This window comes from Lipophrys pholis (assembly GCF_963383615.2).
Source record: "Lipophrys pholis genome assembly, chromosome: 3".
In the NCBI taxonomy this organism is placed as follows: domain Eukaryota; kingdom Metazoa; phylum Chordata; class Actinopteri; order Blenniiformes; family Blenniidae; genus Lipophrys; species Lipophrys pholis.
The window spans coordinates 11,715,708-11,781,331 of record NC_137627.1 but is presented as its reverse complement, the minus strand read 5'-3'; the positions used below and the strand labels follow the sequence as shown (position 1 = coordinate 11,781,331).

The window sequence follows — 65,624 nt, the reverse complement described above, 5'->3', positions numbered from 1 at the left end:
TATATATAAATATACTGTATATAAATAAAACCGGTGAGTTTCACTATCAACGTGTGAGGGAGATCTAATAAAACCCTGTGAGATTTTCTAACACATTTATTCAACGTTTAATTTGTCCAATCTGGTGGTAAAATAGCTTTAATCACTACCCAGGTGTCCTGGACCACAGGGGCGCTTGTCTCTTCAATCCACAGAATCAAATAGCAGCCTGGACTTATTTCTAAACTGCTTATGCCACAGTTAAGATGTTTTAACTTCGCTGACATTTCTGTACGATTCCATAAAGGAAAACTCCTGTGAAGCTCACAAGGGTTTGGAGAATTTAATGCCAAACGCCTGATCGAATGATAATGTGTGAAGTCGGGGAAAATAGGAACAACGCTGAGTCATGCTACTTGTCTGCAGATGACCGCGAGGAACCTGTTTTCGTGTGTTTATCAAAGAAGGGGGAATGGATTATTACCCCAGATGTCGGGGCAGATGCAAGAACATAAAAACAACAGAACAAAGCGAGTGTATTTTAGAAGAGTGAAGTGTAAATATTTAGAGGCTCAATCTTCAAAAGCCGATATTAGTTTTGTTATCTCAATAAAGGATGCGGAAAGGACGTGACGTCCAAACACCCGGACCATGTGTAAAGTGCTACCACACCATCAACACCGACATCACCTGAAATATATTTCCATATAAAACATTAGAGACTCGCAGGCTGTGTTGGCGGCTGACCTGCCATTCATGCGGCTTTCCGCTGTACCCCACAAACTCCCATCTCACTGAGCAGCTGTGTTTGGCAGTAAACACCAGTTGGCTCGTAGATACAAACAGCTTAAGACTGAGTCAGTGGAAATGACCTGGAACACCCAGCGTCCTCCAAAACACAAATGCACTGGGAGTTTGGACTAGAAACAGAGCAGAACAGGTAAACCTGGCCCGGAGTGAATACAAGGATCTGTTTCTCCAGGTCTGGTCTTTCTCTCTTTTCATCTCCCCTGTTTAGGGTGTGTGTGGAATATTTGCCAGAGAACCAGACACTGTAGCCCTGAACCCACCAATATCCTGTAACTCCCACCCCCCCTTTAGCACCCTGTCAGGCTGCAGAGTGCATGTGTGCACATACGTGCTGTTCAATCGGGCGGGACATCGTGACTGCCAAAACAATATCAGATGATTAGGAACCATTACGCCCCCAAGGCTTGTTGCCAAGGTTACCAGAGGAAGGAAATAACAACAAACATTTACTAAACACATAACAGACTATCGACAGATCCGGACGGTGAATTACTGCCCTTCTTTATCTGAAAGTTACAGTTACAGACTTTATTCTCTTTAATCCATCAAGCCAACGCTGATGCATTTGCAGATTCTGATGTGAAATATATTCAGCAGGAAACAAAATTCTTCCATGTCTTTAACTGTGATAATTGTGTTTTAGAATAGGGATCTCAGAGGGAAGAGTTGGATACACAGATGAGTGTATAAAGCCAGTGAGGGTGACATCAGAAATTTCCAGATGCGTTGTAATTGATTTAAGAGTTTAAGTGATTTGATTAACGAGGTTAAATGTCCCATCCTCCATCATGCATTAAGCCATTTATTGACTGTTTCAGTACAAAGCAAGCTGATTGTTTTCTTCCCAGAACTTAATGATGAAAATGTCTGCCAGGAGAATATATGACACTGAAATGGAATTTAGCAAAGCGAATGGTGGATGTGGATGGAAATATCTTCAATAGAAGCACTTCATTAAAATGTCTTGCTTTTTGCGAAGAGTGAAAAAAAAAACCTAAAATATATATAGTTCACATCACTGAATTAAAAAACAAACACTCCAAGGACTCATTCAACTACCTACAGTACCCACCAGGAAAATAGCAGGAGAATAAAACCTTCAAATAACAGTTAATATTTTTGTGTTTCTAAGTGATTGGACTTCTGATAGTAATCGTGTTAATATAAAAAAAAAAAAAAACACCTGTCATGTGGACAGATATGACTTCAGATACGTCATCTTGTCCTCCTTGGAACAAAGAGAGTCATCAGACAGTGAAAGTTAATTAAAAGTCAATAAAGTCTGAGTCATGAATAAACAAAACCCAGCCGACGTTTCTCTGCTCACTCTGTGATCATGACTCTGTAGCTTACACCCGTTCCTACACCAATCGGAGTGTGACCCATTTACACTGAATCTGATGACCGAGCCATTCATGAGTCACACAGTCATGCAGTGAGTAGTTGGTCGCAATTATTGTTTGTAAGATCTGACGTGTCCAACCGCCTGAATGATTTTTGGATAGTTTGGAATTACATTTTTTCTTTCTTTATAAATGCAGAGCTCAAGAACCACACAGAAAAAAAAAAAACCCTCAGGTGATCCTTCTAAAAGGCTGGTAGATTTAACATCATCGAGAGTTTATTATCTCCTAATCCTTATATCACCTACGAACAGTGAACTCTTGGGTACAAGTCATTTTACAAGGTAAAGGAAGAGAAAGTCAATTTCACTGACGCAGAGTAACCACAGACATATCTTTGGGTTTCTGTGGGAAAGTTTCAAACATAAGAGAGGCAGTTACTAATGTAAACACACAAACAATATGTTTCGGATAACATGTAGCAGACCCTGGAACCATTTAGAGAAATTTTAGAATGGATTGTACGTACTAAGAAGTTTGGGATATAAGTGTTTGTTTTTCTCAATACAGAATGCATCATTTACAGGATCTATTTGTCACTTATCTGTCACAGTTAGGTGAACTATGACTATAAATGTTTCATCCAAGTAAGATCAATAATGTCTCATCCAGTCAGATCAATAATTCAGAGGCTGAGGTCCATGTTGATGATGGCAGCATTTGTTTTTTTTAGCTTTGAAAATTGGAACAAAGGTAAATTTGATATATGACACAGGAATAACAAGGAACAGTATGTGCCTTTCTGTCATTTAATAGAAAATGACCTAAAAACTACTTCTTCTTTTTTTTTGTCTGTGGTGTTGCATAGTCCTGGTTGTGGGATTGGCCAGGGAAATATTCTCAGGCCAGATTTTCTGGTGACTGATGGAAGATTAGGATTCAGCAACAGAATAAAAACAACCTTTTTTCCACAATCTCCACTTTCCAGCATCCACACACACACACACACACACACACACACACACGCATTCCAGAGTCCCAAACAAGCGTTGAAAACCTTTTGCTCTCCAGGTCACTTTCCAATTTGAATACGATAAAGGTGAGTCACTGGAGTTACAAATTGTATTATGTGTGTGTGGAGGCTGCAGACTGACTGCAGCAGGCAGGAATGCAGGCCTGCTGCGGCTAGTTAGCCAGCCGTGGCTAAGCAGCATGCGGTGCGGTGAATGAAGTGCAGCCTGTTCTGTTACATGGTGTGTTCTGTTCTGGTCTCCAAGATAATCAGGACGAATGGCGAGCAGCTGTGTGTGTGTGTGTGTGTGTGTGTGTGTGTGTGTGTGTGTGTGTGTGTGTGTGTGTGTGTGTGTGTGTGTGTGTGTGTGTGTGTGTGTGTGTGTGTGTGTGTGTGTGTGTGTGTGTGTGTAATGAAGAGGGCAGAGTTTCTACATGAGAAAAGAATGTGGATGAAATGGAATTGGACGAGAACATGCCCAAAGCATTAAAAATAAGATCCGGCTGGGTACATAGGAGCGTCGGTGTTATCCAGTCAAAGGTGTAACATAAAGGATTCCTGAGTCGTGCACTTGCAAGGGTTGTTAAAGATATGCGCAGGCATTGAAGCCGTCAATATGTGGCAAGGAAACGTCAATAAGTCGCGAGCCGAGCGGTCACTCAGATCTTCCTCGTGTGTGTGTGTGTGTGTGTGTGTGTGTGTGTGTGTGTGTGTGTGTGTGTGTGTGTGTGTGTGTGTGTGTGTGTGTGCACAGCTCGAAGCTGCGGATTCACCTGCACCAAGAGGCGGCGTGAGGTTTCAAGATAAAGGGAAATAATGTGATTGTGTATTGTGTCCATTGTGTAATGTGTCTGTCTCCATATCTATTCCTCACTGGTTATCAGTCTCCTTTCAAAAACTATCGCTCTGACCTTTTTCTGTCAAGTCCCACATCCCAAAGCCCCCCCCTCCTTAATTCTCCTGCACCATCTCCCTCTGAAGATCTCTCCCTTGCTGCCTGTGTGACTGATGTCCCGTACAGCAGGAGGAGGGGAGCGGCGGCAGGGAGGAGGCAAGAAGGAGGAAGAAGGAAGGCAAGAAGGAGAGAAGAAAAGCAGCAGCGGAAGGAGGGAGGGATGAGTTTCACAGACGTGCCAACAGGCCGTGCGCATTCCTCAAGGGCTGTGCATCCTGTTCTCTCGTCCCCACCTTCATCGCGGCGCACACACACCACGTCGCACGTAGGCACGCCGCACAAACTCAAACACAAACACACTCGTCCTCCCACAACAGTGCCCACTCGCCACTCTGCTTCCTGCAGCACCGGCGTTTTTTCGGTCTCGTGGGGGGGAGCTGTTTTCCATTTCACCTGCATGCAGCCCGGGCAGAGAGGATGGGGAAACAAAATGGTTTTGATAAGCTGAGTTTACATGCTTCCTCTCGCCTTTATGTCTCTCCAGCCATTAATCTCTCCCCTCACTTTAGCCCATTGCGTCCTTTGGCCGCAGGCCTCAGCAGCAAGCGAGAGAGAGAGAGAGAGAGAAAGAGAGTGAGAAAGAGAGAGGGGTTTGATCGAGGGGACAAATTAAACCAATGAGGGCAACATGGCGGTAAAAATATCCTCGGTGTGAGAGGCTGATGTTCGAGACCCTTCTATGTCGAGTTTGCAAGTTCTCCCTTTGCAGGCGTGGACTTACTTCAGGATCGTCAGTTTTCTACCAGCAGATTAACTGGTGACTCTAACTTGACCACAGGTGTGTATGTGAGCGTGTGTGATTCTTTTGAGAATTTCTAAGGAAGTTCAAGTCAAGTCAAATCAAAATGGCATAATGAGCTAGAAAGTAACTAGTCTTATCCTCAAATACAAATTCTGGCAAAGTAATAATAATTTCTTTTGTTCTTTGTATTTTTTTCTTCCGACAATTCAGGGAAATTCTTGTTAAACTAACCGACTGGCTGTAGGTATGAGCCTGTGATTGTTTCTTTAGTGGGATTCTTAGTCTTCGGACTGACTGGTGACCTTTCCAGAATATTTCATTCTCTTTGCTCCATCCTTCCATAACCTTCATCTGAGTGGAAATACAGAAGCTGGATTCAGAACTATTGTTGTTTTTTAAATATATATTATTATTTTTCAGCTATCATAGATGAAAATATTAAAAACAGGGAAACTCACTCCCCTGTGTAATAATGAACACTTCACACCTGGAAAACAGGATGGAGGATTTAAACTATGGAAAGAAAGGGGTGTCCAAACAGTCAAAGATTTATATGAAGATGGGATAATACTTACATTTAGCAAACTGTGCCATAAATTCCAAATCCCTACAAAGCGTTTCTTCAAATACCTACAACTAAAAAGTTTTCTTTCATCAAAGTATGAAGACATGATACACATTCCTAGTTTATAACTAGTAGAAGAAATCTCTCTCAAAAAACGGGAACAAAAAGGTTTGATGTCAAAATATTATAATCTATTCAGGTCGCATTCACCGGATTCTGCGATTGATAAATTAAATGCTTGGAGAAATGACATACATGAACATATAGATGAAGCAGATTGGAATGAAGCTTGTTTGTGAGCTCAAACAGAAACAATTAATACACGACTAAAGTTACTTCAATACAAGTGGCTGACAAGGACATATATAACACCTGAAATACTTCATCACATATCCAGCAATAATCCAGACACATGCACCAAATGTCGTGAATCACAAAGGGACACTAATACATTGTATGTGGGAGTGTAAAGATATATTACAATTTTGGAAGGATGTGCTTAAATGCTTATCAGAAATTTTTGAAGTGAAGATTCCCCTTTCTGCCAAACTCTGTATATTGGGCATATGCCCAGAAAACTTTTCAAGAACAAGGAAGCAAAAGAAACTACTGGATTTTGGGGCTGCTACACACCAGGAGAGCTATAGCGATAAACTGGAAGAGGATGGAGGCTCCTTCAACACAACAATGGATCAAAGAACTTTCAGAATGCATTGGACTAGAAAGACTAACTTATATTGCAAAAGGAAAACAAAGAGACTTTGAGAGGTTATGGGAACCTTACATGACCATCATAACAAATTAGTTATTCTTTTTATTTGATTTTTTTGTTGTTGTTGTTGTTGTTTTTGTTGATGTTTCTTGTTCTTCCTCATTAATATTTCTGTATCCAAACCATTATGTTGTACTGTACAACGGTCTATTTAAAATTGTTTATCTATTTTCGCGTGCAAACTTCACTAAGTGTGTGTGTGTGTGTGGAGGGATGTATGAATGTGCGTCTCGTGTTGTTTTGCTCATGTCCTCTGGTACAGGTTGATGTAACCAGATTGTTGATTGTATTGTATTATTAAAAATCAATAAACATATATATAAAAAAAAAAAAAAACCAGGGAAACTTTTCCTCCTTTCTCTTTTCCCAGGACATTTTTCTTTTGTCATAATAAATGCCGCCTAATTTGCAGCTCATTTAGCTCATGGCTGAATCGCTTTCCACCACCAAGAGGAGAGAAACAACACAATAATCCTATTATTAATGACTTCTAATTACGACTAAATGACACAACACGGCATCATGCTGAAAGAGCCGTATGTTTGTGCCTTCATGTCATCTGAGGCAAACTCATGGGAGTTTCCTTAGTTGTGTGAATGCGAACTGGAATACCAGTGCATTGTGGGAATGTCTAATCTGATATCTGGTGTACATGATGCTTCCAATACAACTGCTTATATATGTGCTTTTAACTTGATGTTTCCGGTATGTAAAGTTCCTGCCTGTCACACACCTTCTCTCATCTTAACTGTCTTGAATCATTATTATTTGACACAACATACATATAAATAAACCCATTGCAGAGCAGGAATGGCAGCATACGATAGCAATGTTGGAGGATCGGGAGGAACACGGTATTGGCCGCGTTGTGTTGGACTGCTGACCTCCAGCCATTGTCGACTGGGATCGGCTCCGCCGTCCCATGACCCTGAACTGGATAAAGTGCCATAAAAGATGGAAGTATTGAGCCCTCAGTAGTCGAGTTATTCATGAGGCTAACTTGGGAAAATTGATTTTCCACTCCTGCTTCATGTGCAGAGCATGCACGCTAGCTCACGTCCTGTTTAGCTCTGGCTAATATGAATAGAAAGAAAGCTTTCATGGCCTGTCGCAAATTACATTAACATAACCAAAGGATAGATCTGAGTTCTGATAGAGAAATAAGTAGTTACAGTACTGTGATCCTAAAATTGCCCCCAGGCCAGGCCTGTGCAACAGAATGTAGTCAGTACAGTTTTTGTCCAATTATCCTAAAGTTTCACACTGCAAAGAGTTTTTCAAAGACTAATAACGCCAGAACCATCTGTATGGATGCAATGCAGTCTTTGTCTTGTTGTACTCCTGAATGTTCCATGTAATCCACTAGGCCTGCTCTTCTACTTTAACAACTGTTATTTCAACCTAATAAAAATTATAGCCACAGTTATCTTCTAATAAAGGGAAGCTGTTTTTTTTAAGTGAAATGAACTGCAGGCTAATAATAAGCACCACTAATAGCAGGGTTTAGCTGTTCTGCCCATGATTTTGGAAAATAAATTCTTAGTCATCAGGATATCATCATGTTATTAACAGTAATCGAGAGCATACAGTTTGCATTTGTTTTACTTGAATGATGTATCGGAACAGAAGCACACATTGACTGTATTTCAGTAAAAAGTAAGTAAAGACGAATAAAATAAAGCTTTGTCCTGAAACAGAGAAGGGCTTTTAAAAAGATTGAATGTGTGCCTTGCTTCTATTGTCTTTATTTAAGTTGCAGAGATCAAATGAAATAAGCTCGACAAGCACAAATGTCAATGTGGACATAGTCATTCATCTGTAAGAGAACCACAGCTTCAGTTGCAGACAGAAATGAATGCACAAGATACACAAGGCCATTTATCATGTCAGCCAGACACATTCACAGGCCCAGCCCATTATATGAAACAATGCTGTGTGGATTATGAAAGTGGGAAGGGTGTGCTGATTCACTGCCAGACGTCGTTTGGTAACTACTGGAACTCCGTCATTATTCAGTTAATTATTAAAGGTGTACACAGGTCTGAGTAAGTGCGTGGGTTGTTTTTTTTTTTTTTGTACAACATTCCCAGTATGAGAGAAGCAGTAAACAAATGTGAAGTAGATTTCTCATGTATGAGCATCTTAAGAAATACCGAGAAAAACAAATTACACGTATTAACTAAAACCCTGTGTGTGTGCGTGTGTGTGTGTGTGTGTGTGTGTGTGTGTGTGTGTGTGTGTGTGTGTGTGTGTGTGTGTGTGTGTGTGTGTGTGTGTGTGTGTGTGTGTGTGTGTGTGTGTGTGTGTGTGTGTGTGTGTGTGAGGGAGAGAGAGAGAGAGAGAGAGAGAGAAATAAAGAGAGAGACTCTAATCCTTGAGGCCTTAGGAAGGTGCACACACATTCAGTCTTATTCAGTCTTTTCCTGTTGCTTCGCATTAATTCCACCTGTATACACTTGGAATGAGCCCACGCTGGCTCTCACCCTTCCTGCCTCCTCCCCCGATCGACTCCTCCCCGACTCTAAATCCCCAGATGTAGGCTTACTGAACACCCAGCGAGACCGGGCCGCTCTCTCCTGCTGCACAGTGTTCCTCGCCGCACACCGCGTCCTCGTCCTCGGCCACGGCGACACACATCACACACACTTTGAATGGATAGGAGGAGCATATTTATTCAAATCAACATTTGAATGGCCATTTTTGCTGGAACACATAAGACAGCTGCCACATGCCTGCTGAACTTTTGATAATGTTGCCATGGGAATGAAAGCTGGCACGGCCGCCAAGCTCACAGGGCTGAGGTGTTGCCAGCTGCGAACATTTGGATTGTGTGCGTGAGTTTGCACCGCCCACACACACACACACACACACACACACACACACACACACACACACACACACACACACACACACACACACACACACACACACACACACACACACACACGTCATTATCATGCAGCTGCAGTGTTTTATGTGACAACCGGTGATGTAGGTCACTCCCAAAATATTTTGCATCACAGTTTATCCAAATTACCGATGTAGTCTGATTGAAAGACGTGACCTTTAACAACTGAAACATTTTATCCATTCAAATATAGAGAATGACAATGTTTAACAATCAGCACCACACCGTTTCTCTCGCGTGTGTACTTTGTCGTCACGGCTTTACATTATTACATTTCTATTTATTAGAAGAGGAAGAAATTAAATAAATGAACAGGTAGAGAGGAAAACTTCGTTTTGAATTTGAAACAACTGATTTCAGAAAAGAATGTACGGTAAATGTTAGGAAACATTCAAACTATAAAATAATCCATAGTGTTATACCGGTTTATGTTTCACATAAGCAACAAAGATCTTGTTAAAAAGCACCTAGAAATGTCTGTGTCCTATTTGGCGTTAGGGTTCATAAATAAATTTGAATTGAAGGAGGTCCTTCATTCAATGGAGCACTTGGGGGAAAATGCAAATCCTCCACAAGGCCGGTTCAGGATATACTAACTAACTAACTAACCTTAACTTCTACCCATCCAGATTTCACTCACATAATTATTGATATCAAGCTGCATCTGCTTTAATTTTGCGAGTATTTTATAGTTAATAATTAAAGTGAAGTGTAGTAATGCCTCCCTTTCACTGGTACCTCTGAAACGTTGCCCCCCCCCCCCCACTCTGCAGTGACTGGTGATGGAGGGTTGGAGGGAGGGGCTGAGCACGGAGGCAGATTCCAGTTAAACAGCCTTGTTCTGTTCAAGCATGACTTCACAGACGCCAAGCAGTTGTCTCATTAGGTTGGGTTTTTTTTTTTTTTTGCACTTTCAACTTATACTTTTGTGGGGTCCTCCAGGCACTATTTTAGATGTCTAGAACACCACCTATGGTCTACACAAGCCTGCAAATACTATCAACATTGATACTATGACCACACGAATCACTAAATAGTTTAAGATGAGACCAGTCAAATGCATTTGTTTTACTCGATATAGTTTAGAATTTTCGAAATCATAATGTGCCTGAAAAATCGGTCGAACTCCACCAGTCAAATACACTGTCGGAATAATCCGATTTGAGCTCCTCAACACATTATTCTGATCTGCTACAAAAATTTTATTCCTTTTGAAATATAGAAGGCGGGTTTGTTTAAATAAAACAGTTACGAGAATCAAATGGCTGCGTTTTCTGGATGAACTGATGCACAGCAAATGAGGTTGTCAAACATAGAGTCTGTCTGAACACAGCCAGTTCTACACAATATCAATCATTAGATATAATCCTGTGAGCACAACGTACTTAATGGCGCTTAATATATTGACCAGCATGCTAAGCGGATGTTCATGCCTAAAATGGGCATTTTCTAAAAGATGAACCAGACAGATTTGAGATGTTATTACTGGCATCGCTTATTTATAAATCCCTTTGATTCCCGGGACTTGTCCTGCAGGTTTGTGACTCATGGGTCACCAGACTTCACAGAAATGACTGCTTTATTTATCAAGATGGGAGTACTTTTGGATAAAAATCTAATGACGATCATGCCATGAAGGCGCTATCAGTGTCCCAGTTTCCTTTGCAGAATTCGGATAAATATCCCTCGTCCTTTGAAGAAAGATGTGAGGGGATCATGGTGTTTTTGCTGGTGACTAATTGATGAGTGGGCAGGTGTGTTCATGCCGATTACAATCTTTTAAAATACAGACCTGTGAAGCGAGGACAGGACGGTGGCAAGAGATAATGGAGCGGAAGAATATTTCAGGGAAATCAGTATGGTCCTGCTGGAACTGACTAAAGCCTGGAGTTCTTGAGGTAAAAGAGGCACATCAGGCCCGTCTCTCTGCAGGAGGGCTGTTGGGTTACTGCTGTGACGGATGACTGGAACTGCTCCACAACACAGACGTGACAGAAAGATTCCATCCAAACCTGTTACCCAGCCTCATTTTGCCTTCTGCATGTATGATGGAGACGGCTTCCCAGTGGTGCAGTGGTTCACACTCTTTAGGCTTGAGTTTCCACTTTCTCCCTATGCTCGCAAAGGTTTTCTCCTCCGCTTTCTTCCCACAATCCAAAATGATGCATTTGAGGCGAAAAGCTTACTCTGGCTTACTCTTTTTTTTTTTTTTTTTTACTGTTTAGCCCTTTGATGGATTGCACGGTGAATAAAAACATGAATATTTGTAGCAAATAAAGGTGCGCCGCGGTAAAGTGCCTCACTGATAAAAATGAATTGGCACATAATTTCCCAGTGGTTACCGTTTAAATGAAACGCTCCCGGTAAGAGAGAATTATTTTTCATTGGGCGGGAGGACTGGTGAATAATTGAGTTTGGACAAACATTTCGCCGCTCTCATGTCCGAGCCATGACTGACTGTCTGACTGGGGATCATGATGTTTTAACATGTGCTTGTTAAGCCTCAATTATTAAGGCAGGAGCCACGACACCGTGGCACGACTAACCTTTTGAACTCCACGCAGACAAGCTGGGCTCGCATGCAAACTGGCACACATGTGCCTGCCTGAATGCATGCACGCACACACGCTCCATATGGCACAATTAACCTTTTGAACTTCAAACAGACACAGGCAGGCGGATGCACATGAGCATATGTGGAAACACACACAAAAAAACGAACGCCCGTGGACTTTAACACGCAACCTTGAGAGTACCTTTCTCCTCAAGAAGGTCTAGATTTGAACTCACCTTTCCCGTCTTTCATCCCTAAAAAAGGCCACACACCGTTCTACATTGTCTGAACGGTGAGAGCTGAAGCTCCCTTCCTGTCCTGCATTTAAAAACCCACCGTTGAATCCAGAGCGGGAGACAGAAAGGTCTGTGTGTTCTTGGGAGTGGCAAGAACCTATTTTCTGTGCTTTGAATTACCTCTTCAAAGAACAGTGGTAAGCCACACAGGACATCTTTGAAGGATTTGGGGCCTTTCATGGTATACTGTATGTACACAGACATTGTCAGAGTGTAATTACATGAAATACCTTTCATTTTAAATATTTGCTTTACTGTCAGGATTCAAGGAAACCCCAGCAGTAATGTATGAAACAACAGTTACACACTGAAGCCGCAACACAAGTCGCATTTATTCCCTTTGTCAAATTTAGTTTTACTGATTTTTAAGGACTGACTCATTATAATACTAAAATCCTCCCGCAGCAGTAAACAGGCATGTAGTAAGTCTTTTCGATTTGAGGCTGACATATTAGCACTAATAGATTATTTGACTTGCCTCTCCAGTAATGGAAAAATAGATGGTACCACTAGTTTGTGGCATAGAAACCTCAGTTAGCATTTCTCCAAATTAAGGAGGCTTTGGTGGAAGAACGACAGACAAACTTTGGCTTATATTTGTCGAGACAACAAATCCCAGCATTTCTCTAATGGGTCTTCGTTCGATTTACAAAGCATTCCTAGTGATTTTTTTAGTGGGTTTCCACTGTTGTGTGTTTCAGGAGAATCGTTCTCTTAGTGCAAAAGCTGCAAGATGAGAAACGTCTGTATGTTTTACAATGACACACTAAACCAAGCCGTCATCTTACAGTTTTAATGTCTTTTCCCTAATGATTGTTTTTCTTTCTCATTTACTATATATTTGCGGTATGACCACCGATACTGCTGAACGTCCTGACAGAGTGTACCACCGCTTCAAGAAGTGCTAAATTACTCACAGCATGAATATCCCTGGTTTTGAGTGGTGCGGACTTTCAAGTTCCCCCTGCAAGTGTCTGTAGATACTAAAGGTTAATTGGCTGATTCTAAAGCCGTGTCCACGCGGAGATGAATATGTTTCAGTTCACATAAAGAAATTTGTCTGTCTACATGAACGCACAAGAAAATAACTGTAGTATTCATACCAGGCCTGTAGTGGTGCCGTAATGCAGCGATACACCAAGAGCCAAGAAGAAGAGATATTCGCAAAATATGTACAATGGCAATCATGGCAAGCAAGAAAGTATTATGTGGACCGACGATGAAGTAGAGCTTTGGGTCACAATGGATTACTAAACCTACACATTTCAGGAGAATGTGAAAATTCAGTTTGAAAAACTACAACAATCTGAATACAAAAGCAGAAGCCGAAGCGGCCAAACAAGAACAAAGAAGAAACAATGAGCCCTCTAAACAAGGAGTGGAGATAATTAGGAAGCCATAAAACAGAGATGCAGAAACAATAAAACAGGCCACTAAAGAGTCAGAAGTATTTAGTGAGATGCAGGTCGTGAACTCTTGTCCATGTCAGAGTGCATATGCGCACGCAACATCTGACTTCTTTCCGTGGTCATGCAAAACGGTGCCTAAAGCTCAGCCCCGGGCAGGGTCTTAAAGGTCACGATCTCTTTGCTGCTTTAGAAGGTCGCACAAAGTTCATGACACAAGCTTGACCATATTTGGCTGCTCGCTCTCTTAAAGGCTTAGAAGTGAAATTTGAAATGATAGAGAAGGAGGGAGAGTGGAAAAAAAAACAAAAAAAAACAGGAACTGGAATGTTCATTGGTTGCAGCTGGGCATCGTTGGAACAATATGGACCTGGGCTTAATGCAGGAAGTGTGTGTGTGTGTGTGTGTGTGTGTGTGTGTCTTTGTGCGTGTAGGCCCGTGTGCATACATGTGTGCATGCATGTCAGTGTGTTTATGTGTGCATGCGTGTGAGAGACGAGTTATGAGATATTAGGTTAATGCAGACCAAAGCTTGGACATTTCCAGATACATGTGTCTTGGTGACCGTGTGTGTGTGTGTGTGTGTGTGTGTGTGTGTGTGTGTGTGTGTGTGTGTGTGTGTGTGTGTGTGTGTGTGTGTGTGTGTGAGAGAGAGAGAGAGAGTGAGAGAGAGAGTGGTGTGCAAAATCCAAACACATGGGTGCAAGCTTCTGCGTGCGTGTGTGTGTCTTTTCATGCATATTCCAGCATGTGTGTGAATGACAGAGATATTGGAGCAATGTGAAAACGCTTAAGCCGGAAGTATGGGGCTACAGTCGGAAACCCGTGTGGAGACTTTTGACTCAGGAGGCCAGAGAGAGAGAGAGAGAGAGAGAGAGAGAGAGAGAGAGAGAGAGAGAGAGAGAGAGAGAGAGAGAGAGAGAGAGAGAGCAACTGAAATTGAATCATTACCAAATCTGGTTTAATGCTGAGATTTCAACACAGCAGAAAAATAAAAGATTTTTTACTTTGGTCAAGAAATCATTGGAATTCCTCACATCAACATTCCCAGGATATAATAATGTAATCCCATAACTCATCCTCATGGTCCTTGAGGAATGTTTGTGGTTCACACACTAAAATCATTCAAGTTCCACTGAAAGTTACAGATTCGTATCTATTAAGAAAACATAAACGTGTACATTTACTGAGTTGTGTAGAAATGAGATGAAATCGCGTGGTTTTTAAAACGTTATCTTGATTTCAAAAAAAACAAAAAAACAAAAAACAACATACTATAGGCCTGAGTGGGAAGTAAATGTTTTGCTTAAGCTTATATAAAATCCCCTCCAGGAGTCTTTCTTCAATTTACCAGCATTCAAGGAATAATTACTTTTTAAGTATGTGCAGTATGTGACTTTTACTAGGTGGCAGTCTTGCTTTGTTTTCATTTCTAAAAGACAATCACTCTTACTTTCTTTGTTTTTGTTTTGTTGTTTTTTTAAATCGGGTCTTTTAGTGAAGAAGATTTGATCTCTAAGAAAATCTCCTTTCCCATTCCATTATATCATGCCCTTTGAAAAAAAATACAAAAAAGTACAAATGTGAAATAGATGCCACACAATTATTGGAACGCAATCTCTTACTAGGTCACTATCATTCAGGGATGAAGATTTCTTCCTCCATTTCGTTCAATAAGGAATCATTCTGTGGACAAAGTAAGACCGTCACATCTATGTTGTGACCTTTTTTTTTTTGTTGTTGTTCTATCAGTGGAAATAACTTATTAACTTCACACCGGTGATACCTTCACATCTGCATCCAAACCTGACCTCCATCTAACTCAAGCTGACGCCCAACCTCATTTCAATATTCTACAAGAAAGGCTGATAGAGAAACGGTCACACAATGAATCAGAAAACATCTATCAGGAGATTTGGAGATAAATCAATTGAAATATGAATTGTGTTGCACTAACTTGATGATGGTAAATATGACTGATGACAGGTCGATATGTTGACATGGTTTCATGTAGTCACTTTATGTCATTTCATGTATGGATTTCAGTCGCCCTCCTAACTTGCAGCAACGTCGGATTAACTATCATATAAGATATTCTGTTGACTTCTATTTCAAACTTCTGCCAGCTTACAAACAAACCTTTATGGTCACAGCTCCACTGAATTCACCAATTAACATTATCTCCTCTTCATCATTCAGTCGCTTTTCACTTTGTGGTGAACTGTTCCCGCTATCAATGAAAGTGTCTCTTCTTACATCCAGTACTTATCAATGATCTCACTTTACTGTAACTCTTTATTTTTTTTACTTTTGTCTTTCTGAGCCACTGTGTGGTCGTAATGTGTTGTTTTTGTTCTTTATCTCCATCTGCCATGAGATTAATAACTACCACTGTGAACTGTGTGTATCCCTGTGAACATCAACAAAAATATCAGGGTCTAAAAAGTTTTCCTTCCATCAGGTGCTAAATATTACAGTCACATGTTCAATCGTTTTGATTTTTGTAAATCTAAAGTAGGAGGCGAGTAAATTAGAAATACCCTGTGATGGACTGGTGCCCCGTCCTGGGAGGACGGCGGCTTCACACACGGTCAGGTGGGATGTTTGGCTGCGGCGCTGCTGAAAAGGCCCGGTGGACCAGGACAGCCTGTTTCTGTAAAGGAATAAAGGCACGTTTACACACATTATATCAATAAAGGACTGCAGGCTACAAATCAGAGTGGGAGTATTTAACTTTCTAATTTCTAAGTAAACAAAAAACGTTTTTTTTTTTTAACGCCCTCAATAATTCAGACTGAAAAGTTGGGGAAGAGAGATTCAAGCTGCTCTGCTTCTGTGTGTGTTCAGCTGCACGGTTGAAACTCATTTCAAAGTCGACTTCTGTGAATTATAAAGCCATAGAAACTGATTTGGATCTGACTTAGAAGAAAAATCTTCATCCAGAGGCTTACTTCAGATGAACGAGCAACGTCGACACACACGCACGCACGCACGCACGCACGCACGCACGCACGCACGCACGCACGCACGCACGCACGCACACACACACACACACACACACACAGAGGTTCTGCTTCAAACAACACACTCTTTGAATAATTCAAAGTTCTGTCATTGCTCTCATGACGGCCGTAGTTTATCTTACCCTCACACGCGGTCCTGAGTGTGTTTCTGCAACCTCATCTGTCACGCTCCTCTTTCTCCCCCTGTGCTTCCCACATCAGTTTCTCCTCTGCCCTCTCGCCGTCTCATCTACATCTTCCTCGTGCCCTCCTCCTCTGCCTCCTCCTCCTCTCCTGTGTCTCCTCTCCTAACCCCGGCCAGCAGGTCTACAAAGTAGTGCTTTCTGTGTGCCAGCGTCAATTCCTGGAGGGCAGTCAGGCAAACAAACCCAGCCAGTGCCCGCTGCATGACTCATAGTGACAGAGACCGAGAGAGAGAGAGAGAGAGAGAGAGAGAGAGGTAAAATCATTAGGATGAGAGGGCGAAAGGATTTTAAGCTGTTAAGAGCTGATGAGAGGGGGCAGATTGGAAAAGAAGATTGAAAAAAGTGGAAAGAGAACGAAAGGCTGTAAGAGAGATTAAGAGTGGCAGAGGGAAGAGCGGAGAGAGGAGAGAGAGAGAGAGAGAGAGAGAGAGAGAGAGAGAGAGAGAGAGAGAGAGAGAGGGGGGGGAACAGACTGGGAGATAGAGAGGGATGAGGGCAAATAGAGGGCAACCTGCACGATCTTGCATGCACACGAGAACAGCAGACAGGCACGCAGCTCAGAGAGGAGGCACGAAGAGAGCAAAATAACTCCTCCTCCTCCTCTCTCTCTCTCGCTCGCTCTCTCTCTCTCTCTCCACTGCCAAAAAGCAAAGCTCAGCACGACAGTCTTACATGACAGGCCGAGCGGAGGGCAGCCTCTGAGGGAGGCGGACACATGCTGGACGTGGGGAGGGCTTAAAGACAGACAAAGGATGGAACAAATAGAGATCACTGAAGAAAATCTTATGTTCCTTGTGTTTGTGCTCAAAACACCTGCAAAACGTACACGAGGACCAAAGTAAAGTAAGCAAAAGGTACTCAGTGTTAAAAACCGAAAGGAGCCCCGAAAGGACTTTTCTACGCTCTTCTTGAAATATGAATTACAATTGTCCCTCTTGAACAAGGGATGTGGGTGGATGTGAAACTGATCCGTCTTCAATGTAATCAGATTGACTCACGGCCATGTGGCCGATACTTCTCCAATGCCCTGAAGGGGGGGGGGGGGGTGTATTGGTTCATGTGAGAAACATATTCGAATTGGCACAAGTTTTAACCCATGTGGCATTAACCTGATGCAACCTGAGCAGTCGGGGGTTAAAGGCCTCGCTCAGGTGACCCAGACTGTTTTCCACCTCACTGAAGCTCCTTCCAGCATTAAGCCTGATATCACTGTCAGCTGGTTTCAGCTTCTAATTGTTTTTTTGGGAGCATGCACAGACTCGCTTGCACTTTACCAAACGATAGTTTCCAACTCGCCGAGTGTGTTTCCAGTTAAATATAATGTTTATCAACGTATTCACGACTTGGGAGGAGACAAAACATTTAGTATTTCAACTCTGATCTGTGTAGTAAGTTCTTTTTTGTTTTTCCCCTTATTTTTTTTAATAACAGAGACCAGACTTGAATAAATGGAAATAACACACCAGAGTAACATATGTACTGCCAAATATGGTTTGTGACTGAAAAACACACGCTGCAGAATACTTTTATTACTCTCTAACGGCAGTTTATGACCACCAGGGAACATTTTGTGGTCCCTTCACTGAAGAAATGATGTAGATAATCACTGCATGTAAATTACAAGAGTTTGTGCATAGAAAATCTGGAGTTTAAGCAAATCAGGTGGGGGAAAAAAGCCAAAATGGATCAAATACAGTCAGGAAGAAAATAACGGCTCGCTTCACACTGTGAAAACTACTGCTGAAGGATAAAAAACAAAAACCGGAGCGATGAAGGGAAAAAAATAAAAAAAATAAAAAATCTCTTTTTCCAGACCATCAAACTCTAAACCTTTTAGCATGTGACCTCACTGTCCTAAATATCTGTGAAAAAGAATAAAACGTGCAAACGAGAACAAGAAGCCAGATTGAGAGAAAAGACGGTTAGATAAAAGGATTAGTCACAGAGAGAGAGAGAGAGAGAGAGAGAGAGAGAGAGACAACAGACGAGGTGAAAGATACAACAGCAGGGTGAAGTTTGACGAATGAGAAGTGAATGAGAAGGGTGAGGGGGGGGCGGGGGTGAGCCCCCTCTACTTATTGCCCCCTGTGAGCTGTCTGGGAGCTGGGATAGATCTCTGGTCTCCCCTCCTGTCTCCCTCTGGACCACATTAGGCATGGTGCTTAGATAATACAATGCCTGGGTTGAAATGGAGACGACAGTCCGGGGAGGTGGAAGACAAGAGAGCGCACCGAGCAGGGGTCCTGATCTTAAGACCGCCACACCAACAGATGAGTGAAAATGGCAAAATATCACATCGAAAGTAGAATTTCGACTCTTACTAAGCAGTAGATTCTGTAGAGGCAAAATGTTTCCAACAGGAACTGCTTGACATTTCTGCATCTTTCTTTTTTCTCCGTCTTATCAAGAGTTTGATGATCAGACTGATACCGCTCTGACATTTGTTGTGTAAATATGGAGTCGGAGCCAGGAGACAGCTCAGCAAGACTGTCAGCGGAATTACACCGATCAAGGAAAGCGCAAAGCCAACCAGCTTAATGAAACATGTTGAAGGGAGTTTTATGATGGTATACGCAGAGTTATTCAGTTACTTTAGTGTTTACTGCAACCAGATTCAGACGAGCTGCTTCAAATAAGTCGTCATCAAGCGATGCAGAGGCCCAATAAATACTTATAGAATTATCTTTCTTAAATGATTCACATGTATTTTGAATCCATACATTCAATTTGCTTTGATCCTGCTAGAATTCGCTCTCAAGCAATTTCCTGAATTCAATTAGAACCTTCGAAGAAGGAAAACAAGAGAACTATTTGTACCACCACGACATGCACAAACATAAATAAATCCACTTTTTTAAAACGGCCTTACGCTTGTTTCGAGTCGTTTTCAATAACTCAGTCAATTGTTTGGCCTAATGTCGTCATCAGAAACACTAGAACAAGCAAAAATAAAAATAGAACTCTCTTTAGTTCATCATTCATATAATCTATAGGCAGCAAAACTAGAAGTCAAGAAACTGGTGAAATGACATAATATTGCTACTCGAGCTGCCTCTGAAATGTTTAGCACACAAATATTGTGAAGTAACAAACGGTATGCGTTGCATGTATTCTCTGAAAGACGACAGATGACCCACAATCACACCAATAACAAAACTAGTCTAGTCAGTCATTTCCTCTTTTAAAATTCTTTATTTAATCAATGTTACAATAAACTAACATAAATAAACATTTTTATGAACAAAAGGCACACAGTTCAAATATAAACAAAGAGAACGCCTGTACAGTTTGTCTCAAAAAAAAAAGAAAAAAAAAAAAGAAAAGTTCTACAGTCTCCGAACGAGAAAGCGTTTTAAGAGAGATGAGTTTCAGGGAGCTTTGTTGACAAAACGCTACAGCCACGCCGCCGTCACCACGGCAGCAGCAGCAACGTTAAAACGCTTCAGTCCCCCCAGGAGGAACCGAAAAGCAGTGACTGCAAGTTAGGCAAAACCTGGCGACCAGCAGCAGCAGCAGCAGCAGCAGCAGCAGCAGCAGCTGGTCTTTGTGGAAAGTCCTCTGCCTGGAGGCTTTCAGAACGTGGAGGTCCGCTTGTAAAGTCCCTCTGAAACTCATGTCCACTGTCTGGTTGAAGAGGCCACAAGATTAATGTCCACTAAATTAAAAGATTCACACACGCAGCACATCGATTTGGAGGAGAAGAAAAAAACAAAAAGAAAGAAAACAAAAAGAGAAGAAGAGTATGGGCCAGAGGCTAGGTAAACACTCATTATGATTTGTGTACGAGAATGACGGGAAGGTCAGAGTTTCCACGGTTTCTCTACAGAAGCTTCCGATTAGTTGCTGCTTCCTCAGATCAGTATTACGACCAGTTGGTCATTCACAGTACTGGCAGGACAGACACTGCTTGGGACAGCGTTTGTCCCCATGTGGAAACTTTTTGTATACAGCTGTATGACTAAGTCAGAATAGTAAGGGTAGTTGGTTTGTTTGTTTGTTGTTTTTCTTCCTGCATTTGCTTCAAGTGAATAAAGTTGACCAAAAAAAAAAGAAGAACAAAACAAAACCCCCCAAAAAAACAATCCTCTTTTTGTCCAGTGCTCACCGTCACTGAGCTCCTGTTCATATTAAACTCTCTCATGAATCATCCACCCTCTGATCGCCAGATGAGACAGGTGTTGTCCTTTTGCTTGTCCAGTTTCGTCCAGTTCTATCCGGTGTGCTGCTCCCTAATGCAGTCCAGTCTGGTTGGATCCAGACTTCAATCAATTGCAAACATTCCTCGACTTGTTTTAGCCCGTTTCCAGCACCGGATGGGTGAAGTTTACTCTTAAAGTGATACAGACAATCTCGTCAATCTGTTATTTTTTTTATCTTTGTACTGATTTTTTTTTTCCCTCTCCTCTTTACAAACTTTACCCATCCATCACTTCAACAGAGCAACACAGAGCGTTTGCAAGTAAAGACGGCAACTTCAGAGCTTCGGGCTCAGACGGCGACCGTGCTGGGCACTTCCTCATAGTGAATGATAAAGTATGGGTAACTCTGGTCGTCGTTGAAGATGACGTAGATCTGGGGATCCACCCAGTTGTCCACGCAGGAGTCGTAAAGGTCACTGGAAGGATCGCGAGGGTTGATTTGTGGAGGTCGCCGCATGGACGGATTACCTACAGTAAACCTGAGGAGGCACACAAGAGAGGACAAAGACATTAGATAAGCTGTTTGGGTAACTCGCCATACAGCCCTCACGAGGGAAAACGCTTCCTTCGCTTCTGGAACATTCGTCGTCTACATCTTCTGGTTATTGCTCTTTTGCGATTAAGGCCACCTTCAATAATACAAACCAACTGCATGTGCTGTAGTATGTGAAATGAGGCAGTGCATTGTAACCCGTTTGTTTATTATTTCTTAAATATTCATGTTAAGCCGTGCATGCCCATCATCCATCAGTTTTTGTAGCACTTATTCAGGCATCATGAATAAAGCATATTAAAATAAGAACATCCTGAGCTGCAGCAGGGTGAAATGTGCAGCAGAGACCGACTCTGCTCAGGTCTGGAAGCAATCCCTCTGCCTGTACTGTGCAGCAGATTGAACCCAGGTTTAGACGTGTGTGTGTGTGTGTGTGTGTGTGTGTGTGTGTGTGTGTGTGTGTGTGTGTGTGTGTGTGTGTGTGTGTGTGTGTGTGTGTGTGTGTGTGTGTGTGTGTGTGTGTGTGTGTGTGTGTGTGTGTGTGTGTGTAGGATAGGGTGTTTCCAAACCACCACACAATCCTCTGTGTGCACCACAGGCTGGCTGCAGCAGCATAACAAACCTGCTGGTGTACGATGGCTACAGCCAAATCAGCTTTTTTACATGTGTGCCCTTAGATTTGACTTGCACTTCTAGCAATGGGAGCAGCATGATGCACAGCACGGCTGAAAGATGGTTTATGGAAAAGAACCTCGTGATTTCCATGATCCAAATTAATGCTGATGGCTTCTGTAAATTTAATCTGAGGAGAGCCCAAGTGTGAGGGAGAACACAGGCTCGAGATAGAAGGCTGTTTTTTAAGAAGAATGACTCGAGGGAATATACTTGTCAAACACATCGAACTGTTCATTAAGGACACTAAACTATGAAACCCAAAATAAGACCAGGATACATAAGGCCTTGATTTAGCATTTCCAAAACTAAGTTCTATCCATCCTCCTTCCAATGAAAGCATCGTGTCATCGCTAGGATATTCGACCTAAATATAGAAGAGTTAAACAACCTATTGTACACCAGGTGACCATCATCGAATTTCAGCTTTGACTTCGATTCAACTAATAGCACATCAAATTGTTCCATTTAAAAAAGGTTTCAAAAGGTGGGAACAGAGAAAATTGCATCCAATCAGGGATTTTGTCCCTCCGGACCGCAAAACCACAACGCACCTGCCAGTGAGCACTTTGGCGAGGAACATGCAGTGAACTCCTTTGGGCGAGCGTTTGGAGAAGTTGTGGGAGTAGACGGCCTTGCGGGCAAAGTAGGAGCCTTGGCCAAACATGGTGGCATGCTTGCCGCAGACCCGCGGGTCAAAGTTGTGCTTGCAGATGCCCTCCACCACGTCGGCCGAGGTGCCGTGGAAGAGGTGGCGCTCGCTCAGCAGGCGGTCCATCTCCGACATCCGCCGCGACATGTACTCCTTCTTCCTGTGGATGCAACCGGAAATAGGGTGAGATCACCAGGCGCGACAGCAAGTCACAGGTGTACATGTCTACAATCCGTGCGGAATGAATTAAAACAAGAAAACAAAAAAGTGAAGAGGCCTGAGTTGATCCTTCATCAACAAGTTGATGCACAGTGACAGATCGTACTGGCGTTTTGAATTAAACAGCCTGAAGACGCCCTGGTATTTCCATTAAAAAATGGTGATTACAATCTGGCTTGATCTAAGGCTGGGTAAAAAACATTTGGCCTAATCTGTTTCCTAAGCGCCATGGATGCACGTGCAAACACGCTGCTCGTTTGATGTGAGCGGATCAATCAGGCATGCAGCGGGGGAAAGCGTTTCGAGCCATCGAGGCCGTGACCCAGGCATGACCTCGCATGATCCTGCAGCTTGTGACCTGACTCAGACTGCCGCTGCACGCATCCCAGCAAGCGCACGCGCACGCACACGCACACACTCCCATCTACTGCAACCTAGATTTAAAACCAAGCTGCTCAACTTCTCTTTGCATTAACCCCCCCGCCAGTATGCACGCACACACGCACGCACGCACGCACGCACACGCAAACAACCAGCCATGGTTTCCCGGTCAAAACCTGAGTGTGGGAAAAGGAAATCAACTGACATTCAAAGGTGGGGGGGGGGCTGCTTTCGTTGTCAGTGAGATGCACGCACACACTTGGTTAAACACACACTTGCTTAATAACACTCACACACAGCCAGTCATTGTGAAACCGTGCGGTACCCGTCAGCGTGGAGGAGTTTAACTGTCACAGCTGATAGGACCTGCCCTGCTAACCACAGCGGTTAGCCTGCTGCGTTCACGACAGGAACATCATCATCACCAAACATCTCTTCATCTGCTGCGTTCACACACCACGGACGACTCATTCTCACGAAGTCCCACACAGCTGGTCCCATTTGCCCTATTTTTTGCCTTTATTTTTCTTCTTTTCCTCTGTTTATCATTCAGTCCGTTTGTTAGTTAAGAGCCTCTTATCCTTGTTTCTGTCTGCAGGAACATACACAGCTGGGTCTGAATTATTCTTGAGTCCAGCAACAGATAACTGCATAGAAGGGCCTGACTTGATTGTTTAGCAATGAAACAACACAGGATGCGAGTCGGGGACAGCTTGCACACTATTTTTTGCATTACTTGACACCACAGCTCATAATATCACAAATTAATGTCTGCTTGGAACCGCCATCAAGCAAGGTGATACCTTGTGATTGTAACAGTACATTTCTGAAATCAGACACCATAGCCGGTGATCCTTCCAGCAGAGCAACATTTTAATAACATAACCACAAGTGCGTCAAACTCGAGACGCCACAATTTCATCAGACGAAATGAAGAACTGCCTGCCGAAGAACACACGCAAACCTGCCAGCGGCCAACTGACTGACACGAGTGTTTCCTGTTTCCATCGGGGAGGGTGGCACGTTCACTGGCTGAAGATTCATGGGTGCCGTTTAGGATTCGGAGGTCGGACGAGCAGATAACGTCTCCGGGACAAAGAGAAAAAATGCCTTTGCTCTCACCTCTTGTACTTCTCCCAAAGGAACGGGTTCTGCACGCGCAGGATCTTGATGATCCTGAACTTGGTCTCTGACACAGTTTTGTGGAACAGGCTGTACACCGTCCTGTAGCTGCGGTCTTCACGAGACACAGGCACCCGCAGAAAGTCCTGGTTCATCCCCATCGGCAGCCACGTCTCGGGAAAAAGGCTGGGGGGGTTGGTGATTGTTGGCGAGAGCGGAAGTGACGGAGACACATCCATGGACGAGGAAGAGGAAGAAGAAGAAGATGAACAGGGGAGAGGAGATAAAGCGACACCCCCCAAAGTCCTGAAAAAGAAAGAAAACAAGGACGGATACGTTAGTTCATCGACTGCACTAGATAAATTGAGCCTGTATTACATCCATCAGGTTGTTAAAGACCAAAGATTCAACAATTAGAAATTGTTTAAGGAAACAAAAGTGATGTAGTAGCTTCTTTCAGTTTCTTTAAACTAAAAAAAAAATTACCGCTTCTTCTTCGCATTCTGTGAAAACACTCAGCGGTCAGAGAAAACATTTATTCACATTAGCTTTGATGGTGGAGTGCTATATTGTACTTTCAAATTCATGAGAAATTATCTTATCAATTTGGATATACTATTGTATACAGTATTGTATAAATGCTCTAATAAATTATTCCGTAACTGTTTTAATTGTAAAAATATTAAAAATAAAGAAAATGGAAAACAAATTAATAATAATCAGACTTTCATGCTTGATGACCTCATTATAGGCCACCGCAGCATGTGAACACATGAAGGCAAGCACTTTTTGTGCATTAACCTGCACAAAAGAACTGAGCTGGATCAGGAGTAATGCGATTACTTTGAATAGCCTGCGTTTCATCTTGAAATGTAAGCTGCTGCTCCTTATTAAAATGCTCCAGAGCTCATCTTTCTCATTTACCATTGTCCAACCCTGCTGAGGGTCAGTGGAGGCATCCTCGGTAGGCCTGTTTCATTTATAGCATCAAAAGCATAGACTGCAGGCCGTAGATCACAGCGCGCTACCTGTCTTGACACCTTCCTGCAGCTACTCTCCCATGTGCTTCCAATCTGGGCTAATGTAAAACAAAGCTGCTGAACCAACACGTCTGCACGCTCAGAATCTCACTCAGCTGTCAACAATGACATCACTTGCAGAGCCGCACACGACTGAGCAGCTCCGTAGCAGCCGTCAGCCGTCACAGGCCGAGCGAAACGACGGGACTGCGCAAAAATAAAACCCAGACACCAAACAAGACAACAGGGAGGCAAAGTGAAGTAGAGACAGGAGTGAGAACAAGCGAGAATGGGGGGGGGGGGGGGGGGGTGAAATGCCAATTGTGGAGCTGTCATGGAAGTGACAAAAAAACTATTACATCTGGCATTTGAGTCAATAACAGTAGTTTGGCTGTCAAGTTCTCGCTCTCAAAGTGTAAATGCGGTTAGCTCTATCAGCCATAAGAAGGTGTGTGTGTGTGTGTGTGTGTGTGTGTGTGTGTGTGTGTGTGTGTGTGTGTGTGTGTGTGTGTGTGTGTGTGTGTGTGTGTGTGTGTGTGTGTGTGTGTGTGTGTGTGTGTGTGTGTGTGTGTGTGTGTGTGTGTTGTCAGGAGACTGTGATCAGCACGACTCTAACTTAGTGTGACAGTTTTTCTCATCTCTCCTCTCTGTTATCTGCCTGGTCTCAATCCCCCCAACCCCCCCACCCAACACCCTCCGATCGATGTCTATATTCCCCGTGTGGTTTGAAGAGATCACTGGCAGACTGCTGCAGAAAACAAGTGTGAAATGAAAAGGGACAAATAACAAGAGAATGATGGAGTTGGGGAGAGGAGAGAAAGAATGGAAAAGAGGGGAGATCAGAGAATGAACAAAGGGGGGGGGGGGGGGGGCAGAGAGGAGATGGTTGAAAATAACATCAGGAGAAAGAGTGACAGTGATGACAAAAGGAAAGAGGAAGAGAGGTGGGGGATAAGTGAAGGAGAGTGCCAATTAAGCTAATGACCTAAACCACTAAGCCTTGCACAGATTGTCACACACACACACACACACACACACACACACACACACACACACACACACACACACACACACACACACACACACACACACACACACACACACACACACACACACACACACACACACACACACACACACACACACACACACACACACACACACACACACACACACACACACACACACACACACACACACACACACACACACACACACACACACACACACACACAGTTTGAGTCAGATGGAAGAACAACGCCACAGCCTGATAAGTATAATTTCAACCAAAAACCAAGTGTTAATGCAAAGCGGTTTGCTTTTCTGGAGCCCGTTCCTTGTCACCATAATGTGACTGTGATTGGACTTTTGTGCTCACTAAGTGATGAAATGAAGCGCACACAAAGCAAACAGATGACAAGTCTCATGAGCAAATCCCTCGATCCAGATTCCAGCTCCCCGCACTGACACTTCACAATCCTTGGCTCACCAGCTCGACTCCAGTCTGGAAAGCATTAGGCACTCTCACTTCCGCAGCCGAGCTCTCTAACTCGCCATCTCCCTGCATCTCATTCTCTCTCTCCCTTCCCCGCTCTCGTCCCCGGACTGTCAGGGCCTGGGAAGAACAGCTCGTTCTGGCGTTCGCTCTGTGTGGTAAACTGGCAGGACACCGCTATGGCAAGTCTGCTCGGCAAAGGAAGTGAAAAATTCAGCAAATGGGGTGAAATGGCTCTGCTTGTTTCCAATCTGGTATCACATGTTTCAAAAATAAGACCAAGGCGAGTGCTGCAAGGCACTTCACCGTCATGATAGCATGAGGTGGACTGGGATTGAGGAACAGAGGATTAAAAGAGAAATGAAATTGCTTTGATGGGTATTTCTGAGCTGCGGAGGGTTCACTGAGCTGGGAGCTCTGATCTTCATTCATTTCCTTTCAACCTCTCTTCACTTTTTGGCTCTACCCCTCACTTGTCTTCTGCCTCATCTGTTCTCGTTTGCCTCATTATCTCATTTTCCAAATGTCTGGCCTGGGCCTGTTTGATTCTGCACAGGACAACCCCTGTGTCCCCCGTGACGCCGTTTGACTTGCCAAAAATCTGGGCCGTAACAAATGTTAATATGGGTTTCCAGTTCAGCTCGGCCCACCAAAGCAGAACAGTACTAGAATGGAATAAAAAGGAGGATGTGGCATTTGTATGCTCTGGACTATTTAACTCTGTGACATTAGCGTGGCGTAAGAACCTCAGTGTTCCTGCATGTCTGTAAACAGGAACTAGGTACACTCAGAGAACACGGAGAGCCTGGAGGAGACAGTGTGTCATCTATTGTGCACCCGATGTGAGCGATTTTGCACATGCTGCCAGCCACTTTATCTAAAATTAAGGGCTTTGCCGTCAGTCACTGCTGCTTCATGTTTAAAATGGGAAATCTCTCCTGACAATGCCAACATCTCACAAATAGACAATTGGCACGACACAATCTGAAACAAAAGTGGGGAGTGAAACGTGTTAATTACTCAGATGAATAGCATTAAACCATGTCCTCTTAGCGCGCATCAGTACCACACTAGAATTGAATCAGCGCTCATTTCTCCAACAAAACAATACAGACATTAGTTGAATGCAGTGATAAGTGGGATTCCTTACTGTAGATGAGGTGTGAGCATCACAGAGGACATGAACATAGGCCTCTTCTTGATCTGCCGTCTGAACCCAAAGACGGCGTTCTGCTGGAAGCCCTCCCGGATATTGAGGATATACTGGTTCTGGAGCGTAATGAATCGCACTTCCTTGAGACCCCTTGAACTCGCCTCCTCTATGAGCTTGACCACCGGCTGCCAAGTAAAGCAAGGGAAAAGAAAGTTAGAGGAGAACCACTGGAGGCTGGAGACTATTGTGACGGTCCATATGAGGAAAAATGTAAAGAGCAAAACTCTGACACACAGCATGATTTGATGGGTGGCACTGAGATTAGAACAGAAGCTCACGCCAAGAGGACCTGAAAGCGTGTCAAGATGATGGCCGTTCCGCGTGTTAGTTTTAATTTTTGTTTGTGTGTTGCTCCGCGTTAGTTGTGATGGACTCACAGTTGCCCGACTCCAGCCTTCTCTACATAAATCCAAAATAGACAATAAATGGATGGTTGGGTGAACTGCAGCTGTTGGGGGACAGCGGTGCCGCAGAGAGTGACTATTTTGTACAATGGAGTGTGCATCCTAATCGATCCTATCACAGTGGCCAGACGATTGACTGGTGTGGGAGGCGTTAATGTGTCGGGCCAGAAGCTCACAGAATTTGCGTGCAAACAAGTAATGCACACATCGACGCACTCACCTCGGAGTACTCCCTCCAGCCAAAGTTGTCTCTGCAGTAGTATTTCCACACCGTGTGACAGCTGGGGGTGGGGTTGGGGTTGGTCGTCAGCACGGACAGAGGGCTGGGAGGAGTGGTCAGTCGTCGGACGCAGTCGAACTCGAGGTCACACACCCGCATCGTCCCAAAGTCCAGAGCGAACACACGACCCCTGAAACACATGATTTAGGTCATTAAAGCATGTGAATAGGTAACTGCTGTAATTGGCGTGGAACAACAACATACGCTCACATGGTGAGCTACTGCAGCATGTGGCTGTGGCATGGTGACCTTGTTGTTAAATGGTCACAGTTTATACTTCCATCAGCAGCCGTGTGACCAAACATGGGGCTGCAGGAACTTTAGTTTAAGCCAAATGCAAGACGACCAAACCTCTAAATGCTTGCTGGGACTGAGTCAAACAGAATGATTGCATCAAAACACTGAAAAATAAACACAAAAAAAAACCGCCCATAGACGGAGAATAAAAAGCAAAGCATGTTTGATGCAACATTTCTATTTACACAAACTGAAAATATGGATCTCTCCTTAGGGGTACTTCATAAGCTTACATAGAAAAACATGCCACAACTCTCTAGAGACAGAAGTCTAAATTGGGAAGATGGAGTTTGAGCTGCTTCAAAAACTAAAATTATACCATACAAAGAAACATGCTGGACTAAAACGCAATAAAATGCACTCTATTGCCAGTCATGATGTGATGTACCAACAAAGTCATACAACTATAGAATTAGGATTAGGAACAGAGAAGCTGTGAAAATGTGATATGACATAATAAAGACACAGAAATCATGAAAAGCTGTATGTGAAATCAGAAACTCCCAACAGCCCAGACGCAGTTTATAAAACGGGGGCTACAAATACTTGGTTTTACAGCAGATAGTGTATGAAAGGCTGGAGGGCTTTCTAATTTGAAAAGAGCGCTTTTGATCTTCAAAAAACAGAGGGGGAAAAAAGCTACAAACAGTTTAGTGTGATCACTTCAAAGTATTCCCCTTCTTTCATATGGTTCTGCAGACAGGTACCCATCTTCAATCTTTCCTTCAGCACTTTTTGCGAATTTAAAAATGCGTGAGACTTTGTTCACACAGAAAACAGTGACCCACATAAAACCAATTGTGGACATTGCGCTTGTCTCTTGAACACTGCTACTACATTTGCTTGATGCCAAAGGTTCCAATCCCGCTGGGTGTTAAGAGCAATGGTCAAAGAGTTACCTTAAAATATAAAATAACAATACTCTCAAAATTAAAACAAAATATTTGGCTCTATAAATCACTTTATACAGCCAGACTTAGGGCTATTTCTCTAATTATGCCCAAGCATAGGTCGAGATTGTGATCCAGCACTATTTGCCCATGTCACTGATCACAAAACACACGACAGTGTGACAATCTACTCGACAAAGAAACAGCAGTAACACATGACGTTATCATGTGCATACAACCTCCGTTAACCTCCCTCTGTCTCGACGAGCGCGGGTCAAAACCCCATTATGTGTATGTGTGTGCATCAGTCTCCCTACATTAGCTCTCCATAGGGCCTCTGGCAAATCCTTTCTGGGTCAGACATACCACTTACATAAATGTGGGCATCACACGCTGGCACGCTATGGTAGGGAAGGCAGACAGAGACGGAGGGAGACACACGCTCGCACACATTCATATGCATGTGCTTCGCGAAGGCACAGAGAGCCAGGGAAGCATTACAAAACACTCACACAAGAGTGATGAGCACACTGGCTGATGGTGTTAAACAGGCTCATTGATTTGAGCTGGGGAACTAAGTGGACGTAATGTTAAAGTTTGAGAGTGCAAGTCTGTCTGGAAATGTGTTAAAAAAGAGGGCTTGACAGGGATGTGTGTGTGTGTGTGTGTGTGTGTGTGTGTGTGTGTGTGTGTGTGTGTGTGCACTTTTTGTTACATAAAGCCCAATGCATTGTGTTACATGTTTCCCATCTGAAAGACAGATGAGCTGAACGGGTGTGCATAAACTTGCTCATTAATTCAACAGACGGAAGCAGCAAACCTCATATTATAGTAATGGGTACACAGTAAGCAAGTATTCAGTTTCATCTACCCTAAGTGCAATTACAGGTTGCCGAGTTTACAAGTTTGACACACACACACACAAGCACAGTTTCTGTCACGTAGGGGACAATAAGAAGCCTTGAGTCATCATACAAACATGGATGGAAACTGGCACTAATAGAAATTTTACGGGCTAAATTTACAGCCCGTGTTTCTGCCAAGTCATAGTGTGACTGCATCCTCGTGAGAGGAAGCGAAACAGGAGTTCACCCACCGAGCACACGCAGAAACAAAACAGTTACAGCCGAGTGAGTCACTGATTAGGAGATAAAGCGATTACCAGAAAAAAATTTAAAACAGGCAAATGGATAACTTTCGAGAGAGTTTGTTTTCATGACAACTTTTTCAGTACGAGAGGAAAAGATTCACTTTCAGGTTTGAGACAAATTAAAATGAACATGAAAGGCAGCAACAGAAGAAGAGAAATAGAAATGAAAGGGTGCTGGACCTAGGCGCTGTCAGATTGAAAAGAAAGGTATGACAGACGATGTAGAGCAAACACATTCACCATGAAAACAGGACGTTTTCTGTTTCACCTCTGGTCAGCTTGTTCCCTTCTTTATTTCTCTCACTTTGTTCCGTCATGTCCGCACTCTGTTCCCCGTTTCACTGCTTCTTTCAGATGATCTGCACGTCTCTGTTCTGTTTTTTCTTTTTGTTTTGGTCTAGGAGAGAACGTGCACCTGCATCATCCTCTTTCTTGCTCTTTGGCTGAAACACTGCGGAACAGTTTCTGCCGGCAACAGTGCGCTCTGATGACAAGCAAGCCGTGTGTGCAGAAGTGACTGATGCATACAGTCAGGTTTTATAAGAAGGAAGTGATCTTTGGCTGTGTGTACAGGCAGCCTCCACAGCTCACCGATTACTTCTGTTTCCAGCAGCTTCTATTTCATGGCCAACCTCTCACACTCCTCCACTGACCCACACAGCTGAAGAACATCCCCTGAGAGGTCACTCAACGCTGTTTTTTTTTTAAAGCCTTTCGCAGTTCCTGACTCCCAGGCTAGTTTGTGCTGTTCTAAAAATAAAATTCCACATGCTTAATTAAGTGTGCTGAGATTTAGTGCATGCAAATCAGAGGCCAATCAAAAAAAAAGAAAGAAAATGTTGTGAAGAGACACGAGGCATGCCCACTCTGGCAAGGTTGAGGACCAGGCTTGAGATGTCGGGCCTCTTTGTTATTGTGCATGGGGTGCTCTGTGTGAGGACAAGCCCTTCAGGCAGTGAACTGGCTGTACCTGCCATCAAAGCTGGGCTGGTGAGGGAGCCTACTAGAACAAACTGAGGTCAATCACCACCACCGCCACGCATTCCCAAGGCCAATGTAGAATTTCATGTGTGAATGTGTGTGCAGCCATTGGTTCAACAGCAGCTCCGCCAGTACTGCTCTATTCATATGTGAAACTGCATTTTAATATAAACCCCGTTGATTCCAAGTGTAATGGCACTCAGCTTGTCATTCACTCGCACATTTCAGATTTTTATGAGATTTAACAGAAAAGTGAAATATAGAAAGTGACACACATTTGGAGTATTTTGTACTTATGAGAAGAGGCCCATATTGGGCCTTGTCTACATTGTGATGGGAGTGAATCATTGTTGAACTTGTGAGCAGGGTGACTGAGGACAAAAAAATAAAATAAACCAGAAAGAGTGTGGAGCAAAACCGTACCAGGAATAAATAAAGGTTGAGAAAACTCAGTGTACTGTCACGATGACTCCTAATCCCCTCCACACTGCCTTCAGCACACACACCTAACTTTCTCACGGCTACAAGGACCGGCATACCAGCATCAGTCATGCCATTGTGAACGTCACCGAGTGGAAGGGGAGGTATCAAGAAATATTTCAAAAAGAGGAGCACTCACTCAGGTGCGTGCACACACACATTCTTTCGACAGATTCATGTACACACACGCAAACTTCATGCAGTCACGCCTAGATAAGTCAGTCAGTCAACCAAATCTGCTGACGAAGGCTTCTTTCACATACACACTACCTTGATGTCATGGGTTTGAGTTATTTCCACATTATTGTCTTTCACGCTATCTGTTTGAATGTGCTTCAATTGGTTCGATTTTTTTCTTCTTTTTTAAAGCTTCCAGGCCTGTGAACGTAACTCAGAGGCTAACACACACACGCACAGAACAGGAAAAACTGTATGCTGCCGTCAACTGCACGTCCTAGATTGTTCCAGTTAGAAGAGCAGTGCGCATCATTAAGCTCAGAGATCAGGGTGTCCTCTCGCCGTCCTGTAACACACTTTAAAAGAAATCTGCAAAGCTACACAGAGTACAAATCATGAAACATAAACCTGTGATAAAAATGTGGGGGTCGCATGCAAATGAGTTTGGCTTAAAAAACAAAAACAAACAGTTAATGACACCGAAGAGATGAATAGAGAGAATTTTTTTTTTTTAAAAGAGCAATATAGGAGTTTGTGGTATGGGGAACAAAAGATGAGTGAAGTGAAGGTGGAAAGAGGAAAAGATGGAGGTATAAAGGCAGACTTGAGTAATAGGAGGCACAGCGACCTAGACCTCGCCCCTGTGATTCATGACATGTACTGTCTGACACACACACACACACACACACACACACACACACACACACACACACACACACACACACACACACACACACACACACACACACACACACACACACACACACACACACACACACACACACACACACACACACACACACACACACACACACACACACACACACACACACACACACACACACACACACGGCCTCTTTTCACACGCACAAACAGGCTCGCTTAGACACAACCATCCTTGATTTTGTTTGATTCGTGACACAACAAGGTAGCACGGAATCCTCGGCTATATAAACACAAAGACACACGCACACAAACTGACACACACGCACACACACACAACCAAATGCACCGTGGTGTCAGGTCGCTCTGCCCTTGGTGCTCAGTGACTCTTTATGTCAGTTAATGACAAGCAAGGCTTTTATCACCTGGCTGACAAAGAGTCTTCGTCTATCTCTCACACACACACACGGACGTTAATATACGTGCTTCGTTGTGGTTATGTAAAAAGCAGCAAGATGTTTTTTTCAAGTCCAATAATCTTCCCCTTACGTGGATGATATAGGAAATTGACTCTATAATGGAAATCTGTTTGAGCTTTTCTGTACGTAAAGGGATGTCACAATATATTCAAAACATCCAGTGAAAACCCAAAGTGGATATAGTATTTCCTATTTATCCATTCATCTTACACATACAGACACACAAATACACTACAGCAAAGCGTAAATCCGTCAACAAGCAAGTGTACACGACGGATGATTATTACAGTATAACTTTTAGAAGCGATGACTGTGACATTCCTCCTTTACTGCTGAGTTCATGACTAAGACGGATTAACCAGACTTCCATTCCCGCTTATCATATGGATGGGATTAACCTGTGCTATGGATCATACACACATGGGAACAGCTCAGCAGAGAACACACACTCAACTGCAGACGGCTCAGCACACAATCAGATGCAGTTACTCAAAAACTATGATAGACCATACACACGCACGCGCACACACACACACACACACACACACACACACACACACACACACACACACACACACACACACACACACACACACACACACACACACACACACACACACACACACACACACACACACACACACACACACACACACACACACACACACACACACACACACACACACACACACACACACACACACACACACACACACACACACAAAAGCTAAGTAGGTTCACGTTGCCATACCTACAGAGCTTGTTAAATCATCTGCTGCTCTTTATACCACCAACGATGTTGTCATTGGCCAGGAGTAACCACGGTGACGACTGTGCTGTGCGTGTATGAAAATACAAGCGACGTTGTGTTTCTAAAGAAAACATCAAAGAGCACTCGCACACGCCCAAAGCAACATAAAGCTTTGAGTCAACGGCTTAACCGATTGCTGAATAACCAGAACGCTGCACAGTTTACCATCACTCTACAAACACTCCATACTCAAGAACCAGAAACCAATACTGAGCTTATCTTTTGTCAATGTATCCCGAAAACATACCATTTCAATAATATCGGGATCAATCATTGACAGGCCAAGCACCTGTATACAGGCCTAACCACTGACATGAACCTTGAAACAAACCCAAGTCTGAGGTATCTTTTGTCAGAACGGTCATGTGTTTCACGCCTGAGTGCATCATGTTAAATCTTTTATGTTGTGTTTTCACCCCCATCATTCAAGGCCAAATGGGTCTTTAAAGTCAGGGTCACAAAATGCTCCATTACAGTCTTGTTTTCGAGACTTTAATACCTGAGCTGATTGAAAAACTGTGAAAAGTCTTGAGGAAAATCAAATAGAAAAGGCGATGAGCGGTTATATTGTACCGACGGAGCCTTGAATGGCATAATGAAATAGAACAAGTGTGAATTCAATAATTATGGTACCGTGCTTGTACAATATCTGAAAGTGTCTGAAAAACTATTTATATAAGAATATGAAATGTTCCCTGATAATTGACTTCATGAAACACAGAAATGTCGAGTCACACTGAGAGGAGCCACTTCAGTATACCACCAAGAATACTACTTTTTGTGGTAATACGGCCTGAAGAAAGATTGTGTTGAACATAATAGATATACAATACAGAGGAATCAGCAGTGGCCTTTGCACAACACAAAAAGCTAATAATCACCACTCGGTCTGTAATGACCACAGGTACATGCAATTCAAATGCTAAAATAATTCAGGCTTTTCTAGTTTTCCTTTGGAGTTTCAGTTGATAGAGCCAGATGGTCCTGTCTGACTATATGAGACTGTAACACACTCAAAAGGCCTCTGAAGAATCTGGGTTGACACCAGCAGGTGCATATCCTGTTTGTAGAACAATATGCGCTCTGCAGTGTGTTTCAGTTGAAAACACGAGCCAACAAGTGAAACATAACGTGTCACATACACGTCTGTATAAATCTAATTGAGTGCGTGTGTTAAATAGAGTATACGTGTGTTTGTACCATCGACACAAGCGTGAAGACTGTTTAAAAGCCTCACGGTGTGACAAAGTAGACGTCGAGGGTATAATGAACACTTTCAACTGATTTAGATTTAAATGCGACTCAAGACATTTCTTCAGGGGACATCTTCTCTTGTGACGGTTTAGGCGGCAATATAAACATAAAAGTGTTTATGAAATGTGCCTTTATACGAGCAAGCTTCACAGGAAGCGGCGCTTTGCTTCTTTATGTCACCCCACAGAGGCTTGCCAAGTACTTGCATGTGTGTATCTACTGGGTGTGTGTGAGAGTGAAAGAGAGGTTTATCTCTGTCTGCTAAAAGGCGTGCGTGTGAGCACAGCAAGCCACTTAGCTTCCCTGTGCAGCCGCTTCGTGCGAGCGTCTGCATGCCAAGCCGTGTTTGTGTGCGCCTGTGTGAGTGTGGGTGTGTGTGAACGCACATGTGCATGTCTACGACTGAGGGAAGGAGAGAAGCTGCCAAGTGCGTCTGTGTCACTGACCACACAAGGCAACGGAGGGTCACGGAAGTTCACCGCTCTCTGCCATGAGTGCTGTAAAGTCTACTCTGAACGGCGCTCCAGCCAATCTCCAGCTGGCTTTGGAAACCGGGGAAACACAGGAAATTGATAACCAATATCAAAGCTGCATGAGGTAACGTACCATGCCAGTGCAAAGGACACGATAGCTGTTCAAATAAAAAAAAAAAAAAAGATCTGCGTAGAGTACACATTAAATGGAAGACACATGAAGGCCAAAAAGAACGGATATGTACTTTCACACTCGCATAAATAAATCCTATTTACTGCACTAAAAGCTCCGTGAATGCAACACTTGTACTGATCCATTCACTTGGCTTCAGTCCATCAGCCACACACGCACAGAACAGCTGTAGAGGCAAACGTCTCAGTTCATCATTGACGGTGAAACCAAAGAGGAAACGCTGGCTGAAGTCTACTGTTTCCAACACACCGAACAAGAAGTGGCTTATCATCCAAGAGCAGCCTCTCGGCTTACTGTGCCATTGTCACGATGTCACCAATACCTATCAATTTACCACACAGTAGTCTTTTTGCAGTACTTACAACACAACTACCGAGAGACGATTTTCATCAAATTTTGGGAAACTGCCCTGGTGTATTGCTGTGTTATCTACTTCTGCTCAGTATTAATGTGTGGGGAGAAATCCATACGAAACAGAAAATATGCTGATTTTCACTTTTCTATAAGTGAATGTACTGTGGTTTCACTTCCTAATTTAAATCTATTGAATTGAAAATGGATTGTGCCTCTATATAGAGAAGAAAGAGATTCGCTTAAAAAAACAAAAAAAAAACAGACATGCCCTGCTATTACTTCCCCTCCACAGTGGATCCTATATCTAACCAGGGGGCATGGAGCATGCACATTAGACACTTAAACCGTCTACAGGTTGAAGAAAACATTGAAGTGAGATACTTACTGAAACTTGAGTGTGACTTGCTCATTGTCCGGGTTGCAGTACAGTCTCTCCAGCTGTTCCTGGGAATCGTCCGCTATGCTCTGCCATGCCTGACTGCTGCTCTTGCGGATCTGCCAGTGGAACGGCAGCACGGTGTGGTGATGGGCACAGTCGTTCCCGTAAACACAGAGTCCTTGGAGGAAATCCACACAAATGTCTATGGAGTCCGACTGGTGAGTGTGATACTGGAGCTGGGTGAGCAGCTCAAAAACCAGGTCCAGGGAGACCTCTTCACTTTGATCCTGAAATAGCGCTGCTTGGTCACACTGCAGGAGTAGAGGGTGAGGGTCCTGGATTCCAGTGCAGTCTTTGGCTGGAAGAGTTTTAACCCCAGAGGGCAAGAGGTCAGTGTTTTTGGTGCCCTCCTCTTGGTGGGCAGTCTGGGGTGCAACAATGGGAGGTATGTCCCTGCTGGGGGACGTTATTGTCACTGTGCTCCCCGCTGACCTAAGGCTAGGTTTCAGCTGAAAGCAATCGGGGTTAGAATCGGCGATCTTGGGTCGCTCCCCTCGTCGTTCCGTCTCCTCCAGCTCAGCAGTAGTATCGGCTATCTCCACGTCAACGTCCCGGGTCATCAACCCCGGTACTCCAGCCCCGGATGAGGCACCTTCCGAAGCCCCCGAGCCTTTGAGACACACCTGGCCCATACAGTTTTGTTTCGCCACTGCTGCCGCACACAGATTCCCCGGAGTCCGACCCGACTGGCCGCGGGGAACAAACACCCCATCTCCGGAGACCAGTGTATCCGTACTCAGCAAAGTGGTGAGGATAGGATCCCCCAGGGCTCGGTGGAGGCATTTGGCATCTAATTTCCTCTGCTTCTTCTTGAAATAAGGCTTCACCAGAGGTATTTTGTCCGGGAGCCCCACGATCTGCTGTTCCGTGAAATCCTCCCCTTCGTCCACGTTTAAACTCATATCCAGAGAGATCCCCGTTTGCACACCGTCTCCGGATTTCTGGAGGATGCGCAAAGTTTTATCCATTATGCCCTCCGAGAATCCGACAGTCCTGGAAGGAGGAGAAAGAGAAGGGAAAGAGGTAGTCATCAAAGATAACACCTACAGCCCTACAATCTGAAGTCATCCTGGCGCATGAAGCAATGATTCATAGGATGCGAGCGACTGGGACAAATCTGCGCGTCTTTCCTGGAAAAGGAAAGAAAAAACAAACAAACAACGTTCTGCTCGTTCGTGCCGAAACGAAACCCGTCTGTGATCCCAGGATGACCCTGCGCATTTACCCACAGCCGGCACGGCGATCTGCGGATACATTACAGCAGTATCACAGACAGTCTGCTGCGGGGGGACGGACTCTCACAAGTCAAGTGACCGGAGCAGAAAACACCTTATCTCATCCTGCTGCACCGCGCTCAGATAAATAATAATACGATCACACGGCCGCGTCCTTTACAGCTTTAATTCTTCTGTTGTATGGCCGCTAACGTCATGCCTGCAATTACAGCTGCGTATCCGAGCAGGAGCGATAAAATCATCAGTGTAACAAAACCTCCCCCCCAACCCTCTCTCTCTCTCCCGGGACTATATATTTTGATCACGGGAGTCCGATACGCGGCCCCTGCCGTCTACGTGCCGCTCACACATGGCTGCCCGAGCAAGTTTGCACGTAGGCTAAAACACACACACACACACACACAAACACACACACACACACACACACACACACACACTGCAGCGGAGCACCGACAAAAGAGACCCCGCAGTTCTAATTCCTCTCGCCGCTACTCGAGCCCGAAGAAACACTTCAAAAAGCTCCGTAATAAACAAACCCGGGGCTCTGCGGCCGTTTCATCCCAGCACGGATCCTGCCCCGAACACACACCGTGTTTGAAGGTGAAAACATTCTTCAACAGACAAAATAAAGCCTACCTGCGCAACAACGTCCACCCCTCTCCCCGGGTCTCGACTCTCTTCGGTGGGTAATATCCAGTGCGTACATCGGCGAAGCTCCGTGTCCCGGTCTGGAGGCGTTAGTATCCGTGTGCGGACCCGACTATTGTCCGTGGAGGCTGCTGGCGTCCCCCCGCTGCGCTCATGCTCCTCCGCCGTCCTGCGTGTCCCCCTCTCTTTGTATCCTTCTGCCGGATAGCGGCGCGGTGGAGTGCGGGCCGACAAAGAGCGGAGCACAGCTGTGCCGAGAGACTCTCTGGCTGCCTCGCGGCTCTGCGCGAGCAGGCCCCGCCCCTCCGTCGGGCGGGGCCTGCCCGCCTCCCGCCCTCATGGAGGAGGAGGAAGAGGAAGAGGAGGAGGAGGAAAGAGAACGAGAGAGAGGGAGAGAGGCGTCTGGTGGTGATCCAGAGGAGTGCATGGGGGTGTGCGGAGACCCTGAGGGGCCGGCCCGGAAGAAGCCTTAATAAAAAGCAAACCATTACCGCATAGCATGTGACCATGAAAGTAAACTACAACCAGTAAAGGAAGCACGATGCTGAGTTTCCCCAGTAAACTACAACAAAGCCAGCAGTTCCTGTCCAGGGCTGGAGACACATCATGATCATGATCAGCAATTAAACATGTGACAGAAATCATTTTACTCTACAAAATGTTTCTGGGCATTTATAACATGGTTATAACGTGTTTTTGTATTTTTTTCCCCATCCATTCATCTTCTGTATGGCTTTATCCTGTTCAGTGTCTCGGGATGCTGGAGCCAATCCCACCAAAGCAGGATTATTTTTAGTGTTTATTTTACCTTTATTTTACCAGGTAAGTTAATTGAGAACTTTCTCTCAACTCTCATTTTCAATAAAGACCAGGATACACCCTGGAGAGGTCACCAGCCGATCACACAGCAAACACACAGAGAAAGACAACCAGACACACATTCACACCTATCATACTTTAGGGACACCACTTAACTTCACATGTATGTTACTGTGGGAGGTAACGGAGTAACCACAGGAAACCCGCGTACACATGGGGAGAACACGCACAGAAAGGCCAAGCCGGTATTTGATCCTATTACCGGTATTTGTAACTTTTAGTTTAGAAGGTTGTCCATTGCACAAGCTTGGATCCTCTGGTAGGCCGGCTTTTACCCCCTGTGCCATACGTTTGACACCCCTGGTCCATACTATTCACCCTCTGTTGTACTTTATCTTGTCCAGGGCAGCAGGATACTGGAGCTAACAATGGGTATGCAGCGACGTTGCAAACAACTATGAGAGTGAAAGGGGCTTGTTGGTCTATTTGCATGAATGAATGAACTGGCCAAACAAGACTACATAGATAATCTGCCATGTCTCTCTTCCAGAAAGCTGGCTTGCTGTGTAAAATCACAGATGTGGTGGGCATCTCCTTGTCCTTTCTTGTTTTTGTGCAAATAAATAACAGTGATAAAAGCATTCATTGTTATGGCAATGTGTTTAAAATCTGGATGTAAGAAAGGAGCTTTCAAGATACTAAAGTTTTTCAATGCTGCGTTTTAAAGTTCTCATGTCACATCCATCCTCCAAATTTGCATAGTTACATTGATTAAAAACCCAACAAACAATGAAATTAGATAAATAATTTCAAACTTCCATAACAAAAGAGCAGACACAGATCCTGGGATTAGACCCCTGGAGATGTGGGGCCAACATGAACTGTAAGTTCTCAAGGATGAGGTAAAGCATCCAATATTTGCATATGAAATGTAACCAAGATAAAGACTTGAGCCAAAAAGGTAACAGTTGAATGAAAAAAAAAAAAAACTACATTTGAATACAGTACTCAAGCAAACAAGCGTGTCTACTAAATGCTTTTTAAAAATGGTTGAATTCTATAGCACTGTACTAATCCCCAGAGGTGAAATTCGTTCCTGAATCAACCAATCGGTAGCAGCCACACAGAGCAGAGCCGGGGGGGGGGCTAGGGGGGGCTGAGGGTCTTGCTCAGAGACCCCCGGTGCATGTTTTTGGGCATACAGTACCCAGTACAATCCTTCACTGTAAAAGATTGCTGATCTGCACAAATTGCACCTTTTTTTCTTTTCTTTTTTAATTGAATATACAGAAATGACATATAACGTCAGGAGATGCTTTGGATTACGTTTGTCAATTTCCTCATGACATTAAAAGTAGCACTGTATTTTGAGGCGATGGATGGGGTGTTAAAGTGTCTCATTTGGACTTTTCAGTCAAACTCCCTCCACATTGGACAGTTTGCTGCACCACTATTTTCTTTTTCTTATTTATTAAATTTTTGGGGGGATTGACAAGTTTCTGTCTATTGTTTACACGCAATGTGATGTAGTAGGATTGCGTTGATGACATTTTGGAGAGAGCAGCTGCGCAAAGTACTTTTACAAAAATCACATAGTCAGCCCTGCTGATACAATCGCCCTTTGAACAGTCACCGTGTGCTGCAGGGGACACCAAAATAGTCCAAAATTCACAATTAATCATTTTGACATTAAAACAAAAGACACTCACATGTAGCATCTGAGACCAGGGTAGGCATTACAAAAAAAAAATGCAGACACAATAGAACTGGGCCAGGACAAAATATAACTTACACTGTGTTCATTTATGCTTTGCTTCTTGCTTGTTACGTCTGATATCCAGGGGCAGACAGTCAAACATTTGCATGTTGGATGGACGCTGCGGACGGCTGAATGAATATTAAGGTGTTTTTTCATGGGCGTTATGAAGGGACGTTTAACAAGTTTCAAGTAGGGTGGAGGCTTCGGGGAACATTACTGCTTCTGAGATGGAAAACGGAAATGCAAATACCCGTTTTTGTGCAACGAGTTTCAATGTTTGTTTCAGTGCGAGAGCATATTTTACTTCTCTAAATTAAGATTAAACAATAAAAAAAAATGAGTCATGAGCTTCTTACATATGTTATAAAATAGAAAGCAATTGTCCCCACAGGCCAAACTATGACACCTCTGTAGATTTGCTAGATTCACATAAACTGAAATGCTTCAAACCTTTTGTCCCTCCCAGACCAGGAGGCATCGCTGTTTGCAGTGTAAAGAAGAGACCTAAGCTGAAAGGAGAACAACAGCATTTTCTGATGAGGGGCGCATGTTTAACTGCAAATAGGTTTTCTTTGTTCCACACACAGGATCATGGCAGAAGGTCTTCTGTGCTGTTTAGATATTTCAGATATATGGATGGTTTGCTCTTGGGATCAGTTTTTGTTATCTTTGTTTGAACTGTGGAGGCCCCCGGATGTTTGTATGTTTGGACACATGAAAATACTGTTGATTGAAGACACTTCAACAACTTTAAGACTAAAGCTTATTTTTGGTCCCCTTCCAAGAATAGTGGCTCCTCCTTTATATGTAACCAGCTGAGACGTTATATTGTCGTATTGTTCATGATTTATTGTGCATCGCGCTCATGTCAGTGTTTACACAAAAGCAGCAAGAATGTTTAAAAGCAGGTACATGGCACTGTCAATGTATTTGTGCGTAATGTACAGTGGATGGGAAAAAAAATCTGGACTCCGGCAACCGTGGTAGAAGATCGCACAAGGGTCAGGTTAAAGGCGACAACGAACAATGCTGACACTCCTCTGCACAGTAACCTGGTGGGACCAAGAAGCAGCTGCAGTGAGAGGAATCATCTCAAAACGCTGTATGACTGAGAGGTTCAGGAGCTCTTGTGTCCCCCGGACCATCAGACAGTATAACAACCAGTGATATGTTTGTGTGCAACCCTTAGGTACATGTGCTGCCTCACTTATGTTTATGATATTTTAATTAATTATTTAACATATTATTGAATTGCTTGTTCTTATTATATCTTTATTACTTAATCATCTGTTATTGCTGTCATGATGTAACTGTGAATTGTTATTATTACTACGATCATTATATTGTGAGCTGTTGAACACCTTGAATTCCCCCCCCCCCCCCCCACCATTCTATTCTTTTCTGAGTTTTAAGTTCACAGTTGAATACAAATTGACTTAATGTGCAAAAAAAGCAGCAGAGCAATGATTAATTTGTTTTCCATTGTGAAAAAAAAACCCAATTTTGAGTAAGGATATCTATACATTATCATCTAAAATATTGCTGCGATTTATTTTGGATTTAGGATATATTTTGCGATTCCCACCATCCCACACAAGTAGACATTGGTGACGGCGGAAAGGCGATTTAGATCAGAGAATGTCTCTGATCTAAACTAAATATACACCGCCTTATTCTATACTTTGCTCAAACTTTGTTTCAGCACACTGTCATCACTATGTATTAACTTTGTCATGCACCGGCTTTGTTTCATAGAAAAAAGGGATTATTGCTTAAGTTGTGTAGTATATTTTGTAATTGATGTGTATTTGCTGAGGGTGGTAGTGCGGTTGTCCTGAACATTATACAGTCTCAGAGGTAACGTGTTACACCCAATAGTGATTCATGATTGAAAACATATTATATTTCATATGAACTTGGAGCTTGTTGGGACTAGACTTCGTTTCAAGCAGCCATAAAAGAGATATGAGTCATTTTCTTTATGCTTGTCTCGGCGTTCTTTTGAATATTTGGGAAACTGAACCCTGTCCTGTGTCGCTGATCTGTCACATTACCATAAGGGAGTGTAATGTTTACTGACTGGGTGTTGAGTCAGCTTCCCTCTCTTGCCTGTTTTACCAGAAGTATTTTTTTTAGGAACTTACCGTGCTCTGCTGACTTCCGGCATCAGTTTCGCCGTTTGCAGAGGAGCCTGCTGAGCCAAACCGTTTCTAAAGGGTGGATTTCACAGAAGGGCTGGTCTCTCAAGCACACAATTCAAACCAAGCAAATACATCAGGCTGTAACTAAGGCAAAGGATTTGTGGTTTTTATGTAACATGCCTCACATCGAGGGCAATATACACCATAAACAATTGCTTAAATCAGTCCGATTAATTATTCAGTCTTGTCGTTTTTCCTTCATATTCTTGAAAATAAAACACCAGCAAATGAATCCGAGTGGCACGAAAAATTCACACAAAATGAATTGGTGATTTATTGGAATTCTTATTACCCTGTACCTGCCACCTACTGCAATTCAAGCAATCAAAGATCAAGAGAAATGTGCACAACCATGTTCACAACCACCACTGATCCGTCAAAAGCAGCATCGGTGTGGGTTAGTAATTGGGAAATTACAGGCTAACTGCTGAGGACACTGCTGACGTACATGAGAATAATTGCTTGGTTGCATACCGACGGATCCTGAACATTCCTCCTCCGCTGACATGCATAACGACGTCCCATTGTTCAAGTTCTGACTTGTCTAAGAGGACGCCCTATAAAGGATACCTGCCTGCCAACTGAAGCTCGGTTGTTGTCTCACAAAGGTCAGCGAGTGATCTTAATACATGAAACAGCAAGTACTGTGATGATCCTTTAATACATCTGGGAAGGAACGCTCCTATAATAATAGGTGAAAGGTAACGACTTAAAGGAACATCACCACAATATTGCGACATTGCAGAGTTGCACATAATGTCCCGCACATACATTTTCATGAAATGGTTATTTAGTGAAATATATTTAAAGGCACATGTACAGGATCATTCTCAGGTTTGGAGTAGAAGTACATAAACATGTTCTTTTTGGATAAACGTCCGTATACGTCCCTCCCTGAAAAGGAGGTGAAAGGTCAGGGAAGCCAGATGGATGCTGTCAGGAACAGGACCACAATCTCCGGCCTGTTCTCAAACCCACCGTGCCCACACTCAGCGCAAAATCAATCCCTCGGTTAACTGATCGTACAAACAAACAGGGTAAAGGTGAAGTGTTCTCAGCCTCCACCCTCGAATTCTTATCTGCTCACATGCCTGCACACAACACAATTACTGCAGGCAGATCGGTTAACACCGGTGACAGGCCTTCAGCCTCGACACGCCTACTTCGCACACTAAACCATTCCACGACATGGAAACATGAAAATACCCGGATTGAAGTAATTGGTGTTGGACCGGCAGTGGAACCCGTGTGTGCCATAAACAACGATGAAAGTCTCTCTGGAAAATTACTGTCATTACGGCCAGCAGTCTTGTCTCTTTTAAGAGGATCATAATGGGTAAATCTTTGGATTCTAATCAAGAAAGAAGAGCATACGTGGCAGATCTATTTTGTATGACTACACATGATGAGTAAACTTAGTTTTGCTGGTCTTCAACTGGGATAACTTTTTTGAAAGCAACACTTACAGTGTTGGAATGGTAAGACTGCTGTGAGCAAAAGGTTCAGAATATTTCCTCCTCCGCTGTTCGGCTTCCCTCATATGACAGAAAGGAGCGTGAGTGACCCGAGTCTGTTTGTTTTATATGACTAAAGTTCTAGATATGCGTCACTTCAACGCCCAGCAGGTGTCTTGTTCTGTGACTCAGCTTGTACCATTCTTTCAGAACGAAACTGGTTCTGTGTGTGTCTTATGCCACCACTGAGCTCTGCCAAGACCTTTTCTTTTTGTGACTAATTGTTTTCTTGTGTCAGATTAAATGACACAAATAAAGGAGCAAGTGGGCTGCTCTAACAGCCACATGAATACTGGGAAAATCCTCATAATAACGCAAATTAACAGGTCGTAATATGTCTCTTACTATTCACTCCGATGACACAACATAACAGATGGAAAACTGTGGGTGTGCGGTAACAACAAGAATAGACATGGTTTGCGAGAGTCATACTGGCTAAACATGCTTGAAAATACATGTCCTGCACTGGTTGCTTCCCATGTAATGTTTTAATCTCAGGACAAACCACAGCACCTGCTTTGCATTGCGTGAACTGTGTGCGTGAACTGTATCTGCATTGCCACAGTCAACAACCTGTCAAACAATGTGAATAAATGACTTTTAAAAGCAAGGGTAAGAGATAAGGATGACATCAATGGGGAGCTACCTGCAGCCAGCATGTACCCTCATAGCTCTACTGCACCGTGAAAAATAAATCCTCCCGTCCCAATTATCTCCAAGTATCACTTGATGATATTCATCATGTGATGAACTCAAGCACTGAAAGAAATATTTTTGCAAGGAAGCGTCGTGGTTTTGTGTTTTCTCTTTGTGCACTCTGACACAATTCCACAAGAAAAGAGCAATGTGCTTTTTTGTGAGTAGGGAAAAAACAAAACAAAACTGAAGCAAACTGAAAGACCAACTGGGAAACCGATGATGTAACCAAGTAACTGACACCTCGAGATGGGCTGTTAATGGCCCAAAGGTGCTCGAGGGAATACTGCAATGGTGTGGCCCATTAAAAGGTTTCCTGTCCTAGCTCAAGTATAGTGGCACCAGGAATTTCTCTCATCCATTGAAGTTTGCTTCAGCACGGCTCGGGATCTGTTTGCACCCTAATTGTGTTACACACACTCTCGATATCCCTTCATGCTGAAGAACAAAGCCCACAGACATCATTCTCTTTTGTGATCTAACAAGTCAGGCTACCTGTGAAGATGTTTTTCTCTCTATTCTCTCTCTGTTTCCGAGAGCAGCATGTTACCTAAAATAACTAGTGCCACTATGACAAGCATGCCTGTTAAAGTGGCCTGAGTGGAATCCTAAAATACCAGCCAGTTTTTAATGTCTGCATTTCTGTGCGCGAGTGAGTAATTGGTTTTGTGCATACATTCCTGCATGTATTGTTTGCACATGCCAGTGCTTCATACGAAAGACCTGAGTTTTCTTACACTTTGAGCTTACGTGCCCTCGAACATTTTCAGAGCTCAGTCACATGCAGCAGCATGTGTATAAGAGCTTCATTTGCTGTGGGGATGAGGACTTAATTCTTGGGATTCAGTGGAGGGTAAAATCACCACAACTTTCATCTTCTTTTAATAAAGGGATTGATTCTGACTTCCTTTCCTGAAGCTCGTTATAAACATGCACGTATGACATTATTGTGCAGGAGTACATCGTGCTCTAATTCAACCAGAACGTCTTCAAGTTAAACACGACAGATTTTTCTATTGCCTCTATTTTACTTGCATTTCATACTCTAAGTACCTTTTAGGGTTTGTTTTTCCAGATATGTAGTTCGTCACAAGCAGGGATGCTTTGTCCTTTTATATTGAGGCAGCTCAAGCGAGATCCTGTTTAAAAAGAAGCACTCCAGGTTTTAAAAATGATACAATTTGAATTGAAATGCATGTTTTACCGTTACATGAAAACACAGACTATTCCCCAGTGTGACTATTGATGGCTCAGACAACCCAAAAGTGAAACTCTCCAACAGTATATCAATGGTGCCCCTCCCAGGACAATCATGAAACCCAATACTGAATCTGATCCCAGGTCAGCACTCAGTTGAAACTAAACTGTTTCTCACTTTCTAACGAGAGAACAGTGAGGATTCCAGCTTTTTCCCCGAGATTTCACTGGGTCAAGCACATCTTTTTACAGTACAGATAATTCTTCTCCCCAGAACCAGCTGGCCAGTAACAACAGTTTTAAACATCTTTTAACTTGTTTGGTTCCTCAAATTGAGTGACACCTCGTAATAGACAAGCAATGACATAAATGATAATAATGCATCAGTCTGCATGGTGCCGTTTCAGCTCCCTGGGGGCTTGAACTAGTCTGACCTGACGTACAGTTTTATGAGCTGCAACAGCAGATACATATGAAAAGTGCAGAGATGATTAAAATGATGTGAGGCAAGATTTGATTATTTTAAGACTGCACCATGTTTTCATCTAAAAGGTTATATCTTGAAATAAATGTAAAGATAATGATGTTTATCAAAAGGATATGGAAGTTACAGGTTGCATTGTTTTATTTGTAGATATTGAGTGATGTCAGAATAATGTAATAGGGTAGAAAAGTGCAGATCGGTGAATATACTGACAGTTCCTCTCATCACTTTAAGATTTCGTGTTGTGATTTCCCATCCATAAAATCACTTCACATTAATATTCATAAAGTCAATTTGGCCTGAAACATGCCACTGATCATTTGTTGCCAGATGTCCTGTGTCACACACACAGCGAGGCAGTGAGGTAATAATGATTCAAGTGTTTTCAATCGTTATTTTTAATTTTTTCCATCCTTGTTGTGCAACCAAGTGAAGCTCATAGTATAAAGTCAAACTGTGTCGCCACGCATGGGAAACTGTTTACAATGTTTGCTCTCAGCATGAATGTCACACAACACACTGATATCAGACAATATTGGGAACACTAAAGGTGTTGCCACTATACAATGTAAGCTTAGTAAATTGATGTTTAGTATATAGGACAACCGGGGAGATGGGGATTTTAAATAAATCCATAAAGCAAAGATTCAATTCTGACACTAATGCTGTAATGATTAAGAAGAAGACACAAATTAATTTTTATATTAAATGTGTGATTTTCTCTGTGTTGAGGGAGACATCTCTGGGTCAAAGCTGCGGACAACAGAGTGACAGGCCTAATTTGCAATCCCTGGAGTTCCAGAAGCATCCATATGGCGCTGTTCATTATGATGTATGAAGCGTTTTATCCTCTCATGAGACTTTTAGGGCTTCTGACCATACATTAACCTTTAGAGGAAACAGTCTCAGTGTCACATCTGATCTGTCTGAGAGCAGACCCCTAAAGGTGACAATGACCTACTTGCACAGTGGTTCAAAGCATGATATTGGGTTTGCTGCTGCTATGGCAACATACCAGGAATGTGTGCGTGTGTGTGTGTGCGTGTGATCATGTCCTCTGGTGGTCTCTTTGATGATCAATTCCAAGAGTGGGGCATCAGTGTATGTTTGAGGTTCAAGGAGAGAGGGGGGAGGACAAGAAGAAAGAGAGAGGAGAAAAAGGAGACGGGGTGGGACGGTGGAGAGGTTGAGGGTCAGCTAAACAAAAGGCTCTTTGGCTGTTGGTTCCCCGGGTCACGGCTTAGAGGGCAGGAAGTAGCGGAACAATATCCGGCACTTCAGGTTAGGACCTCCCACCCCCACCATACTCCAGTCTGAGTTTGTCCCTCTGACACACACACACACATGCACACACACACACACACAGGTCACCCAGTGTGCCTTGACAATGTATGTGGATCAAAGGCAGCGCTGCCTCATGGGGACGGGGTCGAAGGTGGGGGAGCTGTAGAGGAGATTAGCTCAGGAGGGAGATGTGTGTGTGTGTGCCTGTGTGTGGTTGTTGGGTGTGTGTGTTCATGTGTGTGTTGTGGGTCAGCAGGTCTTGGGCTGGTTCCCCAAAGTCAGCCATTCATCAACTTCTAAAGCACTAAGCAGTTTTTTCACAATTTCACATTTCGAAATATCAGAAAGTTTCACATGTGAAGTTGCTGTTTGACTAACTTTTTTTTTTTAATTAACACTACTGTGACATGCTCCCACACAGAAATCTATTAATAATGATAACTTAACTCATTATTAGGTCATAAAGAAACACCGGCATATGTATATAATACATTTAAAAATGCGTATCAGTACACTTCAAAAGGTGGTACAATGCTACATTATGCAGGACTACAAATACATTATGCCACTGATAGATTGTATTGGATGTAAACGCTTTGTACTGTATGACTTATTGTTTTTTGTAAATATTAAAACAAAAATCTAAAATGACCTTTGTGCGATCCATATTATTGTGTCTCGTCTGCATGTTGACAAAGTTTTATCCTTTTTCAGTTAATCACTGAAGATGAGGTTGATCCTTTAACCTTTTGTGGGAACTCGATGAAGTACAGTGATTGAGTTTTACAAGAGTATGACCTGGGGAGAGACAGACAGGAAAACAATCTCCAGAATACCATGAACTTTATCCGGCGTTAACGACGTCAACCTCAAACACCCAGGATGCACATTGGGATGCAATGTGTATGTTTACCTTTGGCCTGTCATTTTATTGTTTTCTTATTTGTTTGATATATTTAAAAAAAAATCTATTTTCTCTGATTATTTAGTTTTCTGTCACACACAGTGTTGAATTATGAGTAGGTCCCCAGACAGGTAAATCTATTTACCCTCCATCCCATCTAATACAAGGTTAACCTAAATGTCTTGATGATGGTAATGACGCAAGGATTTTTTTCAATTATTACCTTATATGCCGTGTGATTAAAAACTGTGGTGATATATTTAGCTCATGTTATGTTACACCAAATCCATGGTGATTCTAACGCATCAGGTACTGAAGTGTTTGCCACTTCGGTGGAAACACATAAAACCTCTCCCACGGTACATGTTGTTTTCTTTGTTGTTGTGTTAGTGACATTCAGAAGTGCCGGGAAGCTCGGGTTGCCTTGTACATATTTCAGCTTCGTCGTGGCAGTTTTTGTCGCGGTGGTTGTTGTTGTTGGCAGGAGAAATGTAAACAAGTGGTAAGGAGCCTGGGCAGATTTGACGTTTGCTTCGTTTGGCTTATCATCTCAGATTTAAAGAAGAAGTGGCGCTCCAGAGAATACTGTCTTACACTCTTCACTGGAAGGAGGGAGGAGACACAGAGAAGAGAAAGGTGAGTTAAAGGGGAAACGAATAGTTGCAGGAAGGTGAAAGCCGTCAGAGGTGAGGGATGACTTTTCAGATCTGTGCTGTCGGCGAGGAGTTATTGTGATCACATCTGGATACAGAAAGGAGAGCATGGATGGGGGGGGGGGGGTTAGTGACAGAAACACGAGAGAAACCCAGAGAAAGCTCCCAGAGAAATTTGCCTTTGTGACGCACAGAAAATGCAGTGTGCTCTGCTTTTAGGAGATAAGAAAACGAGAGAGCGGAAAAGAAGGGGGAGAGGAGGCAAGGCCGAGCAGGTGGACATGAGCCAACTTGTCGCTTGGGGCAGAAACTGTGGCATCAGAGCTTCAGAGTGGAGAAGTGAGGAGACGAAAGGAGGAATTTTAATGACCCAGAAACCAGCCCAGCAGGTCTGGAGGGCTGGAATGCCACAGATACCTCCCTCGTCCTCCTCTTCCAAATCTCAAACTGCACATTGGAGACAAGGACCACCCTCCCTCCCCTTGTTGAATTAAAAAGCAGCAATATCATTTATGGGGGACATCAGTATCTCGCACACACCTTTATATCTCCCCCTGCTCTGCTATATATAAGCTGTTACTTTTTATTGTCCTGTTTGCGTGTGTCTTTTATGTAGCTCAACCTGTCTGCACTGCCGGTCCTCATTGTGCTGTTTTGGTTTTTGTACTGAATGAGCAATGATTAATTTATGTCTGTGTTTACAAATGATCATGGGTTGCCTTTTCCTTTCCTTACACAGCTGATTACCCAACATTTAACCTGTGTGTGATATGACTGGGTCCGACTCCGCCACTTTCCTCTCTGATCAAACTCTATATTCTGTGTCACTCACTCAATTCTCAGAGCTCTTGTTTGTTTCCTCTCAGTGAGTGTGTGTGTGTGTGTGTGTGTGTGTGTGTGTGTGTGTGTGTGTGTGTGTGTGTGTGTGTGTGTGTGTGTGTGTGTGTGTGTGTGTGTGTGTGTGTGTGTGTGTGTGTGTGTGTGTGTGTGTGTGTGTGTGTGTGTGTGTGTGTGTGTGTGTGTGTGTGTGTGTGTTGTGTGAGGGAAGTTTTGGTTTCCATTCTCGATCTCTGTTTTGGTCCCTGAGCTTCCCTGTTACACATTACACAACTGTGCAATGACTTCAATGTTATTTATAGACTATTTGTCTAACTTGCTCATTTGTTTACCGATACAGGCTGGTAAAATACAGAACATGATCATGTCTCCCTTTTTTTTGTATATATATATATATATATATATATATATATATATATATATATATATATATATATATATATATATATATATATATATATATATACGTAGCTCTACAATTTGCTTGACAAAAAAAAACGCAGTTTCTGTTTTATCTTGAGTTCAGTGTATAAACAACATCTCCCCTTCTCATACACTGTCTGTATTGTGTAGAAATGAAGCAATCTCGACATGTTTCAGTAGCTTTGGATTTACGTCGATAGGAATGAAACAAACTTTGTTATTGCACTTTAGAATAAAGTGCAACAACATATAATAAATGTAAATTATAATTTCAATTTAAAAACACATTTGTTAGGAATCACATTCGCTAAAGACATGTTGGTATGAAAACTATGTCATGGTCAGGTTTGTGAAAAAAAGGCTGTTAGTAAAAAAAAAAGAAAAAAAAAAGCTTTTTAATTATTTATTAGTAATTCACTATTAAAATAATGTCATTGTAATTTAAAAGAAATAATAAAAAAAGAACCTCTGGTAGAATGAACATTTCGTCATTCTATTAAGAAACAATAAAACAGAAAACATCTTGTAGCATAGATACAAACAAAAGCTTCTATTTCATTTGGCTGCCTCCATCTGGTAGACTTTTGATAACATTGGCCAACACTGGATTCGGTCTCGCTGGCAGCTTCTGAGTCTTTCATTCCTGAAATCACTCCACACAGCTGCGTCTCAGACGCTGCTACACCTGTTGACCGGGGAGTGAACTCCACCGAGAGATGCTGCTGTTGACATCGTGGCCACCGATGCCAGCGCTTGCTGGGCAAAGCTTCCTCACAGAAGTTTGATTTGAGGAAAGAGGGAAAAAAAAAAAAAAAAAAGAGGACATTGAAAATGCCTTTTTAGGAAGTAGCATCGGTTGCTTCGCTTGCATCTTCTCAAACTGTTTACGTAGCGGTTTTTGACTGGATGCTGATTATCTGTTCAGCTTTATGAGTTCAGCAATATTATATTTAAAATGTCAGTCGTCAGCCGCTGCATGTGAAAACATGGGTTAACTTATCAGAAGTGATGCTCAAAATAACCGACTTGTCACTTTTCTCTCTCAAACATGACTGTGGTTGACAGTGGTTGGACTGATGGTATAAAGGATTATGTGAGGCAGTTATACTGCTAAAAGTAGATGAGTAATTCATCACTGATTACAATCATAAAATTATCACCAGTTACCATTACATTAGTTTCTGTAAAGTGTTCATTTTGTTGTAGATTTCACGCGTGCAGTGTGCGGCTGAAAGTAGCAGACTTTGATAATGGCTGATAACCTGGTGAGTGAATCAAGTCATTAGACTGACCCACTCACGTATCACACTAGTTCGACACGACACAATTAAAACCGATGCATGACAACTACTCACTTTTTGTTTAGGTAACTTGTAAAGGGACTCTACTACTTTTTCTTTTTTTTTGTCATTTGCTCAACATTGATGATTTTTTCTCAAAAGTTTATTCATAATCTGTCGAGCCTTGAGATTTGCTTCATGCTTTTTTTTTCTTCTTTTTTTTTAGATTCAGTCATAAGTTTGACTGCAATGTTCAGAGTTCATGAAAGCTTACATAGCTGACCCTCGAACCTTTGCGCTCTGATCAATTCTTTGGTTTGTGAGCAGTGATGACAGAAACTGATGTCCCAGTGGTCATCACAGTCAGAGTGGGCACTCATCGTTCTCCATAGATGAACCTCACGTTTCCATAGATCTACATTTATTTGTTTGTGGGTTTTTTTAAGTTTAGGTCCCTTAGTTTTTTGTTTATTTTTGCCTAAATTCAGGCCAGAATATCAGCTCATCATAACATAATCCATCTGCACAGAGCTCTACTGAGCACATCGATACTACTTAAGATAATGTATGGATGTTTACCATCCTTACACTAAACGTCATCAGTGTCTAGGTTCCTCAGTCTGTCACGTGGATGTAATGTTAACAGCAGTGTTGTGTTCAGCAGTTCCACGTACTAATCAAATAAATAGATGTCTCAACTACCTGTTTTATTACCCCACATATTTATCTTCACCCTGATCATGACCTCTCTCTGTCTGTTATCGTCTCCTCTTCTGTCTTTCGTCTCTCTCCTACAGATCTCTGACACTCCTTTCTTCTACTTATCCTGTCATATTATGTTTCCTTGTCCACGTCCCCTCGCTGACCATCCATCACTGCAAATGGCACGTACACAAAGACATCAGAGGAAAGGAAGAGAAGCACAGAGAGAGAGAGAGAGAGGGAGAAACAATGAGAGAGAGCTGGAGAGCCGTCGGCTAGAGTTAAGATTTAAGTTGCTCTGACTGAAGGAGTGCTGGAGGATGATAGAAGTAACAACGCTTCACTATTTCCTGACTGGAAAAACAGTTTGACAAAGCGGTCAGATACAAAACACACCCACACAGATACACGCTAACACACGCACACACGCACGCACGCACGCTCATGCAACGATACTGCAGTGTTGACAAGAAAACAGCTTGTTTCCAGGATGGAGCATTCATTTATTGCTTCCCCTCTGTCACTGAGCATGCACCATAGGGCACCGCAACACACACACACAAACACACACACACTTTGTTCTGTACATTGTTCTCCATGTGTTCTCGTCTGCATGGCAACAGCAGCAGTTATGTAATAAAGCAGCAATAAGTGTCAGGGATGAACCATGGGGAACGGAGTCAAAGGTGAAAGGTTTGTGCATGCATGTGCACCTTATATTTTTTTCGAAGGGGGAACGTGTACACTGCACATGTGGGGCCACTGGCGTATTTGTGTGTGGGTTGTAAGACAACTACCTCACAGAGCTTGAACTTTATCCACTGAACATTCTCCTCAGGAAGCATGTGCACAGCGGTTGCCTTTGTTTTGCGAAAGGGTTTGAAACGGAATCAATCATTCACATTTCCTGGCATGTGGGCAGAAGAGGAGAGAGGAAAAGTTCTCAAACTCTACTGCCTGATAAACAAACAATAATGAAGGCCGTCAAAAACCAGAAACGTGTTTCTTGAGATGCAATTTTACAATCATCTGCTTATCGTCGCCGGAGGATCACAGAACCCAATCCACGTGCCCATATCGCACCAAAAAGCCGACAAATCGTCACCCCAGATGTCTATCGGGATTCCAAAGTGTCTTGGCAGCAGCTGTCAGCTGTCACTGGGTCTGCTCGCAGTCTGGAGTCTGGAGCGCCGCTCTGAAGAAGTCAATGTGGAGGTATAGAGTTCCTCACCTTTCCTGGAGTCACACTTCATCCCGGAGGTGTTTTGCGTGCGAAGAGAGGAACGGAAAAGATGAGAAGCAGGATTATAAACATTTTTTCAGCAGGGTAATATCATGTTCCCTATGTCACACCTCTGGAGATACACACACTACTGAAGTATAGTTGGACAACACCTTAAAACCCTGACCAGCTCTCCAAAGTCATGCATTCGCTTCTGACCTCTAAACATTTCCACATCAAGTGAGGGTTTCTCTAAAGGGACACATTGGCTATCAGATTGATTCCATAGTTCAACTCAATTCATTTAACTTGTATAGCACCAAATACAACACAGCAATTTCAAGGCACTTTTCCAGAGGAAAAACCCAACAATTCCACATGAGCAACATGAGGAATGGTGAAAAGGAAAAACTCCCAGTTAACAGGAAGAATCCTTTGCAGGACCAGACCCAGAGGTGGAAACTTTCCGCAGTTCCAGTTGGGGTGATGGGATAGAAGGAGAGACAACGGCACAACAGACAGACAGATTGTGGGTCGGGATTCCAACCCTGGTTTGGGTAGACTAGAGGGTAGAGATACAAGGGAACTAAGCTGAGTCTTGATAGAGAAACGTGAGGCCTTTAGCTCCCCCTCCTGGTTGGTTGTATCCATACACTTGAAAATGCCGGTTGAGGAGGAAGAGGACTCATACTTTTGAGGGAAAAAGATAGAAGTGAGTTCCACATAAGCAAGGATGAATATATAAAACCGTTTCACGGGCAGAGTGCTCCCACACTGCAGTGCACTCGAGGGTTTAAAGTTGTGGCACTGACGCTTGTCAGTATTTTCCACAGTGTTGGCCTCAGGGTCGCTGGCTGTGCTTTCTGCTGGCTTCGTTCAGTTCGGTTCAAAAGTCTATAAAGCAGACAAGTAAGATCCCATCAGTTTCTGAGGTTTGTGTTTCATGCACTCTCAGACTTTCAGGCGTTTCTTCAATTAAAATAGAGAATACTAATTAAGATCTCTGCAATGTGGTATCCCTCCTTTGTGACACGTTTTGAAAAGGGTGTGACACCACCAGAAACTACACCTAATATCAACACGGCCCAGTCATTGCCGTTTGAAAGTACCAGGGAAAATACCACACACACCCCCATTTCTCAGAGTTTGTACTGTTGAGGGGTGTGCCTCGTCATGTTGTTCAGGCGAAACCTGACTCAAGTTTGAGATAACAGTGACTTTTTAATGTAACAATGTTATATTAAATCCACAGCAACAAGAAATACTCTTATATATCTCACTGCACTTGAACATTTGCTTTAATTCTGTGTTAAAAGGCCATCCCAGTAGGCATTCATGTTTTACTTAATAAACCTCATCTCTAAACCTTGCTTGCTGAGAGCTTGATTGATTTCAAGTCTTTTAAGATGAACCTGACAGAATTGCTGTTTAAAAACAAAACCGGTCACTTGAAAGGTGCTTTATTAGTTTTTTGCTGAAGACCTTAATCAATACAACTCAAATAGTTCTGAGTTTGCTAATCAATCTCACCCACAATGTACTTTTATTGTACTCCACTACACAAATGTAGCCCATTCATCTAAACTCTGAAGCCAGTGACAAAGACAGACTGTGGAGCAAGTGACAATGGACAGATCATTGGGATCCCACTGGGAAATGTCCTGAGCCCACTCCTCTACTGCCTCCTGCATGACACATATACTCCTTCACCAACTATACAGACGACAGCACAATGACCTCAGACAACAATGGGCCAAAGAAAACACAGGACGAGACTGTCTATTTCCTGAGGATACCTAAGGCCCCATTTACATGACAATGAAAACAGGTGCGTCAGCAAAACTTTCTTCACTTTTAGGGGGTCCATTCACACAACACCGGTGTGCGGATCCACTGCACCAATGATGATTTTATACCGGCTCCCAAGGTGGAACGTTTCTTTCACGGGTGCAATTCCCCCCGCAGGGACTACCCCCAATCCTATTTGCAGATGGTCAGACATACAGCTGCTTCAGACTGAAGACTTTCATAGGAATGATGCTTGTAAAGGTAAAGGGCATCGCTACCATCAGTAAGGACATTTCACACATTTCTATTGTGAGAACAATGTCATTCACACCTACAAGGCCAAAACTTCAATAACAACCTCTCTGAATGTCAAGGCTGGTTCAATATCCTGTGCTGTTAATATAATGCGGTCAAAATAAAACAACGAAGAAATCATTTAAGTTCATTATTTGGGCTATTTTAACAACTTTTAACAGAGGGGAGAGAATGGACATGTAGAGATGATTCGATTTACTGTTGAACGGAGCTGAACGCGCCAGCAGCCTTATCAACATTGCTAGCAGTGGATCCACCAACTAATGAGACGTAATGTAGATGTGCTGTACCTGCACAATTAATTTGATGATCCATTTCAAGAGTAGATTATATTAAACGCTTCACATTTGGTTGCTAAGACAAAAAGCTTCGGCACGACAAAATCAGAAGATAGATGTGCTGCTTTACACAAAATGATACAGCACAAAAACACAAAACTCTAAAAGCCCAGCGTACATGATTGCTCAACGTTTAACAAGTTTATCGCTTAAAACCACCTTGACAAGGATGGATTCACAGGCAGAGATGAAGAATATTGAAAACTGGCGAAGGTTTTGCTAACTTGATAAAACAAGAAAAAGAGGTTGAGCATGCTTGGCTGATGCAACAAGATGAACTCGTAACACATTAGAGGGCACAGCAGTTAAACAGTGATGGGAGTGGGGATTTAATGAGAGGCAGGTGCTCACAATTCAGTAGGGAAGCTGTAATCAGCACAGAGGACACAAAGGTGAGGCAACATACCTGGAACATGGTCAAGCAAGTAAATACTCCAATCAATACCAGCTATAACAACAGATGAGGACAACAGAAACAAACATTTACCAGGACCAGCCCAGAAACCTACTTTAATACAAGTACTGGTATTCATGGACAAAACAAGTATTTCCTTTAATCTAAAATCACGAGAGTATACAAGTCTTTAATGAGTGATAGAACCTTTGAAGACCCTCAGTCATTCAGATCATGATACTGTATATCTAAAAGTGACACAAAGCCGACTGGATTTCTTTGGAAGTTTCACATTTCTAGTTTGGAGCATGTATTACAGCCACTGAACGTCTCTTGGATGACTGTGTCCCTGAAAGGAATGATGGCCTACTTGATTCGATGTATGAATGGGTGTTGGGCCACTGGAGCTGAAATTACGAAGCCTTTGCTTATCAGTGGCCATTCCAGCTTAACGTGAGTGAATTGTTGCATTTGACCCTCAAACTGTCTTTTCGGACCAAAATGTGAACACTGCAACACTCTGACCATGGAGGATGGTCAAAAACGTGTCGTGTGGAAAGTGTGTTGTCAATGCGCCTCTTCTCAACTCGGCGGAACAGCCTCACCCGGGTAATTGAGGAAAATGTTGGTAGAAATAATCTGTCCCTTTCAGGCATTCAAGTGCAGGAGCGACAGGAAATCCAGGTACTGGACGATACCTGCTTGTCAACTAGCACCATCTCCTGGAGCACAAACTCTGCATCGTCAGGAACCGTTGAGTTGATAATGTCCTCAGAAAGACAAAGAGAAAGATAAGGAGCAGATACATCCCAGACCAGCACCTAAAGGCACGGCTCACAGCCTTAGATGAGATCCACAAAAAGAGGAATGTGGAATCTGTATTGTGTGCTCATGGAGCAGGAAACTTGGAAAGGTAACAATTGGAAAATTTCCACCGCATGCGAGTTTACACATGACAAAAGGATGTGGCTGTTCGCCTCTGTGTTATTCTAGAGACGCCAATGAAAAAAAACTGTTGAATAATAAACAACCATGATAGAAATACAAAAAGATCATGCGAATTTGTTTTGCTGTTGGCCTGAAATCCTATTGCGTGATGTTACCACTCCGGTGGGAATCGTTAGTCAAAGACTTAGTTTGACAATTAACCCCATAAAAAACCTACTAGTTTCTGTAAATAAACAATATCCAATTTGGTAAAAAAAATAATAATACATTTAAAGACATGATAGGAAAACAACAATAAAGTCCATATTAACATTTTATTATATTAAAAACAAATTTTTTATTTAGGACAGGAGTTTGAATGTCAAAATTAATGTGTCCCTTTTTTACCGCAGCTTTCTAACTGGAAAAACAAAGGACATTTTCAGATAACTACAAGAAGACCAGAAAATGTCAACGAAAAACTAAACTCATGAGACAAAAACTTAAGTGTAATTAGATTAGAAAAAAGGGAAAATTATTGAAAAAGTGAGCGTGAAAGCAGATTACATTACACAGCAGCTTGCCCTGCTGCTGGAGAAAAATGATGATACACTGGAAAAAGAAACACAGCGCGATGGAATAAACCACTGTGTGAATGATAATGGAAACCAGAGAAAGCAAGATATGGAGGCAGACAAAGAGAGCATTAAACGGTCAAGCAGAGGGAGGGAGAGCGAGGGAGGGGGGGATAAATGTGAGAGAGGGAAACTGAAACACAAACGGGGTGGGAGTTGGTGCATCAGTAGGGAGGAGGTGGTAATATGGAAAATGTGCTGTGTGCTACCGTCTCTGTGCAATGGTTAAGTCATAGAGATAGTGTGATTCACTGGAGGAGCGCTGACCCATCTGGAACACAGCTGCAAGAGTGTGTGTGTGTGTGTGTGTGTGTGTGTGTGTGTGTGTGTGTGTGTGTGTGTGTGTGTGTGTGTGTGTGTGTGTGTGTGTGTGTGTGTGTGTGTGTGTGTGTGTACATCAGTGTCTGTGCTGCCTACGTGTGGGAGATAAAGCCACCATGTGTAAAACGTTTTTCTTGAGAACGACAGGGTTTATTCCACCCAACCCTCCCACATAGGTCACGACTACAGAAATACATTGTGTACTTTGGCAGAAAGGCCATTTGAGATGAACGAGATGAACAAAACAACATTTTATTCAACTTTGATCTCATCATTGTACTTTTTAACTTTGTATTTCTTCATGATAAAGACCGTTATTATACTTCAACAAATGTGCCCCTCATACCAGAAGACACGGCGTCGCTGGGTTAACAACCTGCCTGAATATATACACATAAATTATAAACATTCACCAGGACATTTTTCATCCCAAACATCTCTTATACCCGCCACGTTGATGAGACTCCCTCTATTCTGTTCACTTGGATACTTGTTAACAGCTGGAATATTTTTTCTGAAGAAATAAATAAAAAAAAAGACAACATAAAGCAGCCTTTCAGTTCCATATACCAGCAAACACCAAACAAATTTAGATGAGTTTGCAGAGCTGCATAAAGCCCTGCCACTCATCACAGCTTTAACACCACATGTTGGCCACTTCTGGTTCAGCCAAAAATCCTTTTCCCTCTTGGCTCCCATCACAAAAGAGACATCTGTAAAACTGTTGACACGGTATCGTCGACAGCAACCCAGGTCTGTTTCGGCTCTTATTCACAAATATGAAGATGCGGGCCTGATGCGTCACAGAAAGACTTTCCAAGTAAATCAGATGAGTTTCTAATGAAAATGTTCATACATCCTGGAATCAAGCCTGGCATCTTTTGTTTGTAAAAGATAAAAAGTATTTGCCAATGAACGATGTGGCCTTTTTTGAATTTCAGCGCCTAAAAACTAGGATTACGTCTGTCCCTGTAATCCTATTTGTAAGGTGATTGTTTCCAAGATAGAGTGCGTGATGATATTTCGAATAGGAACTACACTTATCTCGCCTGACAAATATTCTGTTTCATTTTGACTTTGGTAGTAAGTGTATTGACTCGTGCACTGGCTGCACAACAGAGGAACGAAACCCAACCGAGTGCATGTTTATCACTCAGATGAGAGCAATCCCCAAAATACAATCCAGTTTCTATATTACGTGGATAGAAATTCCTGGCCTTAGAGGTATTACTCAATTACTACATTAGTCAGTGGGATTAACAGGCGGACAAGCCTGCAAACATACTTCAACACTCTTTACATCCCTCATAGAGATGCTATACTGTTCTGCTTAAAGGCAACACACACTGCAATCCAGAGTTTAGTGACAGCTCTGTTGTGTCGAGTTACGTTTTTAAGGGTAATTTATATTTCAGGGAGGGCTTTAGGTTCATTTGTCCAGAAGGTTCCTACACAAACACCAACAGGGAAGAAGCTGCTTCAAGTTTTTTTAATTTATTTTTTATTCTAATTCTTTAGTTCTTTCACACATGTAAACTGTGAAGCATGTGGTTGTCACACAGTAATTCCTAAGCCTATTCACACACACACACACACACACACTCTCACACACACAGGGACTTACACGCAGCCATAGTAAAACATGCCATTGTTATCCTGGTAATGCTCCCCGGTGCATGCCAGCGAGGCTGTCTGCTTTTCTGGTGTCAGACCCTGGTGTCTATCTTTCACGCCAGCAGCTCCATGACCTACTGCCTAGCGTGCCTCTGTCTGCATGCATGCGTGTGTGTGTGTGTGTGTGTGTGTGTGTGTGTGTGTGTGTGTGTGTGTGTGTGTGTGTGTGTGTGTGTGTGTGTGTGTGTGTGTGTGTGTGTGTGTGTGTGTGTCTGGAGGCTCCTGAACTGCCAGCTGCACTATCAACATGCCCAGGGAGAGCCTTGCCTCGCGGGATGGGGAAGACAGAGAGGGACTCTGACCCACCTCTTTCCACGCCAACACTTTCATGTTAACACGAGTCGTGCCTGCGTGTCTGTTTGTGTGTGTGTGAAAGAGGAAATAAGAGAGAATGGACTTGGGTGTGTATGTGTGTCCGTATGAGAGGGAGACACAGAGGGGGAGCACGGCAGATGCGATTCAGTACAGGAGGGGGGCAGAGGTGACTTAGAGGGCTTTCACATTTCATTAGGACTGAGGTTCACACATGTACACACACACACACACACACACACACACACACACACACACACACACACACACACGCACACACTTGGTGGACAGCTCGTCCCCTTCTCATTTAACGTCCGATTCACTAACGTGTTCGTTCTCCTTTTCCTACAAGCTCACATGCAAACACGCACTCTCATAAGACCTCGGCCTCAATCAGCTGTACACACACACACTCTCTCATGCAAACGTGTCAACCTCTCACGGGGTAGTTGGACATTAACTCCGATTCACACACGCACCTTGAGCATATGATCAAAGTGGCATGCACACCAGCAAACAAAGTACTTGCATATTCAGTCTTGCATGCATCCATGTTTGCAGAATATCATGCAAATACGGTTTTCTATTACCATGCCATTAGTGGCCTCGGCACACAATTCCATCTTCTTGACACACACATATGAGCTTTGTACCAAAGGAGAGACAGACAGATGAACAAATGAGAAACCAACTCTTTTATACAGAAATACTGAGGAGAGGAGATAAAGTTATAGAATGAGCCCAAAAGTAAACAGACCATTTTTCCACATTGTAAAAAATGAAGGGGGAAAAAATATCTTCTGGAAAAATACACCTCACTGGGGATTCATCTGAATATACGGCCAATCAAAGAGAGTGATTTTTGTGTTGGTGTTTCAGTTTATAAACAAATGGAGAGAGAGAGAGAGAGAGAGAGAGAGCGAGAGCGAGAGAGAGAGAGAGGCAGTGCGGGATCCGGCCTAACAAAATGACGTCATTTCCTTCGGCCAGCTCCCTCTGGCCGAAGAAATTTGTTTCGGCTTTTCCAACCGCCCTGGCTGAACTGTGTATGTGCCGCACTGCCGAAACTTCTGCACTGCCGCGTGCTGCGCATGCGTGTTCCAGTTCGCTCATGACCATCAGTCAAGCTTTAATCATATTTAGCTTGTAACATCGCTACTGTACGAGCGCCGCAGCTCGTTAAAATGTCGGAGTGCAGGCTGACGTGATGCACCTGAACGCATCACGAACAGCTGTCAGCTCCTGGAGTTAAAACCGGACCAACGTCGCTGCTCGGACAAAAACTCTCTCCTTTATCACTGAAACAGTTCAGAGAAATGTATTTCTGAAAGCACTGGAGGCGAGAAATAAACTGTGCAGTTGAAAAGTTTAAACGCCGCATGACAGTGTGGCTGCTGCGAGGGGGCGTGGCCCACAAGTTCGGCAGCTTCTTATCGGAGTATGAACAGTCCTGCCGAAAAAGCTATTTTTTTTTTCAGCAGCTGGCTGACGTCACTGCCAAATTTTCTTATTGTTCTTATGAGTTCAAAAAGAGAGTATGCAGGGGCCTTAAGGCACAGGTGAAACACATTAGGGTGGGGCGCAGCAATCAGACACAAGGTGAGAAGGTCAAGGAGCCTCTAACATGAGTCAGAGTGTAAAAGAGAACACAAGAAACAAAGCGTGAACCAAGACACACCGGTCTTGTTGATGACAAACATAAAATGACAGGTTTTGTTATGTGCCGCTTGACTTAAAGCTTGTTAGTGTTTTTGAAGTAAAAAAAAAAAAAAAGTCTGTTGTTTAGCCGGTGTGTTATGTGTTAAGTGCATTTACCTGTCTGACCCTAATTCTCAGAAATAGCTGCGGTACAAATAGTTGTATCAGTGTGATAAAGAATATAATCCTTTAACTTGATTTAACAGAGCTGATAAGAACATTAAGTTTCTCATCTCAAAGACTCTCGGTCTCCTGCTTCACTGGGGAGATGCTACACTGCCCTCTGCCAATGGAAGTTAACCGTTTATGTATTTAGTAATTCAAATTAAGGATTGAGTACATCAAATAGTATGCGGCGCAGGGACTTTATGAAACGTGCCTAAAACTCAAAACTCAGACATTTTTGTGTCATGTCAGCTTTTCATAAAATTGGAAATTAATGACATTCATGCCATAATCAGACAGACAGTCTGCAGCGGCAGCTCTCCAGCTTTGATGCAGTTTTTTTTTTTTTTTTTATATGGAGTCGTTCAGACACACAGTGAATCCAGGAGGAATTCTTGTTATCTTGCACATGTTCTCCAGCCGCATGCCTGATCACTCATGCTCCCCATATGGTGTGTTGTACCCACCCAAACACATAATTCAAAGTCACTGGCGGTGTTCACAGGAGCTGATATCATGTGTTCACTCATAGTTAAATAAATGAGCTGTAATCACTCCTCATTTAAAGGTTAATATAAAAACGTCTCCATTTAAGTAGTTTTCGGATAAACAAAGATGAGCCCGATAGAGTCGATCTCATCCAAACCAGCCAACAAGCAGGACGCTAATCTATGTCAGACTGAAAATAACAATAACACTGTGGAAAAAAACAAAACAATAAAATGTTCCACTGCAGCATGACTGAGACGTAAAGGTCAATATTGTCTGCAAACAGCGGAGACGCCATTATAATGTCAGTGAAGTGGACACTTTGCTCGTCTCTCCCCGACCCTCACAAACGGCCCATTTGACATCCAGCCTGAACGAGCTTGAATCGACGCCAAGAATGTTCAATAGGCTCTCACACAAAGAGCGTTAAGTCCGACTAAAACTCAGGGCTTTTCACACTCTCCGCACACTTCCCTCAGAGTACATTTGTCTTTTACAGACCCGTAGAACACAATGACACTACAAGCTCTTCTTTGTCACGTATCGTCGCCGACACTGTGCGAAGTCTGACCGGGGTCAGGAATCTGCCGCACGAATACGAGCCGCGGTGCTCGGTGTGGATCACGACTGAGCTGTGACCGCCCGGCTGTGAAGTACTCAATCGACTTTATACCCGGGCGGACGCCACCGTGACAGGCAGAGAACATATTCTGGCAATAGCCCCCTCGCAGCTGCTTCCACAACAGCGGATCAACTGTCCAGCTTCTCCAAACCACCTCCTCTGGCACACATGAGAAATATCTCTGAGCTGACAGTTGAAATACATTATTTCCAAAGTGAGCATTCCCAACACGTCCATTGCAGCGGGCGTGAGCATCTGAGCCTCAACTCATCCCGCCATTTGATACAGTTCAACACCAGCTGCCCTCACAAATGTGTCGGCCATGTGCTGCCAGCACAAATGTCTAAATTATAAGGCTCAAGTGCAAAGTAGGGAAACACGGAAGGAGGCAGTGGCCATGCTTTCCAGATTTTCTCACAGTTTCATTTAGATCAGATCATAATACTTGACCCATTTATGCAAAAGGACTTTCAGACAACTTCAGACATAAACATTTTCTTTCACATTTGTCTGCTCTGATGTAGGTAAGAGAAATATTTACTGGGCTTGGCCTTTCAGATCGGGAGAAAAATAAAGCAGAAAATGTCTCTCTCCAGAACAGGAAGGTCCAAATCGACCTCAAATGAAGGAATAAAGGAAAAGGGAGTGGAGGTTATTGTTCAGGATAGACATCAGCGAGGTTATGCAGTGATATTTCACTATCACACATAAGATATACTTCCTCCTTGTCATGATTAAAAAGCACAGG

General features: G+C 43.1%; 1 protein-coding gene across 1 annotated transcript; it reads right to left on the bottom strand.

The window, feature by feature from the left end:
* Positions 1-19,720: 19,720 nt before the first annotated feature.
* Positions 19,721-39,506, bottom strand: tiparp (TCDD-inducible poly(ADP-ribose) polymerase). Its single transcript, XM_080459826.1, has 7 exons — positions 39,212-39,506; positions 37,287-38,333; positions 28,640-28,829; positions 27,953-28,140; positions 24,289-24,594; positions 22,469-22,726; positions 19,721-21,228 (listed from the first exon to the last, which is right to left on the bottom strand). Exons 2-7 carry the CDS (start codon positions 38,306-38,308, stop codon positions 21,039-21,041), a joined length of 2,154 nt encoding a protein of 717 aa, XP_080315952.1. The 5' UTR covers positions 38,309-38,333; positions 39,212-39,506; the 3' UTR covers positions 19,721-21,038.
* Positions 39,507-65,624: the final 26,118 nt, after the last annotated feature.

Excerpts from the sequence above, each read along its gene's own strand:
- tiparp (XM_080459826.1), bottom strand. The coding sequence starts at position 38,308 with ATGGATAAAACTTTGCGCATCCTCCAGAAATCCGGAGACGGTGTGCAA. Across the intron at positions 22,727-24,288 it reads CTTTGGGAGAAGTACAAGAG|GAAGAAGGAGTACATGTCGC; the intron begins GTGAGAGCAAAG and ends TTGCATCCACAG. Across the intron at positions 21,229-22,468 it reads GCCAAAGTGCTCACTGGCAG|GTTTACTGTAGGTAATCCGT; the intron begins GTGCGTTGTGGT and ends GTGCCTCCTCAG.